Source organism: Carassius auratus, chromosome 8, assembly GCF_003368295.1.
Source record: "Carassius auratus strain Wakin chromosome 8, ASM336829v1, whole genome shotgun sequence".
Taxonomy (NCBI): domain Eukaryota; kingdom Metazoa; phylum Chordata; class Actinopteri; order Cypriniformes; family Cyprinidae; genus Carassius; species Carassius auratus.
Genome location: NC_039250.1, coordinates 22,495,542 through 22,567,630, shown reverse-complemented (window position 1 = coordinate 22,567,630; position 72,089 = coordinate 22,495,542). Strand labels below are relative to the sequence as shown.

The 72,089-nt window shown below is 37.6% G+C and overlaps 2 protein-coding genes and 1 pseudogene across 4 annotated transcripts; 1 reads left to right on the top strand and 2 right to left on the bottom strand.

The window, feature by feature from the left end:
• Nucleotides 1-19,772: 19,772 nt before the first annotated feature.
• Nucleotides 19,773-31,272, bottom strand: unm_hu7912 (un-named hu7912). Its single transcript, XM_026270349.1, has 2 exons — nucleotides 31,070-31,272; nucleotides 19,773-24,486 (listed from the first exon to the last, which is right to left on the bottom strand). The coding sequence occupies exon 2, from the start codon at nucleotides 24,442-24,444 to the stop codon at nucleotides 21,235-21,237; it is 3,210 nt and encodes a 1,069-aa protein (XP_026126134.1). The 5' UTR covers nucleotides 24,445-24,486; nucleotides 31,070-31,272; the 3' UTR covers nucleotides 19,773-21,234.
• A 12,716-nt stretch (nucleotides 31,273-43,988) lies between these two features.
• Nucleotides 43,989-45,206, top strand: LOC113106822 (uncharacterized; annotated as a pseudogene).
• A 9,862-nt stretch (nucleotides 45,207-55,068) lies between these two features.
• On the bottom strand, nucleotides 55,069-70,408 carry syn1 (synapsin I). 3 transcript variants are annotated; one of them, XM_026270347.1, is made up of 14 exons: nucleotides 70,040-70,408; nucleotides 69,422-69,959; nucleotides 67,461-67,518; nucleotides 66,623-66,714; nucleotides 66,201-66,357; nucleotides 65,328-65,417; nucleotides 64,271-64,333; nucleotides 63,961-64,103; nucleotides 63,777-63,851; nucleotides 62,738-62,840; nucleotides 62,496-62,627; nucleotides 61,124-61,196; nucleotides 59,272-59,872; nucleotides 55,069-57,829 (listed from the first exon to the last, which is right to left on the bottom strand). In XM_026270347.1, exons 2-14 carry the CDS (start codon nucleotides 69,733-69,735, stop codon nucleotides 57,688-57,690), a joined length of 2,043 nt encoding a protein of 680 aa, XP_026126132.1. In that variant the 5' UTR covers nucleotides 69,736-69,959; nucleotides 70,040-70,408; the 3' UTR covers nucleotides 55,069-57,687. The 3 variants fall into 3 exon arrangements, with proteins under 3 accessions (XP_026126132.1, XP_026126131.1, XP_026126133.1); XM_026270346.1 differs by having other exon boundaries at nucleotides 69,422-70,408; XM_026270348.1 differs by having other exon boundaries at nucleotides 55,069-57,791; nucleotides 69,422-70,406.
• Between the last annotated feature and the right edge of the window lie 1,681 nt (nucleotides 70,409-72,089).

Below are 72,089 nucleotides of genomic sequence, written 5' to 3'. Positions count from 1 at the left end.
ACCCTTAAAAGTGAACTGTACCGAACCATACCATGCAGTAGAAAAGCGCCATTACATGGTACCTAAACCCAGGATTGGTGCAAACTACACTGAAATTTACCTGGCTAGCCATCTAATCCAGCTTCATGGTACAGGCCCCTGGAGAGAGCAATCTGTTCTGTTAGCATTCCACTAGCATATTTGCTTCATGAGAAGCTGATTCAAATTATTTTTCAACAAGTTGAGCCGTAAAACCTGTTTACCAGAATACATGCTGTTAATGAACTGAGAAATGTGCCTTTGTGTCTCAACAATGATATAATGATTTAGTTAAGGCATCTATCTGAATCATTCTTTTGAGTAGGTTGAACCCGTTCACTAAACTGAATCTATCTGACCTAGACAACAACTCACCAATTCCATTCAACTGAGAAGGGGCCTTACTCTAAAAAAAAACCAAGCACCGAAGCATTAACTGATGATAAACAGATTTGAAATGAAACCAGGATTTTACCAAAAAGTATGTTTCTACAGGTAATTTGAAAATGTACTAGAAATATGTTTATATATATATATATATATATATATATATATATATATATATATATATATATATATATATATTTATCAACAGGCACAATATGCAATTTCAATTATTATAATATAATTATAAAATGTAAAATCAATGTGCTTTTTTATTTTTAGCTCATAATATGCCACTACAATATTTTTGGGACCATTTGATGACTATGGCATGACAAAGGAATGGCCTACTTAAAGTTGTCTCCACACATTTCGCTGTTTTAAACACTTACAAAATATTCTAAACAATTGTTATGCTTCCAGTTGTAATGTATGGATTGTAAAAGCAGTTGCTGTGCGCTTTGCTCATTCTGTACACTGTGCTCTCTCTTTCTCTTCTTCGGGTGCCACAGCTGTCTGACTACCTTCACTGTCTCACACCCTGCTATTTCCAGGCAAGATCTCTTCTGTATGGTGTACCTCTGTTGTCTATGGTTGTGTTTGCTGTGTAAGCAGTGCATAGAGCCCTGCAGCCATTCAGAAGCATATGAGAGTGGGAGGAGTGGGAGGAGATGTGAAAGGGCAGATGTGAGGGGTAGAGAGTTTAATGCGTTTAGCTCTAAGGACCAAACACAGACAGTGTCTATCACCTGGTCTGTTTGATGTGGTTGATGCATAGACCAAAGAGCAATATTTCTTTAAAGTTTCGACTAGCCACAGGAGAGAGTGGGGACAACGCCAAAGAAACTCGACCCACAGATGATGGAAGGGAGCCACAGAAATGACTTCCTCCTTTAATGTGATAGACAATCCCTCCTAGGTTCTTCTGCAGCCCACAGATCATTTTGATACTAGAAAATAGCGTACTCTGGTTGTTCCTCTTTGGTTCCTTGCTTGTCTTTTTTACACTAGCACAATATCTACAATATTTTTCCTGCAACATCTTTACATAGTTTCTGGGATAATTAATGAACACTAATATTTACTTATTGTCATTTAGAGTACATTTAGATCTGCAAATCCAGGAATCCTTGGTAAACAAGTCCCACCTAGACAAAGCTGGAAAAGGATTGTGCAAATGTTTTAATGGCTCCTAATTAGCTTGTAACAAGAACTCCACCTTTTGCAAATGTTGGTTCTTCAGTAATAACTCGTGTAATGTGTTTTAAACTCAAGTTGTAAGTCGACCATATTGGATTTAAATAAATAATGGGTGGGTCATATGCAGATTCATTTAACTCTAATCTAATATATTTATTCTAAATTAAGCAATTAAAGTGGAATAATCAATGCATGCCAGAACTGCAAACAGGTTAAAAATCTAATTTTCTGTGAATTGCCTTTTTTCATTTCTGTTCAGACAAGTTGTTTTGCAGGCTATTGCCATGCAAATATAAATAATAATGCAATGTATAAGAGCCCCAGGCATATAGACTCAAATGAAACACATTAATTAGAGATGTTTTATTAGCAGACAGAATGAAAAGAGAAAAAAAATCTGCGATCTAATTTTGTGCTTGCAAGGATTTTAGCACAGAGTGTCTATGCTTCTCTCTGCACACTCACAGTGACGAAGGGGAATTTGTCACGTAAGCTGAATTATCCAAAGCAGGCCAAATGTAGGTGACTGAGTATTTATACCAAGGGGATATTTTAGCCAGCTCTGCTTTATTTTTAGACAAAGCCATCTGAGCAACAATCACATGCCGTTGACACAGTCACACATATTGTTCAGAAACACAAGCATTTTGAAGCAAATCCACATGACGTCGATCTTGCCTTAAAAGGGAAGTTTCCAGATTTAGAGTTCAGTCTGCTCAACAACATTAGGTGCGAACTGAATTTTAATGCTTGATAAATGTTGAAAATGTTCTGCTGTGGAACACATTGTTCTTGCCCTGCATTATATTGAAATAAAACAATATTTTCTGAAGCACTGATTTTATGTAATCAGTTGGGTCTATTTTTTTTTTGCAAACTGAGAAAATGCACCAATAACAAAAACATTCATACACCCATGTAACAGTATTTTAGACTATTTTCCGATTATTAGCAGTGAAAATAATAAATTAAGTGGCACCTTTGCCAAAAATGGATGTTGTTCTTCATATTTTTTCTAAGTGGCTTATTTGTGGGCAATATTTCACAAATGAGTCATTTTATAAACTTTGTAAGTTTATCTTATAAATCAACATTCTACTTTGGAGGTAAAAGCTGTTTAAAGTCACAACAGTTTTCTTTAGTAGACAGTAGGATTTGTGTCTCTTACACGTGTGAGGATCAGACCATCGTCTCAGATTATCATTCTTAGTATTATGTTGTCGCCAACACTTATTGGCTTGTTTTGTTAACACACAAAGGTGATTGGACTCTCTATCGTCAGTCACTGCTGATGAAATGTTTCCGTTCCCTCCCTCAGGGAACGAGGGTTACATACATAACTGAGACATTACTTTATTTAGTGATATTATTCATAGAGTATACAATTTAATGTAAATGATTGGTCCGTCTCCCATTATAATGTCTCTACAAGTGACAGTGTGTACTCCTTAGCTAATTTTACTTGTGCTGGGCCCTTAGTGATTGTTCATTTTGGATGCAAATAATCAGAACTCAAGTAATATGTTTTACTCTGTCGCTGTGCAACTCTTGTACATTGTGTATTTTAGTACATGCATGAAGGAAATGGGTGAAAGTTTGTTGTAAGTGGATTAGGAAAGTTTACGGCTGTGTTGCAGCATATACACCAACTCTGCTTAACTGGAAACAGCTGAACATGTATTTGTACATAATGTGTTCAGAATAGCTTGTGTTGCAACCTATATGCTCTGGATAGTCATTCACATACAGACTTTTTCAGAGTCAGAAACCACAAAGGCCATATCATAGACAGTTCAGCTGTCCTTGTTTTAGTCTTGCAGCAGCAATCACAACAGATGAGTGTAGAGTGGAGTTCATATCAGGTCACTCTCCTAAGTTTCCAAAGTACTCTCACATAGTGAAGACTTCCCTTTACAAACACGTGCAGACAGCAAGCATGAAATGCCAATGTCACCAGACCAAATTAAGTAAGATCTTGCAAAGATTAAAGGGTGGGTGAAATGCTATTTCATGCATACTGAGTTTTTTACACTGTTAAAGAGTTGGATTCCCATGCTAAACATGGACAAAGCTTCAAAAATTAAGTTGTATGTTTGAAGGAGTATTTTTGTTCCAAAAAACTTCTTCCGGTTTGTCACAAGTTTCGGAAAGTTTTTTTCGAGCATGGCTCTGTGTGACGTTAGATGGAGCGGAATTTCCTTATATGGGTCCTGAGGTCACGTCTGCCAGAAGAGCGCGCGCTCCCGAAGAGGAGAGCACAGACATTCACTGATCAGAGCGAGAGACCGAAATGTCACAAAAGAAGTGTGTTTTTGGTTGCCAGGGCAAGACAACCCTGCACAGATTACCAAAAAAAAAAAAAAACAGCATAAAGGGACCAGTGGATGGAGTTTATTCTTACAGAGCATCAACGGAGTTGTGCAAGTGTTTTTGTTTGTTCCCTGCATTTCGAAGATGCTTGTTTTACAAACAAGGCCCAGTTTGACGCCGGATTTACGTATCGTTTATTTCTTAAGGATAATGCAGTGGGCTTTTATAATATTTAAAATAAATGCTGATCTTTCATTTTTATTCATGAAAGAATCTTGAAAAAAATATGATTATTTTCACAAAAATATTAAGCATATTATATTAACACTGAATAATAAGAAATTATATATGATAAATAATAAGATATGATATATTTCTCAGCAGAAAATCAGCATATTAGAATATATTTTACATTTTGAAATGTTTTAAACATAAAAAAGTAGTTTTTATTGTCATTTTAATAATATTTCAATATATTACTGTTTTAAAAACAATAAAAAAAAATCCTGCTGACCACAAACATTTTAAACTCTCACAGCGTTAATATAAAACACTGTTAGATGCAAATAAGTAATTATTATCTTATAATCCATGCAACACATGGATGCAATTCTATAATTTATTTCTGTTAACAAACATAAATTCATGCACTAAATAAATTCTTCTGTGCCAACTATTCTCAATTGCGTTCAAAACAGCACAAAAAGATCTGGAAGAAACCTTAGGCACCTGGATTTCACAATTTAGGCTAGAGATTGTGTTGTTGATACTGGGGCTGTACACAGCAAACTAGGGCTGAAAGAAAAACTGTCCGGCCCACATTGATCAGAGGATGCAACCATTTATGTTATGTCCGCTGAAATGACAAAAGAACAGATAGAAAAGATAGAATAGGTTTTGTGTAAGTAGGTCAATACACAGCCGTTGGAGTACATAACCTGGTACCAATGACCTCTTTCCACATTGCGCTGTGTAAGAAGTGGCCCACTTTTAGCGACAGTGTGCTAGTCACATGTTAAGAAGACTAGGTTATGAGGAGAGAATGAAGAATGGAAGATGTACAAAGCGAGAGAATGAAATAGGAAACGTGTTTCATTCACATCCACATCGGATTTGAATTCACATTCACAAAGATTTTAAAGGTGACGCGGTTAAATGTGCTGACAGATTGTCAGTTTTTTTTTTTGTTTTCTATTTTGTTCTCAAGTATGAAAAGCTCATGCATAGCATCTTTTGTAACTATTTTTGATGACTTGAAATTAATTGCAATTTGTCTTTACAAAGACAAGGCCTCAAAAGCACTTAAATTAAATGATTTGGTGAACTATTGCAGAGCCCCAAACATGACACACTGAAAGAAAAACAAGATATGCTGACCAAAAAAATTGTGTATGGCATAAGGATAAGCAGTTTCTTTCAAAAACATTATATATACAGTGCCCTCCATAAGTATTGGAACAGTAAAGACAAAATTGCTCTGTTTGCTTTGGAGTCAAGAAATCTGTAAATATGATAAAAACATGAATATGAGACAAAACTACAAATTGTCACATTTTATTATAAGCTGTTTCAACACGTTTTACCAAATAAAAAGCACAACCCTTTTAGAGTTCATCCCACTATTTGATGCGAGCAAGTATTGGGACAGTTGAACTTAAGGCAGATGCAAAAGATCAAAAGTTATTATTTAGTTGCAGTTCACTTGGGCTCTTGGTCTCACCCTTCGAAATGCTTTTCCCAAGCCTTTAATGCAGCCGATTTCAGGTGGGGTTTTTTTTTCTATTTTTTTTTACCTGGAGATTAGTTTGGGCAATGTAAGACTTTCCATTTCTTTGCCCTGATAAAGTCCTTGACTGAACTGAACTGAACTGAACTGGAGGGTGTTTTGGGTCATGTCCTGATCCAATATGACGTGCTTTCAGATGAGTATGGTGGCATTTTCTTGAATTTTGGTAGCCGAGATGGTTTTTTACCCTTCCAAATTCATTCTATTGTCATCATACATTAAGCCATCATTAAAATTAAGAGGTACTGTTCCAGAGAGATCCATGCATAACCATGCCATGACACTACCTCCACCAAGCTTTATAGATGAGCTTGTATGCTTAGGATCGTTTGCAGTCCCCCTTTTCTCTACACTTTTGCTTTCCCATCACTTAGATAAAAGTTATTCTTTATCTCATCGGTCTATAAACACAGTTCCAAAACTCTGCTTGCTCACCTTCGTGCTTTTTTGCAAACTCTAAACTTGCCTTTCTATTTTTGGTCAGAGGTTGGCATCTTGCTATAGCTTCTGCAACTTTTTGTAAAAGTCTCCTACAGACAGTAGATTGTCAGAGCATCACTCCAGCTTTCTGGAGGTTGTTGGTGACTTTACAGACATGCACTGTATTTTATGGGTTATTACGGAACAACTAAATTTCAGTGTTTAATTTTACTGTATCTATGATTATGTAAGCCTGTGTACAACTGTAACCAGTGTTAGTTGTCAAGGAAAATCTGAATACACTGCAACTCTGTCCAGAGTTTTGCTATCTAAACCTATATAAAAAAAACACCAAAGTCAGCTGAAAATACTATACTGAAAATGGAAGGAAATAAGGGAGATGACCTAGATAGATGTTTTTTTTTTTTTTTTCTTTTTTTTACAGTTGCATAAAATGATGACAGATTTCATTGTTTAGTACTATGGAAGTAATGAAATAACAGAAATTAGCAAGTTAAAGTGGCTGCATAAAACTAGATGTTTTTATGCATGTGCATGAAATTAATTTGCCTATTTTTCGCAAACTTAACAGAACAAAGAGCTAAAATATTGGTCCCTGAAATAAAAAGTGACTTATTTCATCATGCCAGTTTGTATAGAAATACTTCCCATTGAAGTGTTTCTCTGGATATTGCATGAAAAAACTATTCCATGACCTTGATGAGTGCTCAAAGAAGATGCCAAAACAAGAACCCTCGTTTTCAAAGCCTGTTCTTGCAGTTGCTAGGCATCTATTGAATAGAGCTGTAGATTTGTTTCAGTGGTGCTGGCTCATGTCCTCGGTAGGATCTGAGGGAACAGGTGTAGGCCTCATCTCAGCCTCACTGAAGCAACTGCCTGTGGAGCACAGAAAAACACTCCTACTGGCTGTCAGGGAGATGAAACCAAACATCTTCTATTTCAAAGGATTAAAGTGCTCGAAAGGCACACTTACTCACACAAAGGGGACTACGGGGAATTCTGGGGCATTATTTTAAAGATGACTCTTTAATGGGCACAGCTGTCTCTGTCTACTCCTGATAAACCAGTGGAAGACATTTGTGTGAGGCATTCTGTTCTCGTCACAGCTGTGCAGCTGCAGCGTGCCGCACGCAAGGCATTCCAGGAATGGTTGGAATATCTACTGGTTTTATTCTGGGGCCTTGAGTCAATCTCAGTGACTTTTTTATTGGACCAGAGATTTAGAAACAAAACATTTGTTATAATTCATCACTGGATGATCTGCAAGAACATGATGTCATGCAAGCTGGTACTGCAGCTATTTATCTCACATATGATGAACCTTTCCAGATAATAAATTCTATATTAGATGTTATGTTCGTGTTTCATTTTAAAGGCCATTGTGTTTTTTTGGAGTTTGGAGTACGCCAATGGGGTGAGATTAACATATGTTTGATGAAGCTAAGCTGCAATCGCATTATATACGTAGATCTGTTAGTTGAACTTTTTAGTTGAAGATTTTATATATATGTGTATATATATATATATATATATATATATATATATGTGTATATATATATATATATATATATATATATATGTATATGTCAATTAGGAGTTTTTAATTCATAAATATAATTATGTTTTTGGAGAGTTGCACCACATGACATTTTACAACCTGAACTAACCTTGACATAAAAAGGGCAAATGTTCTGATATATTAAGAGACTTATTGACATTTACGCAGCATCCTGAGTGTCTGCAGGAGTTCCTCTCTATGGTATCGGTTCCTGTTTTATGTCTTTGCAGGTTGGTTGGACCAAATGACCAAATAAGTTAAAAGTGGCAGACAAAGGTTTTTCAAATGAAGCAGCTATAAAACAATGAAGAAATATAAAAAAAGATCATCTCAAACAACTTCTTAATATTTTCTTTTAATTGTTTTCCCTTTTTTATTGTGATATTAGGAGAGTTTTATCAGGCTGTCATTTTTGAATTTTTGTCCCTCCAAAAATATCAAAATAACTTTTTGCACAAAAACTCTTGCTCATTACAGAATATGTAATATGTTTGCACATGCAACAAATTACAAAAGAATAACTTTTTATTCAAATAAATAAATAGCACAGAAATCAGCATCATGTCATTGAAAAATAAAATTTGCATTGACTTTTAAAGTGCATGTAAACATATTTAAAGCAGTAAAGCAAAATATAATTAAATGCATTTAATGTCAACTTTACCTATAATCACAAAGTCAGTGTCCCTGGCATGACTCAGGTCTAAAAATACACTGTATTTTGGTCCCATCATGTGGTCAGTAGAATTCTGGAATGGACTGGTGAACCCTGATGAGGATTACGGGAGTTTCCTAGTGCTCTGATCACTACTTTTTCACATGCAGGTTACAGACAGGTTTAGTGTAATGAGATAAAGGGCTATTTTTAGGACCCATATATCTGTTTAAGGGACAGACCAGGCTATTTTAAGTAAATCATTGGCTTGTGATTTCTATCTTTAGGTCGTTCAGTTTCCAAATGCGGGAACATTCCAGCCCGAAATATTTGTTCATGTCCCAAGTGTACACACCAGGGTGTTTATTTTAGCATCAAAGCGGGAAACAACCATATGGTCAGTGTTCATAAGCTGGCTTGAGAGAAACCATCTTTTGAAGTAGCTTGCACTTTTTCTGCAGACTTCCTGTGAAAAGCAAAGCATTTTTCTATCATCTTCATATTTTATTTGTTTGTCTGGTGCATTGCAAGCAATTTTTTTTAATAAACCTATGATAAAACACATCACAACGACAAAATATTTGGTATTTTACAAACATTCCCATTCTCTGTGAGTTTTGCAGCTCTAGCTGCATTTTGCTGATCTGGGAGGAAGCTCTGCATGATCTCTAGAAAACAGTTGAGCTCTGCTGGAGGTGGTGCTGTGGTTAGGATGAGTCTGAAGGGGAAGCCCGTCATACTAATTGCAGTCACAGCTGAACCTGTCATATCGCACTTTTGATGCTGACATACTTAAATGTCAGCTGAACTATTTTTTTTAACACATGAGCAAATTCCACAAACCTCACAAACCCTGATAGATATCAATAAGGAGCTCTGAATATGAATATCTACACCATACTCAGCAATAAAGTACCTAACAGTGCAAATACCAGATAAAAAGATAGTGATACCTGCCATAGCTCTGCAGGCCATGCATGATTTGAGGTCAGGTTGAGGACAGGGAAGCGAACTAGGTTGCTAATACAAAAGTTACAGGTTAAATCCCACATAGCACTTATCCTAATATTACTCCATGGAGGCTGTCCATGCAAGTGGGAAAAAAGTGTATGCTAAATGCAGTTGCAGTTTCAATTAATGGTAAACAGTTGCTAATTTTACATTTTAGTTTAATTCATCTTTCTCTCAGAAACAAATGGGGAAAAGCTGTCACCAAGGCAGCATTTTTGTACCATAATTACTCCTAAATTGCACATATTAGTACCTTTTAAAAGGGTACTGCCTCAGTAATAGTTTTGCATCTTTTTTTTTTACAATTTTCTATGACAATAAATTGTATCCCACCTACTAATTTTATTACTCTATGTAAACCTGGACCACAAAACCAGTCATAATGGTCAACAACTGAGATTTATACATCATACAGCTGAAAGAAAAAAAATAGCTTTCCATTGATGTACGGTTTCTTAGGAAAGGACAATATTGGGATACAACTATTTGAAAATCTGGAATCTGAGGGTGCAAAACAAATCTAAATATTGAGAAAATTGCCTTTAAAGTTGACCAAATGACGTTCTTAGCCATGCATAATCAAAAAAATAGTTGTGATATATCTATGGTAGAAAATGTAGAAAATATATTCATGGAACATGGTTTTTACTTAATATCCTAATAATTTTTTGCATAAAAGAACAATATCCATACAATGTATTGCTGGTCATTGCTACAAACTTACCCTTGCTACTTATGACTGGTTTTGTGGTCCAAGGTCCCATGATAAATCTTAAATAGCAGATTTGAGGTCATAGGAACCAGATTAAAGGGATAATTCACCCCAAAAGGAAAATTCTGTTATTAATTACTCACCCTCACGTTGTTCCAAAACCATTAGACTTTTGTTCATCTTCCAAATGCAAATTAAGATATTTTTACAAGAGCTTTCTGAACCTGCATAGACAGCAATCTATCTACCAGATTCAAGCCCCAGAATGGTAGTAAGGGCATGAAGGATACGGGAGAGAAGAAATTGAATAAAGGTGTTATTTGTGTTTTCTTTGCACACAGTTGTAGTCTCGTAGCTTCATAAAATTAAAGTTGAACCACCGGTGTCCCATGGACTATTTTATCCATGTCCTTACAACCCTTCTGGGCCTTGAATCTGGTAGATACATTGCTGTCTATGCAGGTTCAGAAAGCTCTCAGATTGGATCAAAAATAACCTAAATTGTGTTCTTAAGATGAATGAAGGTCATGTGGGTTTGAGGTGAGTAATTAAGGACAGAATATTCATTTTTCAGTGAACAATTCTTTTAATCATTTTCACTATTAGCAGTGACACATGCCATTAAGAGGGTTGGGTAGGGGTGAAATTAGGAGAGGACTGACTGGCCTTGTTGTCAAACTCCAAGGACCTTATGGCTCAGACAGGCTCCTACTTAGTGAAAAGGAAGGCCTTTGCTCTTATTAACAAAGATTTAATTTCATTAAGTGCAGCAGATGCCTAGATGGCAGTGTGATCAACAAGCTCCTTTGAAAAGTTCTGCTGCGGCCAACAGATGTCTGTGCCCGCAGCATTGCAAATAGGTCATTTGTCCCCATTCCACTGGGTCCAAAGGGCACTTGATTTTTTTTTTTTTTTTTTTTTTGCATGCACATACTTCTCTGTTCTATTCACAAGCAAGCTTGTTGCTTATTCGCCTGAATATTACTAGCATATTGGCTGTTTATTAGTACTTAACAAAGCACATAGTAATGCCTTATTCTGCATGACCATATTATAGATTCTTTAACACTAAACCTAACCACTATAACAGCTGCGTTACTTGCTATCAATAAGCAGCAAATTAGTTTACTGAGGGAAGATGCAGAAAAGGGGGGGGGGGGGCCTGCTAGAATGCACCTACAAAAATAAAGCACACATTTTAGGTGCTGCATCCTTCCAGATTTTAGTAAAGGTCTGCAAATGATTACTGATAACCCCATTACAGAAATGTGAGTAAAATCACACTATAAGGTGACATTTAGCTGCCTTGCATGCAAAACATCAAATGTAATAGAGCGTGGTGATCATTCATCGACATACAGAGCAGACATTTCAAGAGAGTTTGCTGAACTTTATCTCACCACTACATCACACCACTCTTGACTGATAATAACAAGAAATGTTCATTAAGCACCAAATCAGCTATATGAAAATGATTTCTGAAGGATAATTTTACATTAAAGATTGAAGTTATAGATTAGTAATTGTTTTTCAGCCCCAGTGCTAATAAAATATACAGAGTTACCGCAAAAACAGAAGTTCAAAGATAAAATTCTAGTTTTATTTGCTTTTTTTCTCTATAGCATACATAAGGTAGGTAAGATAGTTTTTTCATACACATTAAAAACTCTTACCAACCACACACTTTTGAATAATGATGTAACTTGTTTAGGGAGTCATGTTTGAGAGTTAAATGACCTTTTCATGTAAAATTATAGTGAACATTAGTGAACATTTGCAACATGGATACGCATTAAGATATTGGGTCATTGGGTGCACACTGCAGTGAGATCTAGGACATAACATCACTGCAGTATTCACTTGTAGAAAGCTATTATAGGGATCACTCCTCTCACAACAGGCATATATCTCTTACATTAAGAGTTAGGTCATCACTTCTTTGAGAGGTCAGTTCTCTTTACTTAAACTTGTTTTATTAAGAATGGCTAGAATGCACTATTATTTCCAATGTTCTTATAAAGAAAATGAACATGTAGTTTTGCATTTTTAAATGCATGTTTAATTTTTTTTTTTTTTTTTTTTTTTTTTTGATCTTGCTCCAGGTACAAAGAAATCACTAACTCCTCACATACTTATCAATATGATAACAGATAAGCAATTGCTTTGATTTTCATTGTATTTTATTTTACATTATATATGCATTATTTTAGTAGATGTGTACATATTAAGTTAATGTAATACTTTTATAAGGTCATGTAAATGTCAGCTACAAATTTGTTTTCTATACTTAAACCACAAGTCTGTGTGGTCTAACCAAAACCTTTACACATCAATGAGTCATCGGACATGACAGTGTGCAGTTTTAACGGGCGATGTTTGCCATCCGCACCGCCAGCCACGATCATGTACAGTATGACAGTCAAGTCTTCCAGCATGCAGGCACACTTTATTTGTGCTGTGGGATCGAATAAAACAATGCTGAACTGGTGGAAGTTGGAAGGATGTTTAGGTGTATAGTTGCAAAGTGCATCTATTTTTATCAAATGCACAAGCTGCTGTATTGACAATGCTGGATATCCTTCAAATATTATTGTGCATCACTAAAAGTGCATAATACCCTCTGACATTTTGCAAAAGCAAGAGCAGATCAGTTGGCGGCACCTGGGAGAGATGTACTTTCGGGACTTTATAATGACTCATCAGAGTGAAATGTGTTAGCAGTATAAGAGCAGCACAAGGCCTGATCATATTACCTTGCTCTAAGTAATTTCAGTGCATCAGTTGTAAAGGTAGAGTGCTGTATCATAGCTGGACTGATCAATTAGCGAGCAAAGAGATTCAGTTTGTCAGATCAGAAGACTTGTTATTCAGTTAAAAGAAATACTTTATTTTCAGACCTTTACTTTTGTTTGTGAATTTAATACATATGATTACAAATGGGGTCACTTCATATTCAGTTAAAAACAACTCACTTAATATTCAGTAAAATTATCGGTTTGACTGCACTGACAGTACTGGATAAGAATAAAACCTTAACTAAATTAAGCTGCATAATTACAGTTATATCATATCAACTGTCGGAAGATTTTAGCATGGCAATGAATATGACAATGTTAATGTATTTGGTCTTGATGGAATAGATCTACTACATTGCTGAATTGCTGCCGATGTTGGTTATTGCTGTTTTTGTGGATTATTGCTGCCATTTACATTTTTTAAGCCATTTAAATGTAAAGCAGCAAGCTGCGTGTGCAACATGAACCAATCAGCGTGTGCTAAGTAGTTGAACACTGTCAATATCATCAGTTTGCATTAAAGAACCAGCATCAGCCTGTGCCATCTAAAGTTTCATGACAGAACTTGTATCTTCTGTAAAACTGGTATATAGCTGAATCAAATTTGTTCATAACTGATTAACTCTTCAACGTTGAAACTGTTGCTTAGTAGTGTGGTGGACTGATATTTCGCCAAGGCCGATATATCGGATGATATTGGCAATTTTTCAGATATCAGTCGATAAGTTTTTCTGCTTAGCCGATGTGTTCGAGGCATAAAAACTGTCTAATAATCCATTAGAATGGTTAAACAAAGGAATTAGAGAAAGTATTATAACCATTGCATATATATTATTTGTAATATAAAGACAAACATTAAAATACCTTGTCGCTTGCCGTCAGCATTAAGCACATTTCTTAAATATTAATAGGCCTACTAATAAAATAAAATTAAATTAAATTGGCTATCGCTCTGCTTTCCAAGATGTCAGTAATCTATTGCTCAGCTGAACTTTATCAAACACTGAATAAAAGCACTTTCTTTATAGCTGCTTATAGCTGAATTGAGCTTTTATTGAACTAAACTGAATCAACACTGAAGTGACTTGATCTGAATAATGACATTGTCACTGCTTTATAGTTTAACTGAATTTGATTCATAATTAGTGAATTTCACAACATTAATTTTTTTATTAACTAAACTGAATTAACACTGAATTAACAATAACTTTTTAGAGCTGCTTTATTGTTGAAATGGTATTCATTTCCTAATTGAAAAACTTAACATTAAATTTAATACAGTTTATTACTTGTTTATTACTGTGGAACAACTGTATTGTCTATAGTGTATAAAGAATACAATTATTTTGTTTGACATGCATACAATGTTAAAAAGGAAAAAGTGAAATGTTAAATGAATTTTGATTTAATTTTAGTGTTTTAATCAATCTATCTATTGACTCTAATCCATTGTTTACTTTCTGTTAAATCTGCACAAATACCTTGTTTTAATGATAGATAGTATGCATTCATTACAGGATGTATCAGGATGCTTTAGTGTTTACACCAATCATTTTGTGTATTTTTGACAACCACAAATATGGTTTGAGTGACCTAACCACAAAGGGGCACTAGACATACAGTAATTGTTTCACAGAAAACCTGTGAAATAATCAGTTGTTGTTGCACATATAACTGATGTGCTTTTATCCAGTTATTGGCCTGTACTTTTGAGTGACACAATGGATGTTTTCACAGAGCAGCTAATAGGCCCTTCATGATATAGAACATGTCGGCAGGCTTGACCTGCCCTAAGAGCTGACAGATCAGTGGTCAAAGTCAGTGGAGGGTTAATGAGTAGGTTGAGGTTAAGTTTAGCGTTGCTCTAAGGATTTGGCCAATCTGCCCCTTGAACACCTCATGCCATAAAGAGCTAATGCATCTATTAGTCCTTAGCCAAAGGGGTTATTTGACCTGACCTTGCTGATGTAGATATCTTAAAAAAGACCTGAAGACATATTTAGAGAAAAAATAAATTTTTGCAATGATCAAAGAATAAGATAACATAATACTTCTTTAGAAAAAATCAGAGTTTCCTTGAAAATAACACTTTAGTACTGAAGAACATGAAAGAATGACTCAGAGACACTAAACCTGTATGTTAAGGAGGGGTGTGAGCATGTGTATGTTGAGGAAGGAAGGAGTCTTTTTGGTGACAGGGTTCCCCTTAACATTATGGTTTCCTGTGTGTAAACGAGCAGATTTCTATACCACATTTTCCAGGAAAATGCAAACCTGTTAAATTCTCGTTTCTCACTGTGATCAGAAATGGCCATGAGCTGAGAAATGAATCCACTATGGCCTGGGAAACCATGCAGCGATCAATATCTATTAGGGAATGGAGAAGTACAAGCATTATCATCCCATTTCCCTGTAACAGTAAACGGCTGTAGGCCATGCTTTGAGATCCTAATACAAGAACAAGATTCATGCAGTCATTATCACAGAATGCAAATAAATGTATTCCCATTATCCAATCTGATGATCTTAGCAGACATGAATATGGGAACAGTCATAAAAGATGCTTAAAATATATTTTTGGTTATTAGCTAAATCTTTTTTTTATCACTGTCCAAATTTATAGTCGGAGCTAAATGGGAACAAGTGACAAAAGGCAGACACTTTTCTCACAAAATCAATGAAAATGGTGGTAAGTAGACATAATTATGATCTTTAAAAAGATGATGTTCTCTCTGTTCTTTCAGAAGATTTGTCCTTCAGCGCTTCTCTCAGAAACAAAGCATGTTATTTTTATTTTTACGCTTATTGAAATTAGGTGTATCTGCACTACGGGAAGGACATGATGTGCTTTTACTTTCTGCTTTTATTCTATGTGTTTTGCAGGTTGTTTACATGTACAGAACTGTACTGTTATGGTCAAAATGTCATTGTACATACTTTAGATCATACATTGCGTCATTATCTGTGGTAAATATAAGGGATTACTAATGCTAATGTAATGATGTTTACCACTGACTCAGATCATGGGGTTCCCTTATAGACAATACAATACAGCTCCATAGTGACAAAACCCAACACTGGCACAAGGACTCATTCTCAAATGGCCATGTGCATTAAGGGATGCGAAGTCACGCTGCACTCTTTTTTTCTCTTTAATGGTGACTCAACAGACAGTCAGCAGACTATTTGGATGTTTTAAATAAGCAAAAATGTTGCAACATGCAGTTGTCATATGCATCACTATTTGTTTATATGCATTGCTATGGTTGTGGTGATAAAGTCAATGCATACGATATCTGAAGAGTCACTGCTGTTTTCTCCTAAACATAATTCAGTAAACAAAGGACAGTGTGGTTGTTGACTCTGAGTCATCCTTGCTCCTACACAGGATAGAGGGTGGGGAAAGTACCCATCTTAGGGGATTCAAAGGACTATAACCTGTTGACCAAGCAGGGATCAAGTTGACATCTTTTGATTTACTCATGCAGAACTAAATCTATATAAAGCAGGGGGCTTTTTTAGGGGGATAAAGAATGGAACAGGGCCTCCCATTAAATACTGTGTAAAATGTATTGTTGCATTTCAAGCCTCTAATGTGTAAAGAACCATTTTAATGTCATGCTTGCAGAATTTATGATGCTTGCATTGAAAACTATTTAAAGTAATTATTGATGTACAGTACTGAGTAATTTTACTTAATCCAGTAAGACCAAATAAAACTATATACTGCCTTGCGCACACAAATCATTTGTCAGATAAAAGTTACTAATGCATTCACTGGGATGGTGTCCTTTTAAAAGATACATATTTGTACCCCTAAAGGATGGATTTTAGAACCTCAAATGTACATATACCTAAAGTGTGCATATTGGTACCTTTTGAAAGTGTACAGTCCCAGTGACAGGAGTTTCAAACCTCCCACAAACTCCCACTGAAGGCCTTTTGTACTTAGAGTCAGCAGTCATAACATGGGACTCTCACAAAGGAAATGCATTTGTATATATATTTAGAAGCATATTTAAATTATTCTACTGGTGTATTTGTGCATTACTGGCCCACATCAACCCAGCCTTCCCACAAGCTGTCCCAGAGGAGCTGCTTTATCGCAGCACTGCCCAGCATTTTCAAGAATTTATGCAAGTTGTCTGTGGTACAAGGGAAGTTATCGACTTAAACATTAAGAGAAAGCATGTGAATTGCTGGAAATGATATCGGCCTTGTGAAATGACAATTTGAGATGCACAACGTGTTCCATATATTTAAAATATATATATATATATATATTGCACTTTCACAAGAAAAGTCAAAAGCATTTGTCCGATTTTGCTGTCTTGAATTGGAAATAGATTTGCAAATAGTAATGCATTACTTTACAATAAATTATAATTATTTTACTATTTTGGTTTCTTTATTTCCTCAAATTATTACCTTAATTCTATTTGAATTATGAAACAAAAGAAACAAAAACAATATATATATATATTTTTTTTTTACATGTATTATTAAATATTATTATTATTATTATTATACATTATAGGCCTACAACAATGTATAGAAAGGGTTATGCTTTAGAATTTCCAATATATTAAGAGAAATGTTTTTTGCTTCCATGATTTTGCAATGTGTCTGCATAATTTGCATGATATTTTCATGCAAAAGACTAAACAAAGACTAACAAAAGAAAAAATCTTGCATTGGAATAAAACATTTAATACAGCAGAGTACAAACCAAAAACAGCACAGTAGCACTGATATGACTCTTTTGTCACCAAAGTTGTGGGATGACTTGTGCTTTAGCCATGCTTACAGCACCTGGTGCTCATGTGGGCTGGGATGTGTTTGGGCATGTGGTGCTTACAAAGACAACAGCAGCTCATCTCCCCCTTACAGCAGATGAATCATTTATGACTCATTCTGACTCATACCGAGAGTGTCTGTCTAGCACCCTCTACTGGGGGTAGAGAGAAGCAGCATATGGATTGATAAAAGAGGCACGTATTTGAAAGTGTTTTTGTCTCTTGTCACCTCTCGTTAACATACAGGTTTAGTGTCTCTGATTTTCAGCATGTGATTCTGTTATCTCTCAGCATATCATAAACTTAAAATACTGTATTATCTTGTTAGGTGAATGCATTCTCTATTCACTGCATGAAGCATGGGAATGTGGTGCCATCTAGTGAAAAACCTGTCATATGCAACTCTGCAAAAAAACTAGGACATGATTTATATGTATGCATTTTAATTATGCAAGAAATTGGTTTGCATATGAGCAGGTTATCAAAGACATTGGGAGTTTCAACTGTGCCAAATAATTTCACTGGAAGGCAGTTACAGTACAGATGAAGACGAAGCCTTCCCGTTTATGTGGAGTTCTTCCTGAAGGCTGGCATATCATTTCGCCATCCACATGCTTTCCCAGCAGCCCCCATTTATCACTGAAGTCTGAAGTGCCTGGATGTTCTCTCAGCTTCCTGTTTCCCGGCAACAAGCATCTCAGTTCTGAGCCACCACCTTTCTGCCTCCAGGAATTTTTTGTTTGTTTGTTTTTTTCATCTCCAACTCAAGAAATGTTGCATAGTAAAATATGCTGATATTCATGTTTTTACTAATTACAAATATTTATCATTTTTACAAAACAAATTTATTACCAAAATGTAATTGCATTGCTACGTGCCTTAATAGGACTTTTATTGGATAATGTAAATAGTTTAAGACATTGATCCAGACATCAAGTAGGCTACTATGTAAAAGAGGCAATTGGTCAATCCAAAACAATGGATAGAACTGAGGGGGAAAAAATGCATAGGGGTGAATATTTGATGCCATGCATGTGAGACTTATACACGTTTAATGTATATTTGTGACAGGCCTAACAAAGTCTATAAAGGGTTCAGCTTCAGAATATCCCAATGGGTATGGGGAACGTTTTTGCTTGCTTTCATAGAAATACAATAAAAATCTAGCTAAATGAAAACAGGCTTTAGGTGCAATATGCCGCTTTTAATCGATGTAAGGAGGAGGACATATCTGTGTTTTGAGAAAAGACACATTAGATCTGTTACGTGCATTTCATGAATTCAACTGCATTTGCCAGTTTAAATGTAGGTCTAGATATCTGCCAATCAATAAATATGCACATATTTACAGTGATCAGTAATAATGTTATAAAAACGTATGCTGGTTGTGCAAACGTTGTTTTTCAGCGATCACGTGACTGGAAACCTGACAGCAATGATGACGCATGCGTCGATAAATACAAATGACGGCTGATGAAATCTTGTGTGCTTAGTTATATTAACCAGCAGATGTCGCTGAAGTATTTCTTAAGCTGTTATTTTTATACAGCTGTCGTGCTGCTTATTAGAGAAATGTATTTCACGCCAATTATAGATAATTCGTTAAGACACACTTGTTTCACTTAAAGATCTTTAAAAGGCGACATTATATGCCTTTATATAGACTATAGGAAAAGAGTTGTTTGTGATGTCATAGGTTGGAAGATTCTGTAGGCCCAGAGGTCCAGGGGACACGTATCATTTTTTTTTTTTTTTTTAAATGTAGGTTCCAAGGAGCCAGGACTCAAAGTCATGATCATTCACCTTGTCATATAGCCTATATGTACTTAAATCCTGACATTATTATATCAGTGAAAGTCAACAAAGGGGTAATTATCTTTAGCATGCTTATAGCTTACCTTGGCATACACTTTACACTCAGTAAATGCTGCAGTAAGCCATAAAAAAAGAAAAAAGACAAAAAAAAGTTAATAAATGAAAAAAAGAACAGTTCGAACTCTCTATTTTAAATAATAATGATAAAAATAAAAATAATCTCTTGTAAGATGCAGTGACATAGCTTTTATTTTTTTGTTGCTATTATTATTGTTATGTATAATTATCAGTCAAATGCATGAACTTTTGGTTGTTTCGTTTATTGACCATAGTACAGAAATAAAGCAACACTTGTTAACAGAACACAACAGGTAATGAGCAGTGTAAAGAAATAAATAATGGGATAAAAAAAAAATAGAAAAAAACACAGTATCACTGAATATCTTTAAAATTGCTGTAAGGTTTGTTGTGTGCATGCTGTTGATTACATTATCTAAAACGGTCTGTTTATAAATATGCTTTCCATCAGCAATTTATTAAAGTGCTATATCTAACACAATATCGCGTAAACCATTGCTTAAATATTTTTCTAATTTTATATTTTTCTATTGAAATATTACATTTCAAATATAGGCATCTAAGTTTTGTCAGCCATTATAAATGATTAAAGCATACTTTATATACAGGTTTATCATTTTAACACAATATTTCAATAAATGTTTCAGTTGAAATACCTTGAGACCATCAGAACTTTACAATACCATGAAATAAATAAAAACACTCAAATAATACAGAAAATTATCTTTCAAGTCAGATGAATAAATTAGTAAGTAACCTTATTTGTATGTAATGAAAATGTGCATAACTCAAAGAAAAATGTTTACTTGTCATGGAAAGTTAAAAGTTACATTTTCAGCCGATTTAACCTTGTGAATAGATATAGTACTGAATACAATAAAGAAAGCAGTTGCCATGTATAATACAGTGAAATCTTCCAAGCAGTTTATTTGACTTTGTCTATAAAAATGTACCTGACATATGCTTTTGTCTGCCATACTGATCATCATCTGTGACTATAATTTATTGTAAAGAACTGACAAACCATTGCAAAATTTTAAGTGAATTTGCATTTTCCTTGCCAGCATGCATTGTACATGCAAGTACATTTTTATCCTCTCAAGGGGCTAAAGACACATACTTTGAGACAATATTGTATTGCAAGGGAAAACAAGAAATTCTCACGAGATTCTCCAAAGTTTCCTAATTGATGCAACACACTAGCACAAGAAATATAGTTATAAGCAGGCCTACACATAATTCACAGAAAGTTCAGCAAATTCCACAGAATTAGAACATCTGTCATTCACAAAGTTTTAAACATTGTCCACTCCCTGTGTTTATTCAATACTTTGATTATTTTGAGCTATGCCTATAAGAGTGCATTACTCTCAGCTCCATTTAACACATTTTACCGTATTTAAATCCATACTGCAGAAAGATTTTCTTCCAAATATAAAAAAGCTTCTGATTCTGAGGAAACAGATTTTAAGAAAAGCATATGTGCTCATATCTTCTAACAAGTACTATACATAGCTTTTCATCCCATGAGCAACTTGTATTAATTCTAGGTTTTAGTGCCAGACGGAAAAACAATAAATATAGTCTCACTATTAAAATACATATCTAAAAACATTAGTCATTTAAGGTTTTTATTTTGTATAGGAAAAGCTTGATAATACTGGATGCATAGGGATTATATAATGTCATCTAGAAGGTGTGGTGCACCAACCCAATCAAGCATCCTTGGTTCAGATGCTGCCATGATCATACACATGAACTGCTTTCCGGTTCTTTTGTCAATGGGATAGATGGTGGTGGGGGTGAACCTTTTGTTGCTCTCAACAAACTCACAAAGCTGGTTGTATATTTCTGGAAACTCATGGCGAAGGAATACACCCCGGGTACGAAGCTCTCTTTGAATATTAATGAAGCAAATCTCTCTTGCTTTCCTGCCCTCTTGGCCTTCCTTGTCAATGTCAGAGGTCCCAGGGGGTGGGGTGAGAATCAGAGTCTCCATTTCACATTCCTTCTTAAAGATTTTCTTATCTGGGCTTGAGGAGGCTAATGAGACCTTGGCATACTTGCGAACTGTTGGCATTTGTAATTTGGGTGAAGGAATTTTAGGCACTAGATCTCCGATCGCAATGGATACATTCAGTAGGAAACATTCAGTGGGGTCATATTCCTTGCCTGCATTCTGCAACTCTTTGCAGTATTGCCCAAGGTTGTCTTTAAAACTGTCTAACTCTCGAAGGGACAGATATGTTGGAGAGATGGTGAGGCTGTCAAGACCAACTTGAATGAAGTTATCTGCACACCCAGGGTTTGGAAAACCTAAGAACAGAACTCCTCTCCCACGGGACAGATACCCTACCCTAGCAATGCGTGAAAAAGCTTTATGAACATCAGAGTTCTCTCTACAATGTTTTAGTATGTGCCTGCAAACACTACTAATGCGGCCATAAAGACAGGTCTCTTTATGCGTGTCCCAGTCTTCTCGCCTGCAGTTCCTGGAGCAGTAGTAGGTGTAACAGCTGTGGCAGGACTTGAAGTACAAGCAAGCATTGAATGTAGTGTCTTTGCGTAAGCATTGCCTATTGGAGCACACCATAGTGTCATCCTCGTCTGCAATATGGTTCAAAGAGACATCCTCAACACTCCTCCGAAACCCTTCACAACCACTGTCTGGGTCTTTAAATGTGTCTGGGCTGGTCTTTGAAGAGTCCGTTTGTGTCTTCAGGAGTCCTGAATCCTCTTGATCTATGTCCCGCTTCCCTTCTTCGGTCTCGTCATCTTGAATCAACTGTTTGAGCTGGTCTATCAGATCCTTACTTGATCTCCTGCTATTTTGAGGCTTGTAATCAATGACTAGGTCGGCTAGCAGCTCATCAAGCTGTTCGAGGCTTTGCTGCAGGGAGTAATTAGTGTTCTTTCTCTCTGTGGATTCTGGTGGGTTTGCTGGTCTCTGTATGTTGTTCAAGTTTGCAGTTTGACATCGCCCTGTATTTTGTGCATTCCAGCTGCTAATTCCCCCATCTCTCTTGATGCTGTTTGCTGCACGAATGTCATTGTCAGTGATTGTAATCTCCGGGGTTACAAACCATTGTCCCTTCGGATTGTTTTGTCTGTCATCAGCACACTTTTCTAGACAGTTTTCAGAGAGAGACAAGGCAGCGTATCGTCTTGGTGAACTAGAAAGGTTCACAATAACCGGTTGTTGATTGTTATTCGAAGGAACTCCTGGCCTTCCGTGATTGAGAAGGTTCTCGTAACTCCTGCCTCGTGAAACACCATGTTCTCTGTCCATATGAGGGATAATAATATTGTCCCAGGATTTTGAGTAGTTCCGGACATCTGCTCCTAAACGACTTGGCTCGGTAAAGTCATTGGGATACCATGGGCTTATCGATGGCACTCGCTGAGGAGTGGCCTGTGAAGATGCGTACTGACTGGAATATGTAGCAATGCTTGACCGGTTCCAGTCATCTGAAAATACCTGGGACATGCGTGGCCGCCGCCGTCCCTCCGTATGATATGCTCTCATAGGATTGTGTAAGTCTGCTGGGTACTGGCAAGGCCGTGTATAAAACATCTTTGAGGGCTCAGAGGGAAAAGCATATGCTCTTGGGTCCTCCTGAAAGTATGTTTCACTCTGAGGAGTGGATATGAAGTATGGCCCTGGCTCACTCACTGAATACGGTCTACCGTAGAACGGATCCAAGGGTACACGGGGGGAATCTGCATAGTATGAACGCACAGGCAAGGTATGAACCCAGCGAGTCCTTGGGTCGAGTACATACTGACTACTAATGGATGGATTTTGGCTGTTGCTGCTGTTAATACTGTACTGGTCATCCTGATAATATGTCCTACTGGGTGGGTGAACTGGATACCTGCAGGGATCATCCGTGTAGAAGAACTTGGTTGGGATGTTGGGATTAGACAAGGTTCTGTACTCCCTTGGGTCTCTAGGAGAAGTCCTTCCAAAAGGGATCTCTCCAGATTGAATGTGACTTCCAGACAAGCTGTTGGGATATTGATATGCTTGCCTATAGTCCATGTTGTAACACTCACTAGGAGTAGGCGTTCTAGAGGTGGATATCTGACTTGGAAATGAGACGTTCCTGATCCCTGATGTCGAGGAATGCTGCCAGGGAACATTACTTCTGTGAGTAGGCATCTTCCGTGCAGTGTGCTGGAGAACTGAGGCGTCTGGCTTTATATCAACACGGCACCTGACGTGGGGAGTGTTAGCTTGTTTCTCCTGTCTGTTCTCATTAAAACAATCGGAAACATAGAGGGGTGTGTGGGGTTGTAACTTGATTGGATGTACCTCATTAACTAAAGCCCTGGTTGACTGTAAGGTTTCTCGATTTGGCAGACTTTCAGATCTCTTTTGGGGGTCCACTGGGGATCGACGCCTCGTGGTTGCAGTTGGAGAGACTGTGATGGGTACAGGGGTCAGGGTGGCTCGAACCCTTGGAGCACTTTTTGAGCGAGGCTTGCCATGAACACTGGTCCTTGCTGCCTCGTTGCTCTTGTCTGTGCTGATTTGTTGATGGGAGAGTCTTGAGTTGAACAGATCTGGTGACGAAAAACGTAAGTGTCCCTGTTGTCCAATGCCATTCCAGACTGCATCCTTACTTACTGTTTGCTGATCAGACCTGTAAGGATACTCCATGGACAAGGAAAAGTCCTTTGGGTCATCCAGTGACTCAATGAAGTCAAAGCTACGGCAATGTCTTTTGTTAATGGTTTCAAAGTTTTGATCCAGTGGGCCAACCATTTGGGAATCACATTGCTTAGAAGATCCAGAATACCTTGAGAGCCCACAGTTAGGGCTAATTTTTATGTCTTGATACAAAGTTGATGTTAATATGTCAGGGGGATCCGTTCGTGTCATCTTAAATGGACCCCCGTTATTTCCCTCCTCAGTTGGTGTCTCCTACAGAGAATTAAAAAAGGCATTATTAGTTACACATTTTATTTAATAAAAGTATTTATATAGGTGAATATAATGGGTAAAGGATCCCATTTAAAGTCTGAAAACGGCCAAACTAATGCTTAGAAAAGATCATAATATATTAAAGAGAAGATGAAACGGACTTTACGACTTCAATCAATGTGTTTGCAAGATGCTTCACAAATGATCTTGCTTTACAAGGCATTAATTGAGCCCCTATTATGTACTATTATGTACAAATACACATGTAAAAGGTAGGCATCATTTACATATCTTCCAAAGTGAAAAGGAGTAATGCCATGGCACTAAGTTGTGTTAGAGAAAGTAGATAAAGAACATGGCAAAGTTTGAAGGATATCCAAATCTGTATTATCTAAATATTCTATCAATTCATCATTTATATACTTGGTACGTACAGCAGAAACTTAAACCTGCATGTACCTTATATGTCTAAAAGTGTATATTTATATATAGCTACAATAGTACTTATTTTGTGTGATATGATCATTTCTAAAGTTCAGTGAAAAATATTAGAATATCCTCATAATCGGAATCAATGTAAATGTTGTCCTTCTGTTAAATATCATATCACATATAAACATCAGTCTGTGCGGAGAAATTTCAGAATGCTAAAGGAAAAATCTGAATTAATTATGAAGATGGAGGCCTTGCAGCATCTCAGAAGAATAAATTAGTGTAAGAAAACTCCTTTCTCGGTGAAGGACAGAACATGCATTTAATTTTCCCCTCTTTCTCTCTGTTTGAGCTCTGAAAATAATCAAAAAAGATTCACAGATTCACTTACCAATTAGAATTTTACTAATGTTATTAGAGTTCTCAAACACATTATATAATGCCATTTTATATATTTCGGATCTCTCTGTTTTTGAACAAAATCTATTTTTAAAAACGTGATTATGAAATATAATATGAGTAAAGTAATACAAATGATTTAAGAATTTAAAAAAATATCTTTCAAATGTAATCATTTATTTCTATCAACAAAGATTTTCTTCTAGCAACAAAAAAACACATATACAGTTTTACCGCATCCTACTGCAACAGCCTTACTCCTGCCCATTAATAATAGTGCCACTCTGGTCTATGGGGAAATAAAATGAATAGACTGGAAATAAGGTTAAAAAAGGGAAGCACATAAACTAGTAAATGTCAGATTCTAGTTTTACCATAGATGGTAGATTCATTGCACATTGGTAATTTAGAATGAAGAAAATCCAGTTCTGATACCAGAATTCAGTATTCAGCTGTGCCTAAGATTGCTTTAAAACACATAAGAGCCATGCAAGTACTGCATCCGTGCACATTCTATATTTATGCTTGCTCTGATTTTCACTGTTCCTCGGTACTTTGCTCTCTTGAGCCTAGCTTCCTTTATCCTTTTAAATATTTGCATTTAAGAACAAAGAATCATTCTGATTGTTTTTGTCTAAACCCTGCTTCTATGTGTGACACTATTCAATTACAGTTTTTTTTTTTCACTGAATGTTTACCAGTGGTCAAATTATATAACTTGTTATTTATCCAGCAGACAGCAAAATGTCGGGGACTGTATTAGGCTCAAAGCTTTGCCTATACAAATTAAAATGTATTTACAATTTTACTGTAATCAGTTGCTTATTTATCCTGAGATACAGTAGAACAGCTGTGCAACATTTGCAAAGGGTTAGGAGCTAATTTTGAGGTTATATAAAATGTTTGGCTTTTCAGGGTTTTTATTAAATGACAGTAGGAGCTACAGAGCCCCACTTACTGGCTACCTCCTTTCAGCCAACCCTGAAAACCATCTGTTCATCCTGCTGAGAAAGGACTGTCGAGCAGTCTTAAACACACACACACACACACACACACACACTCACTCACACCTTCACTTTTTTTTGGATTCATTTAGAAGAGAATAAGATTCTTAGCGTTTGAACATACTGTATTATTGCATTGTGAATGTTTTTTTGCATTAAAAATATTAAACCAAATATGTTATACATCGTAGGGCAAAGTAAATACACAGTAAAAACATGAACATGCCAGTGGTAGCATGATAAATCATATTTCAGTCGTGTTTATGATTTTAGCTTCTCTTGCTTAATTAAACATAATTGTCTGTGATATTTGCCCACTGGTTATTTATCACGAAAAGGTTTCATTTTCATTTGACATTTGCATTGGTGACAAGACTCTTCCAGCTTTCATGCTTGCGGTTGCCAAATTTTGAGTCTAAATCCCCAATCAGAGTTTTATATATTTACTGCATAGAGTTCATAACCTGGCAAATTAAATCTACATGCAAACCTCAAGGATGGACTGTAATATATCTAAACATGAAGCTCAGCGATATTATTTGCGACTGTGGTTGCGTAATACTTTTCTTTTTTTTCCGTTTTATAGAAACATTTTAGCATAATTTGGAATTGCTGAATTTAATATTAGGAATTTCATTGGTTTATCTTCTGAAAGAAGCTTCTTGTGCCAGTTTTCAAAATGTAGAGAGTGTGTTAATTTATTTGAGAAATTCAAAAGGAAACTAGATGAGGTAAGGAAAAAAGTTTTTTTATGAAAGAAATTTTATGAAATTTCTAAAATGTCAAAAAAATATATTTTTGTGAAAAAGTAATTATCAGTTTAATGATTAATGTGTAATCCTATAAGTGACAGTATAACTAGTACGCTGGATTTCTGATGTTGAGTTGAACCTGGAACACAAAGCCAGTCATAAGTAGCACAGGTAGATTTGTAGCAATTGCCAACAAAACATTGTATGGCTCAAAATTATAGATTTTTCTTTTATGCCAAAAATCATTAGGATATTAAGTAGATCGTGTTCCATAAAATATATTTCCTACCTTTTCTATTTCCTACCATAAATATATAAAAAAGTGACTTTTGATTAGAAAAATGCATTGCTGGGGACTTCATTTGGACAACTTTAAAAGTGATTTTCTCAATATTTTGCTTTGCACCCTCAGATTCCAGATTTTGTCCAAATATTGTCCTAACAAACCATACATCAGTGGAAAGCTTATTCAGCTTTCAGATGATGTATAAATCTAATTTGGTTTTAAAAAGAGTCACAAATAATTTCTGCACTGTATCCAAAAATTAATGTTAACATTAAACTGGCATGAGTATTTTTGTGCATTCTAAGGGATATCTGTAGACATTGGTAACTCCTCATCTCAGAAGATGACATTACCACATGGACATAAAGGTTGATAAAACTCCAGTGGAGCTCAGATCAGATCTGATGATCGATGCAGCTGGAACTAGATGACTTCCACGACTACTGTATTACATGTCTGCTGGGAACAATTTTGGGGGCATAAACAAAAATTGCACTTTGAAGTGCACTAAGCACCTCATCTACATTAAGAAGCATTTTGTCCCTGCAGTCAGAGGTGAATCACTTCATGTGTTTGGCTGATAACCCATAACCACTTTGTGTCTCAAAATCTTAGATGCCGTTAGTACTGCTCCATTTACCAATTGTTAAAGAGAGCTGAATCGCACATTTTAAAAGCTATTTATAAAACACTGTCACTCGTGGCAAATGCTTACGAATCAGGTTCCTTTGGGCTGCCATTTTCACTGGTTCTGTTTCTAGCTGACTAAGGATATAAGTGTCCTCTTGGTGAGCTAATATCTGCCCACTATCTCTCACAATCCGTATCCTTCACTCTTAACACTGTAGGTCACAAGAAGATAAGTAACATAGAAGCTGGTGCTGATGAGTTTGGTGTTTATGCCAATTAAGTCAACAAATCACATGTAATGAAATAAAACAGAACTGTATCACCCCTATTTGACCCACCTCTCTGAACAGTATTAGATTACACTGAATCACATAGAATAAAAATATATTTTCCTTCTGGTCAGCAAATGCCTTCTAACCAGGGTTTAGCAATAATTTAAAAGGGCGCAATTATTTAAAAGGAAAGTCCCATAAATAGAAATATAATGAGGACAGAAAATAGAGCATGAGAGAGAGTTTTGAGTGCACTGTCATTTTTCTTTTAGATTAAAACATTACAAAGCAAAACACGTCCATCTTGGGCAAGGTGGATGTTAATAATTCCCTTCTTCCTTTACGCAAGGTGGCTGACCAGCAGGCGTTTTCACAGCTAGCAGCAGAGCCAGTACCTGTGACTGAGACCTGACTGCTCTAGCACAGTCAATCACCACCTGTCTTACACTTCCCTCACAGTCTGCCAAGACTAGCTTCCTCTCACTTCTTAACCAGCATTCAATCTCGAAAACAACCACTTAGGAAGTACGAAGCATGCACATTCATATGCAAGAGAAGGTATGTGAGTTCACTGGGATTTCTGAATAAACTGCTCATAAAATATGATCTGACCTTCAGCTAAAGTCAGATGTAAAATATTGGCACCATTTGCAAATCCTATAAGATTCCTTTGATCCTACGCCAAAATCTATAGCTAGTTTGACATTTTCGCCAACAATCGATTAATGACCACTGCGATCGATTTTTACCTTTGATGATTCTTGATGATGAAGATGTCATAAGTAATTTTTCTACAGTGTGGCTTCTGTTACAACGACCATCAAATCAAGACTCATAATGAGAACCGAACCGAATGATGCAAATAGTGCAACAACAACAAACCACTACTTCTTCTAAACACATCCTCTTTAATTTTTATGAATTAATTCACAAACTGGTTATATAAGACTCCGGACAACTCTTCTTGTGTTTTTCCTGCAACTGTAAAATAATGCAGAATCACATCTGAAGTGAATCATTGGTGTTCACTGGACATGACGGGTCAGTTACAGAGATTGTGAGTATAATGCAAAAATATCTTCAAGCTACATTCTGACTCCAAGACAGAAGAACGTGTTAGCAGCAGCAGTTAATCTCACATGAAACCTATCTCCTTAAATACACAACCCATTCCTCAAACAAGCTTGCAGAGTAGGGTTTTTTTCTGGCCGGATATGAGGCAAAGAGGCTATATTTGGACACAATGGATAACGAGAAAGATGCATCTGAGTATCTCAGGGAAAGCAGTCCAGATGGATGATTCTGTAGAGTTTGGAGATTTGGAGGTGAAGTTTCTGTTCTTTTCCAACAAGAAAGCTCAGAGGATTTTTAGAGGAACTGAAAGTCTGAGCAAAAATAATACCGACCTATAAATCATGTCTGTCTTAAAGCCTCTAGTTTATAAGGTCATGAGACAAACTAAGTGGAAACTAAAGGTTTTTCTTCAGTTCTCTTTTCAACTGCAAACAATGTCTACATTCAGCAAATTTATTGTCCTTTTAAATTACACTTTTATTTTCCTCTTAAACTGCACAGCAAAGCTAGATTGATGCCATTACAATCAGTTTTGCCACTGACTAATTCAGAGGCACATGAGGTGGTATAATAGCTATAACACCAAATACAGACCATTTAACTGTATGTTTTTAATATTTTAAGTATTGTGTATTGTAAATTTCAGTCATGATGTGTACCACCTGGGGGCACTACTACATTTGATTTGTTTTACTGTTTTACTTTGTTAATCTACTAAAGATACCAGATTAAAAAACACTCTGGAAACATATTGCTAACAATTACCCTTCTTATTAAGTTAAATCAATAAGAGCAACAGCACAATCCACTCAGTCCTTGAGCGGGTGATTGTCCTTAACATTTCAATATTAAGGCACTCATGCATGTTTGTTGTCAGCAATTATACTATCTGAAACATAATGGGAAAACATATTTCTAACTTCAGTTTCCAGTTTGGATTGCAGAAAAGTGATCTTAGTGGTTCAGTAATATAATACAAGCATTTTCTCTCGTTTTTCCTCTTTCTTCTCCAAGCCATTTCATTTAGAACAACAGGTGCAACCCTGCTTTTGCTGCAGTGTATAAAGTGACTCTTATGTGGGTTTCAGCATTTATGGTTAAAAAGTATTTATATGTATAGTTTTAGACGAAAGCTGAAGCATAAGATTTGTCAGCTGTAAGTCCTACTGTTAAATGTATGGCTATATTTCACCATACATGCGTAGAAAACTTAACGCTACTCCTCCCTAAACCTTCTCCAGACAAGCACACATACCACATGCTCTGTCGCCTGGATACCAAGCAAAACCACAAAGTCAACTATGCAGAACCCACGGACTTGCAAAGCCACCTGATTTACAAGGTCGCCACAATGCGTAACGCGTAGTATCAACATCCTCCTCGATCTCTGATGAGGTCATCATTGAATCTGACAAACACTGATGAGCATTTCATGGTTTTATTGCGAACGTGCAGGTCAAAAATGAAACATCTGCCCATCGAACCAGAATGTAATACAAAAGCACACTTTGTTCTCATTTATTGCTGCGGCACGAGCCCCGCACTACCGAGCATCTCTCGTGAAATGACCTAATGTCTTTCGGCGCAACGTACATCAGTTAACGTTACACTCAAAGCTACTGCGACCGTATCGGTATTCCTAAGTCAATTACAGTCTTACTAATTCTTACTAAGACAAAAGTTTAGTTGTCCTAGTGTATTTCAAGCTTTTATGAGTGTGCGCATTTTTCTTACCGTCTTCGTCCATAGTTAAGATCTTCAAGATGCTATCACTGACTGTTCATTTAGAGATGATGTGGTCTCCATATCATATCAGATGCTGTAAGGTGGGCTGCATCAAACTCCTTAAGTATTGTTGTTCGCCCACGGGTCTTTGGGGGCGTACTGAGATGAGGGGGTGTGACCGCATCCCTCGCGCGTTGCGTTTCTTACGTGAGATGCGCAGTGACTGCGCATGCGCGCGGCGTTGGGTGCGCGCTTGAACCCTGCCTGCCTGCGCGCTCGCGCGTGTGTATGTGAAGAGCACGAATCTCATGCAGGATAGGCATATGCGATGGCACAGCTTTGAGACGTGATTTTAATTATGAAGGTGTCGTGTCTTGCTGGTAGGCTCCAGTAGTTATTCATTTCAAGAAGACAATTTTTATTATAGTCATTCATTCATTCATTCATTCATTTCCCTCATGAGCAAACAAATTCTTAATATAAATATTTTGAAAAGAATGTCTGTCTCTTTTATGACATTCTATTTAAATAAATAAATAATAAAACAATTATTTTGTATTAATATTGTGGCAAAGTACCTCCAAGGTCAAAGTTGCACCTGATTTTCCCACTACACTGAAGTTATTTATTCACTTTCATTTATTTTCTCATGTGTGTTGTTGGTGTTGCACTGTTCAGTGTGTATATATATATATATTCATGATCCCTCTTTCAGTTATCGACATATTGCAAATTCTGCAAGGGGTATGTATATAATGTATATATGTGTGTGTGTGTGTGTGTGTGTGTGTGTGTGTGTGTGTTTTCAGATGCTGTTGATGTGAAATTTAAGTCTTGCTTCATTTATGATAATTCATGATAATATTTATGATAAAAAAAGAACAAGGTGCTAAAAATGCTAATGAATAATATAAAATATATATGTTGTAATAATTAAAAATATTTAGGAACAAAAGTGAACAAAAATCTGTAATTAGAATTCATTTTTAATGATTTTGTTTCGGCAAACAAACCTCTGCATTTCCTCCTTTTCTAAGAATAGAACTTTACTTTGACTGTTGATCTCCCTGTTTATCCAATTGTCTTAAAACAGAATTGCACAATAGCATAGTACATCTTAAGGGATCGAGTGAGACATAGATGGCATTGATGTCTGTATTAGTTTTATCAATGGTTGCTTTATGTGCTGTTCAATCAATTATATAAAAAAAAAAATACAAATAAATAATTTTAAAAAAGCATGATCTGTACATACACTGAACCATGGCCCACTGAATGAGGACACTTACTGGCAGCTTACTAGAAACCTGAGTAACACGCACACTTGCTGAGAGCCATGGGAGCAAGCCATACAAGACCAGGCTTGTTGGTCAATTAAATAGCATTTCTGTAGCCATAAATCCAGGTGTTCGACTCCCGCACAGTGAAACTTTAATTGCTTTATATTTTGCTTGTGTACATTCTACAACTTTAAAATGACTGACAGATTTGTAATGTGGTGAACTGTTCTACTGGAGCAATTGCATTCCTTCCTAATGCAGTGAAAATTGTATTTGATAAGTATATTTTCCCAGACCTTCATTGCCATTACATTGCAAAAGACTGCTGACAGCTGACATGTTATTGTTTTGTGTCTTTTTATCTATTTTCCTCCTGGTATTGCATTTGTGTGCTGAGGTGTGACTCACCCTCTGTTCTTTGTCTCAAGGCTTCTTTCTTCTATTTCTTTTTTGTCTTTTTTCGTACTATGAAAAGACAGCCTCATTATTATTCAGTTCTTTTGAATATACATAATAACAGGAGAAACAGAGAGCACAGTGTAGTAGCATGAAATTATATTAAATAGACTGTCATTCTGTACATTAAAAATTATATATAAAATGTTGCGTGAAAGTTTGACAATTGGTTAATTTTATGCTACCTTTATACAATATAAAAACAGTATTATATTGTTTAGGATGATGTATGTAATTTTACTGTAAATATTACATAATGTGTTTTTCAGAGGTAAACATTAAAATTTGTTTGAACATTTAAGGAAATTATATAGATTTATTTAACAAGATAATACATTTACTTTTTAATTTTGTTTTTCAGTAATTTAAGACAGGTCATTCCCAAATTTCCCTGTGACAACATTAACTGAATTCAAATGTTTTATGTAGTTTTTTAAATGTTATTAAGTCAGAGTTAATTGCATTATTTTAGTGTGTTTTTGTGTTTGTGCCACAGTGTAACTGAGACTTTTACAAAAATGCTGTTTTTTTTAAAGGAAAGTGCGATTAAAAACTATATTTGTGCTGACAACAAACCTGCAGCCTGTAAATATTGATTCGTCTGGGAGTAAGATCACACAGGTTCTTATCAATCCTGCCAGGAAACAAAGCCATGTTAACCAGTCATACAATGAGCTAATCCCATTTCCAGAATTTACAGGATTAGTAGCATCACATCTTTGAAAGATGTTGCAAGTTTAGCTTGAGGCACTTACAGTAGATAATACACAGATATCAGTGCTTGTTTTATGTGTCCTGCAGCATATAAAAACGCTTGCCCTTTTGTTTTTCAGTTTTGCATGTTCATTTCTTCTCCAGTAGGGTCACTGAGTGAGATATATAACTTATAATATCAGTGCTTCAGTCATCTGAATGATAACTCTCTTAGCTCGTATGACCCTTTAGCTGTTTGAGGCTAATCGAGGCCACTACAACACCTGAGCCTCTCTCTCTCTCTCTCTCTCTCTCTCTCTCTCTCCCTAGCTCTTTCTCTGTGCCTTCTCTTTCTGAGCGAGCTGAATTTATGTTTCTGTCCTACTGATAGCAACCTCATTACAGTGTCACCAGTAAGATCACATGACAGTGTCTCTGGAAGAGGTACCTTTTGGAAAGCACAGGAGAAATGAATTGGCAGAGACAAGACTGCTGAGCTAAGGGCTGCCATGTTCATCATATCTTATAGCCGGAAAGATGTTTGTAGAGGGCACTGAGGATATAAAGGCTTTTAGTAGTCTGAAGGTGACTATGACGAGTTTATCAGGATGTAAACTTGATTTAAACAAAAGGCCAGTTTTTTACAGGCTTATTGGTAAGTGGTGTTCTTAAGCACAATACTAAGCAGAATCCAGAGCAGAGCAATAATTTGTAACTATTGTGTGAGGTTTTCGGTGTCATTCACTTCCAGTTATTTTAGCTTTACAAAAACAGCCTGCTATAATGCTTAATTTTACAAACAGGCATTTGTTGTCATATTGTTTCAATTTTTTATCATAAATACATTGGTTTGTAATGTTAAAGGTTTAGTTCAGACAAAAATGAAAATTAAACCATAAATTACTCTAAAGTATATGTTTGGTGTATATGACTTTCTTCTTTCAGACGAATTCAGTTGGAGTTATTTAAAAATTTTTTTTTTGATCTTTCAAGCTGTTTGATGCCACTCAGCGGGTGTTGCACTCCATCGGTCCATGAGAAGCTCATCCATTAAATGAGGACATGTGTTTTTGTAAGACAAATATCCATATTCAAAAAGTAATAATCGGAACTGCCTCATTTACAACTGTGAGCGCAATAGTTCACATAGTTCACCTACCTTTTGTGTGAAAAAAATGACATTTATTTTCCATGTCAGTACTCAATATGCATTCACGATTGATGCAGGGGCTGGAGTTCTGACGTAGAACCTGGATGCGATATACCTTGTTTACAAGCAGTGGAATGCACATGCATGTGCCATGGTACTGTTGTGAAATTGCATTGAAGACTGACATGGAAGAGAATAAATTGGTCAATAAAGTTGTTATTTATTGTTTTCTGTGTGCACAAAAATTATTCTCGTAGCTTCATAACATTATGGTTGAACCACTGATGTCACATGGACAATTCTAACTTACTACATTTCTGGGCATTGGAACTGGTAGTTGCATGGCTATCTATTCAGGGTCAGTGAGCTCTTGCATTTGATCAAAAATCATAGAAACATGCTAGTAACTTGCTAATCAGGCTAGAAACATGCTAGCAACCTGCTAGTAACTTGTTAATCATGCTAGCGACATGCTAGTCTTTTGCTAATGCTGGAATCATGCTAGCGACATGCTAGTTACATGCTAATCCTGCTACTTGGTAGACATGCTAGCAACATGCTACTAACTTGATAATCATGCTAATGACATGTTATTTAATTGCTAATCATGCCAACAACATGCTAGGAAAATGCTAGTCACTTGCTAATCATGCTGGAAACATGCTAGCATCATGCTAGTCATTTTAGTCAAATTGTATTGTCTTCAAAACTGTAAGCTTTAAAACTACTTTAAACTTAAAACTAGTTAAAACTGAAAACCTTCAAACTTAAAGCTTTTAAAACTACTTGTTTTGTAAATCATTATACTAGTAAATCATTATACTAGTGGAAACCTTGCAACGGGCTGAACTGGAAAGTCTTAAGCCCTTGATCATTTGGAATCCACAATGGAGTTCAGCTGAGTTTTTCCGCTTATGAATTGATGCAATTCTATATGTATATAGGTTAAAAAAAAAGATTTTATAGTTGTTTGAGGTGAACATAAGCACAATTAAACACAATCTGTGGTGGCATATATGGACTAACCCAACGTAAAGTAGACGAAGTAGTCTCCCTTGGTCAAAATCAAGGAGTCGAGAGTCTCTCCATATAAACTTCCCTCGTTGACTTAAGTGGAACGCACTTCAAAATGACAGCTGGGATTCCCCCGAGGGGAAGTGCCTAGAGAACTTTGCAAGTGTGTGTCTAAAAGAGTGAAGTGAAATGCAGCCCTTTAGACTATTTAATCCATTCAACTGATTCAAAAACACTGATTCATTCAGGAATGAAATGCATGTAATGAAAAGTATTATTGTTTTATGCCTATAAATATTAATAAACATCACTAGTTTTATATTGTAGAATTGTTTTTATATTAAATGATTATGGCTTGATAGTCCTTTTTCAAATACTTTGTTTTGCTTTAAATACACGTTTGTATGATTCATTTTGGAGCTGCTGGTTTGGTTCAAGACTATTGCTGACTGCTGTTGTTGCTGAATATTTTTTAAATCCCTATGGAAAAAATGAATAGAAGAAAAATATTTCCGGAAGCAAGTTTGCTGAAGAAGTAGGCGGTGACTGTTGAACTCTAAAGCAATAAATTTCACAAGCAGTGATAAAACACTGTTCATACTGTAGGCTGCTATGCCTCTGTCCTTCTCTGTTATAGCGAGAACTCATCACTGTTATTGGCATGGCAACCTAGCTTCCTGTTGGTTTAGCCTGCCCACCATCTGTCTGCTCCCATATAGATTTGAAATGATGCAGCACGACAGGAGTCATGCCCATAATGCACAAGGTGTGAGGACCCAGGGCCCTGCCACGGAGCCATGAAGAGAAGCTCAGCTACAGATTTTGATTTTTCAAGGCATGAATGATGCAACTACTTCACGGAGCACGCAGGCATTAGAGGCCGTCCATCAGCCACATGCTAGCAGGTGTCTCAGCTGCTCCAGAGACTCTTATGAGGAAGAGGAAGATCAATGTCCTGGCTGCAAATCCTGCTCTTGTTGATAAGAGTCTTGTCTACTACAGAGGATCAATCAGGTTTACACCATTGGAGTGTTCAAAACAAAGTCAACGGCTGCTTGAACAGGTTCTAACTGACTCATACATAATCCTTACGTATCAACAAGATATCTTATGGTAGAATGACGCATTTAACCACAGCAAATGAGGCAAACCAATATAATATTTTGGAAATATAATAAATAAATACATTTAACAGCTATTAATTTTTGATACACTTATGTCTGCCAAATCAGAATTGTGCAGTGTGACCAAAAAGCAGAAATAATCATGGAAAAAAACATAATGCAAGAAAATTTGAACAAAAGTCAATACATTTCTTTAACATGACAACACAGGGCAAGTTTATATCATAAAATGCAACCTAATGATATTTATGAATTAACATTTAATTATATTTTTAAATATACTAATGTAGAAAAAAAAATCATAAATTGTTATAATTTGCCTTTACATTTTTGAAAATAATCCTAAAGCTGTAAACTGTAAATCTTAACACTGTTGTTGATTTTATTTTATTTTGTACCTGTCAATGATTCAAACTGACTGATAAAAAAATGTAGTTGATGACTATGCTGTTTTATCTAACAATAAATATTACATTTATTACATTAACATTTATTCATTTAGCAGACGCTTTTATCCAAAGTGACTTGCAAATGAGGACAGTGGAAGCAATCAAAAACAACAAAAAGAGCAATCTCAGTTAGCTTAACACAGTACATGTAGCAAGGGCTTTTAATGAATGTAATGAATAAAAAGAAATCAGATAGAATAGAGAAATATATATACATACACACACACACACACACACACACACACATAATTGCATAATAAATGAAAAATGAAAAGAAAATAGAATACAAAAAGAATATAAAAGGTAGTTAGATTTTATTTTATTTTATTTTTTATAGAATAGAATTAGAATAGTGAGTACTAAAGTTAGAGAGTCAAATATAGATGGAAGAGATGAGTTTTAAGCCGATTCTTGAAGATGGCTAAGGACTCGGATTGAGTTGTGGAGGTCATTCCACTTTTAACATTTAATTGAAAAGTCTATAAAAGTGATTTTGTGCTTCTTTGGGATGGCACAATCAAGCGACGTTCACTTGCAGAATGCAAGCTTCTAGAGGGCACATAAGTCTGTATTAATAAATTTAGGTAAATGTTTGCAGAGCCAGTGTAGTTTTGTAGGCAAACATCATTGCCTTGAATTTTATGCGAGCAGCTATTGGTAGCCAGTGCAAATTTATAAACAAAGGTGTGACGTTATTCTTTTTGGCTCATTAAAAATTAATCTTGCTACTGTGTTCTGGATTAAATGTAAAGGTTTGATAGAACTGTCTGGAAGACCTGCCAAGAGAGCGTTGCAATAGCCCAGCTTGGACAGAACAAGAGCTTGAACAAAGAGTTGTGCAGCATGTTCCGAAAGAAAGGGTTTGATCTTCTTGATGTTGAATGAAGCAAATCTGCAGGATTCAAGAAGTCAAGTAGTGTTCATTCATATTTACTCCCACGTTTGAGCAACTTAACATGATTTATTAACTAAGAACACAGGGTCCACATACAGTTCGATCTAATAATGCAGCTCCGTCCTCCTGACAAGAACAGTAATTACTGCCATTTAATTAGCTGTACAACAAAATCACAGCTAGAAAGATCCAGATGATCTGGAATCATAATGTACTGCAAATGAAGAGCAGCCAGTGATGCCATCTGATGGGTTTTGCATATATTGATTTTTCATCCTCTTCATGCTGAGTCATTATGTTCAAGCCTGTAGATCTCTTTATCTCTGATTATGATGAATGCTTTTTACCCACATTCCCACCTGCTGAGGTCACTAACCTGTTCCAGTAACATTTTCAAGTGACATAAAATTTCACATGCATTATTTTAATGGGCTCATTATGCACTTAAAGGGGTCATATGATGCTTTTTTAAAAATCATAATTTTTTTTGTTTATTTGTTGTAACAGAATATGTTGACATGATTAAATGTTCAAAAAACACATTATTTTTTAAAATACTGTACATTATTGTAGGTTATTTATGCCCCACCTCTCTCAAACATGTAGTGTTCATTGGCCAACTGACCCAGTGGATTGTGATTGGCCGAACACCGCAAGGACTCATCGGAAATGCAACGCCCCTTTCCATAATCGTAAGCTTCAACTTCCAAAATAAATGTGAAGACAGTTAAAAATATCCTTAGTTTTACCATCAGTTCAAGCCCAAAAGGGGAACAGAGTCACATGACAAACACAGGAATGAAGCCCGTATGTGTTTGCAGTACACAAGCCACCAAAGGTTTAGAGAGCTGTCTCCACTGTGTGAACCTGTCTCTCTCTCACATATACACACACACACACACACACACACGCACACACACACGCGATTCACAAAAATCCCCATTTGAACATTCAATGGTAAATACTTCAACTAATAACAAAACATATTGACAGTAGCTGATTGAGAAACACCAGATTGTCGAAGCAAAGTCAGAATTACCTCCTCTCCTAGGTTCACGAAACGGTCGTCCATAAAATGCATTGCTGTTCTGTAAGTAATCATGAAGATTCCAAATGAATCTACTTTCGGAAGGCCAAATAAAGTGCTTTTGCTTTCTCCTAGATACACACAGCAGCTCCCTGACATGACTGCTTTAACACGAACTGTTACTGAAACCATGCCTTCTTTATTTGTGTGAACATTTGGGCAGTATTATGCAAATATTTCCACGTAGTGACATAGACATGTGGAGAAGTGTATGAATGAGTCATTTTAGGTTGGTGAGGCAGTCTTAACTTTGATAAAGAATATATCTTTGGGTTTAAGACTTTAGTCTTTGCAACTTCACAGATCTTCTTAATGCACCAAGAGCTTGTGACACTCCAAAGAGAACGCAAAAAATTTAATTGCATCATATGACCCCTTTAAAAATGTATGTACTTTGGATTCTTTGCTTTTTGTGCTCTATAAAATTTTATTGCAATACATTCCTAGCTGCAACTTTGGTTAAAGACAAGCTGTTCCTTTAAGGGGAGCTCTGGCTGGGTGCAGACATCACAAGGGCATTTGCTAATGACTACCTTGTGTAAAAGCGAGGTGCATGACGGTAGTAAAAAAAGAATAGAGCTGACAAGTTTCCTCCTTTTCTCAGCTGATGATTTTCTGCATGACATCTAAAATGAGATTATATTATACACCATATGATGTTATAAATCTGTACTTAATAACCTAATTGACTATCCGTGCTGAATGAGAACAGCATGCTGTATATGACATGTTTTATTTAAATTTGATGGGTTTTTTTCTACATCTGCAACACCATTATGGTAGAGGAACAGGGAAAGTGCATTAAAGTGGGACAACAGAAAGCAGAATGTGTTTGAGTAAAGGTTAAGTACTGCACTAAAATGAAGGGACTCACTGGGGACTTTGTTGTGCAGCATTTCATTAGCATGTTTTTTACACTCCTTTCTTCTGTGCAACTTTTGCACAGCAAGTAAAATACCGTATATTTTAATTTAAAATGATCAAGGCATGTTTTTTCATTCTCTGAACACAAAGAAACATTCTCATTTAGTTTACCATTAAATGGACACAATGAAAAATCATATTTAACCACTTCCATTTACACATTACAGTGCATAGTAATAAACAAAAATATTATTGAAATTAAAAACATCTTGTAAGTTTCAGAACTCAAAAGTTTCTCATTAGTCTAAAAACAGCTCATAGTGAAGCCAATTTGCTAAAAATTGAATGCTATTTTATGATTATGATTTCATAACCAGAAGAAGTTCATCACCTGCTTCTACATCGCTGCCTGTTTAGCCCCACCCACCAAATCACACATGTAGTGCAAATAACGAGAGCGACAAACGCAAGTCAATGCAGATAGCAATCGAAACTATATTTGATTAACTTTATTCTTAACGAAGCTCCAGACCATGCAAGAAAGGTCCTTTGTTCACTTCATTTTACTATGGATTCGTTTATAAACAAGACACAATTTGACAGAATTTTCAGAAGGTTGAAATTAAAAGACTATGCTGTGCAGACTAAATTAAATACAACAGTAATGTCACAACACACAAGTGTGAGTAACTGTTTTTAATACTATTGTTTTGTCTGTTATTACATTGTTATCGTTTATGTACTGAATATTTTTTTTTGGTGTAAAAATCTTGATAACAATATAAATGGACCTCAGGGAACTGTAAAAAAAACAAAAAAAAAAACAACAAAAATAATAGTAAAATGCCTGTGGGATTTTGGAGTGGTATATAATGCACAAAAATCAAACTAGAGTTTTAAATGGTTTCATTGCAATAACAATTTGAACTGATTCACAGAAATGAATCATATGTTAACTCTATTATGTCTATCTATATAACTATATAACTAGATCCAATACCTCTCATATTTGTGGTTTTCAGGGAATTTGGTTCAACAGTGAGTCTTTGCTGAAAGCCTAAAGGCTTACTGAAGCCTGAAAGTTGGAATCTGCAGCCCTTAATGAACACAACCTCTGTCTATGGTGATGTTTGGTGAAATATCTTGCCAGGGTGACTTGGCACTTGGACAGAGGGTGGGATTGTGTTTCCTATCCCTTATCCTTTTGCCTGAAGTCAGTGATGGTGATGTTTTTGGCATCTTGCTCTTACTCAAGTAATATCAACTGAACTGCAGATGGTGACGAGAAGTCCTGGTGCTAAAAATATATGAAGTAAATTAATGGTCAAAACATTCAAATGAATGTAATCCAGACAATGTACAATCAAACACCAATCTGCTTCCTCTTGATGAAGAATGTCTGCAGTATCCATGGTTACCTCAACTACGCAAAAGCCAAAAATTGCAATGTAGATAGTGTTTTTTCCAAGGCTGAGAAATGGCATGCTGAGGGCAGCTCTCCATGGAGACCAAGCAAACCAACGTTATGGACATAAGATGAATGGAGGGTGGTGATAGCTTGACAGTACAGAGAGTTCTGTGTTCATTTAAATCCAGAAATGCTGTCAGACCCCTCTGCCTGTCAGAGAGAGAAAAATCTCCATTTATTTCCACCACTCACACTCTCACCCACACTTCATGAAAGGCCAATGAGGCTGGCTGGCATTAACTGGATTTATGAACTAAAGTAATGATACTGCAAGTAATAGAGAGTTGCATAAATCATTCTGTACTGTAAACCATCCACTCACCCAGACTGGGCGATTTAGTTAAACAACATTATACTGCAATATTTCTCAGTCTTTTCACAGTATATGTGATATATGGTCGAAAAGTCTATATTATAGGTAAAATACAAAAAAATAAGCAACATTTCAATGCATATATTATCATTTTCATATATGCACCATTACAACAATACACAATAATCCTGCTAACAAAAATATGTTCTAAGAATGTAAATGTTATTTCCAAATGTTGTCAGAACATTCAAAATGTTTTGCCTTGGTTATGTGAACATTAGAGAGAACATTAAGGTAGTTCTTAAGGTAGTTGTAAAGTTTAGGGTATTGGGTAGGATTAGGGATGTAGAATATGCAATATGTTATATGTTAATAACAGGCAGTCTAGTAAGAAACTAGTGAGAATTGGAGAAATGGTCCCTATACTAAAATGTTACTTAATTTTCTCTGAGCTATCTGCAACAAGAAGTAAATAGTAACATTTATAAAACATTGTGCTTAAAGTTTCTGAGGAACATTCCATAAATTATACACGTGCATTTCAATAAAATTAGAATGTCGTGGAAACGTTCATTTATTTCAGTAATTAAACCCAAATTGAGAAACTTGTGTGTTAAATACAAGTAGTTTTAAGTCTTTGGTTCTTTTATTTGTGATGATTTTGGCTCACATTTAACAAAAACCCACCAATTCACTATCTCAACAAATGAGAATACTTCATAAGACCAATAAAAAATAGATAACAAATAAATAATTAAATGAATAAATAAAAACCTTTTTATTGAATTGTTGGCCTTCTAAAAGTATGTTCATTTACTGTACATGTACCCTACTTGGTAGGGGCTCCTTTTGCGAGTGGTAATAAAGAGGTCAAATGATTAATGATTAACACCTGTTTGTAATTCCAGTGATTGGGAAGAGAGGAGTTATAAGCGCCCAGCAGACCGGGCTGAGCAGAGCATATACGTGTGATGGCAGAGAGCGGAGCCGCAGTTTACTTCTGTTTATCCTGTTTTATTTTGAGTTAATAAAGAGCCTTTTTCGCCACTCCTGCCTTCCTTGTCCATTGTCTATCGAACTGTTTTACAATGGGAATGGACAGGAAATACATATATTGTAACTAAAACATTAAAACATAAAAAATGCCAATGCCTTGGCTTATGTGATCACTGAATTGGAATTTCCGAATCGTTTAAATTTTGTACTTGAATTTAATACAATTTACCTATTTACAAAAGGGTCAATGACATCAGCATTTTTCATCAAGTAATTTTTCTTCTATAATATTAATATTTCTGAGTAAAACACAATATCATTGTCCCTTGCTAAGTCCTTGCTCAGTGAAACAAAAGTTATCTTTGAGGTCAAAGTCTCTAAATGGGAGGGTGCCAACTATACACCAACAACCGCTAAACTTGCAAGGCAAAGACAATTATGATTGCCATCTTCACGAATAGGTGATGTATAGAGTTTCAGGTGTTGGTTTCCTCCATAGAATTATACCTGTTTTGTGAGGCAACTTTGCTATATTGTGACAAAAGGTACTGTGTCTATTTCTCATCTTATTTTGCTATTTTCAGGAATGGTCAAAGCAACTATGATATTTTATCTCTTAGTTGAATTTGCTGTTTTCTAACAAGTGCAGGATTTCTTTAACATGATAAATCATCAGGAGCTTAAATGTAATGTTTACGTCTAAATGTATAAAATATATAAAGACCAAGATTAAATCAGAGAGCGGGTTAAAGGAATATTGTCATTTCAATTCGTCTTTCGCAGAATCTGAACTGAGGAAGCAGAAGATATGCAGAATTAAAAATTAATAAACATGATGTCTAATTAAAATGAACTGAAATTCAAATAACGGTAATCTTAACTAGAAAAGGAAAAACTATCAAGGCAACCTTACAATATTTTTAAAAGTTCTTAAAGTTTAAAAAGCATAAATGATTGCCTTACGGACAGAATTCATAGATGTAACAGTTTATACATTTCTGACTTTAATCTTTGCTTTACTCTACAGGTGAAAAAAGGGCAGATGGGTAACAGCACATTTAAAATATTTATTGCTCTTACATGTATCTCTATTACTTCAACACTGATTATGGTATATAAGAGTTATCCTCTTTTCAAATATGCAAATGCCTGTCAAAGAATCAGAGCATGCCTTCTATAATACATGTAAAATTACACACCCTATAAATTCAATAACACCCATCAAAGACTCTGAGCATTTCATGGTGTCTGCGTTTATCGATCACAGACTGAATGGGGTCATTCGAGTCATCAGCATAATCAACAGAAACCGTCTTCAGCCGCTTTACTGTGTTTACTGCAATGCTGAAAAAGTCTGCAAAACTGTTCACACTGAGGTCCGGATACAGAGCGACCATTTTGGCTTCCCGTTTCACGTCTCAGATGTGATTTGTAAAGGCAGACACATGCAAAATGCAACGCATGTCCTTATATCAACTAAAGATTCAAATAACAGTGCTATGGAATATCTGCCAATAAAAAATCATGTCAGAATGAACACTTTTAAGTATAACTTTAACGTTTGCATCTCTAACCTTTTTGGCGACTACAACAATGTACTGCAGTTTGCTCAAACGATGGAGATGTACAAGCTTCTGGGAGTACAGCATGTGGTCATCTATAACACTAGTAGGTGGACCAGACTTGTAAAAGCTCTTAAAACATTATGAAACGGAGGGGATATTGGAGATCGTTCCATGGCCTATCGACCAGTTTCTGAACCCTTCTTCAGGCTGGAACTTTCAGGAGCACAAGGGTGACATCCATTATTATGGTCAGTTAGTAACACTCAACGAGTGCATTTACATGGCACATGTACCAGTCAAAGTACGTTCTGAATGACATTGATGAAATAATCATGCCTTACAAACATGCCAGTTTACAATCTCTAATGGAGGACCTCCAGTCTGCTCATCCCAGAGTAAGTGTTTTCCTTTTTGAGAGCCACGTTTTTCCCACAGCTCAGTTTGAGGAGAGTGGGAAGTTCAAACGAGTGGAATAATGTTCCTGGGGTTAATATCTTGGAGCACATCTACAGAGAACCTAATCGAAAGAACATTTACAATCCCACAAAGATGATTGTCAACCCAAGGAATGTGCAGCAAACCTCAGTACATATCTCATTGCAAATATATGGATATATTCACCGGGTTGCATTTCGTGTGTCTAGGATGGTGCATGTGAGAGATCCAATGCAGGGGAATCTAACTAAAAACCAACTGTTTGAGGACAAAAGAACGTGGGACTTCGGGCAAAAACTGATACCGAATGTTGACCGGACTTTGAAGCTTTCAGGTTTGTTAAGACCTCACTTATGACATGATTTTATTATAAATATGCAGATGTGAGAAAACTGACATCTAAAAAATAAAGGATGCCTTTTGAGAAATATTATTTTAGCCATGATTGATAAACGCCTCAAGGTTACGTATGTAACCCTAGTTCCTTGAGGGAACGAGACGCTGCGTCGACAACGCTTTGGGGAACGTCCCTGACGAGACCGACTCTGAATATCGTGTGCAATCTTGTCCAATGGACGGGCGTGACGTCACAGGCAGGGTGACGTAGCGACCAGGAAGCTATAAAAGCACGTACCGTTCAGCTGGCTTCAGCTTTCGGGTAGGGAAGCAAGTGCCGGCAGGGGTGCCGGGAGTATGGCTCTGCGACGCAGCGTCTCGTTCCCTCAAGGAACTAGGGTTACATACGTAACCTTGAGGCGTTCCTTTTCGGGAACTCGAGCTGCGTCGACAACGCTTTGGGGAACGATATGCCAAAGCTGCCAGACTACCAAATCCCTGCCTAGTGTGTATCCGAAGAGCACAGCTGAGGCGAGAGAACAGAAGAGCCAGGAGCGGCTTGCATATCAAGATTGTAAAATCTGGTGAATGTAGAGGGCGTGGACCACCCCGCAGCGTTGCAGATGTCCAAGAGGGACACACCTGCTAGAAATGCCTTAGAGGCAGCCATACTCCAGTGTAGAGTGAGCCTTGGCTCCCAAAGAAAGGGGAAGACCAGAGGACTCATAGGACTCGTTGATAGCCTCGACTATCCAACGACTAAGGGTCTGCTTAGAGGCAGGGGAACCCTTTTTAGGAGGACCGTAGCAAGCAAGCAATTGGTCAGGTTTTCTCCACAGCAGCTCTGTGGACGTATGCGTCCAGTCCTCGAACTGGACACATACAATTTAGCTTCACCTGGTCTGGCTCCCGAAAGGGAGGAGGACAGAGGGCCTGCAGTACTATGGGTTGTGGCGTAACAGAGGGAACTTTAGGAATGTAACCTGCTCGAGGGTATAAAAATGCTTTGGCCATACCAGGGGCAAAGTCTAAGTAGGTAGGGGCCACCGAGGGAGCCTGACAGTAATATTCATGAATCGGCTCAAATGGAGCTTTACAAAGAGCCTCTAACACCACAACCAAGTCCCAGGGGGGAACAAGGGACTGTACTGGAGGTCTCAGCCTCAGCGCACCGTGGAGGAAACGTGTAACTAGGAGGTGTCTACCCACTGACTGACCGTTGAAAGGGACATGGTAAGCAGCTATGGCGGCCACGTACACCTTTAAGGTGGAGTGAGTTAACCCACAGAGAGCCTAGCTTGTAGAACTCCAGAACTGTACCAACTGGGCAGTTAGCAGGGTCAAGCTGGCGGTCTCTGCACCATGAGGAGAAGGGTTTCAACCTCAGGGCGTACAGTTTCCTCGTAGAGGGAGCTCTGGATTGGAGTGTGGGGGTCTCCACAACCTCGGTTGGGAGACCGGAAGCTATGAGCTGTGCCCCCTCAGGGGCTACACAGACTACTTCCACAACTCCGGGCGAGGGTGAATATTTTGCCCTACGCCTGAGAGAGCAGATCTGTCCTGATCAGAATCACCCATGGAGAGCCGTTGAGGAGAGAGATCAGATCTGCGAGCCATACTGGGCTCGGCCAGAACGGGGCTACTAACAACAGACGGACCCCGTCCCGGCGTACTCTCGCCAGAACTCCCGGGAGCAGAGCGATAGGGGGAAAAGCGTACGGACGAAGCCTCGGCCAGGTCTGTACCATAGCGTCCAGTCCCAAAGGAGCTAGATGAACTAGAGAGAAACAGAGGGGACATTGCGATATCTCTTGAGTCGCAAAGAGGTCCAAAAACTCTCCATATCTACTTCACCTTAGGGTGAAGCCCCCGGGTCTCGACCCCTGTCTCAACAGTATGTCTGCTTCCACAGTCAATCTCCCAGGAATATACACTGCTCCGAACGAGAGGAGTTTGTCCTGGGACCACAGAAGGATCTGGTGTGCCAGCTTGTACAAAGGGCACGGATGCCGATCTCTCTGGTGACTGATATAAGAGATCGCCAATGTGTTGTCAGTGCGCTCCAACACATGGTGACCTCTCAGGTCTGGGAGGAAATATTTCAATGCTCGATGCACGGCTAGCATCTTTAGACAACTGGTATGCCATGTCAGATGGCGACCGCTCCACAGGCCGCGGGCAGGGTGGCCAATCATGACCGCACCCTAACCGGTGAGGGACGCGTCTGTCGCTAGCGTTACACAGCGACCAAGAGCTCCCAACACCGGGCCCTGATTCAAGACCCAAGGTTACTTCCATATGTCTAAGGCACGAAGGCATTGCCGCGTGACCTGAATAGTTCGGAAAGGATTTCCCCTCGGGGAAAACCCCTTGGTCTTGAGCCACCACTGTAGGGGCCTCATGTGCAGCAGGCCAAAAAGGTATCCCATTGGACGCAGCTGCCATGAGCCCTAACAGTCTCTGAAACTGCTTGACAGTGAGTGACAGGCCTTCTTTGACTCTCTTGACTGATGTGAGGATCGACTCGATCCGAGCAGGAGACATACGTGCCTGCATCGTGGTCGAATCCCATACTACGCCTAGATAGGTGGTTCTCTGAACTGGAGCAAGTACACTCTTCTTGGCATTCAGTCTCAAACCCAGCTCCCCCATATGGGAGAGAACGACACCTCGATGTCGAGCCGCCATCTGCTCTGATTGAGCTAGAATCGACCAATCGTCGATATAATTTAGAATGCGGATGCCCTGCATACGGAGGGATACCAGAGCCACATCTACACATTTCGTGAACGTGCGGGGTGAGAGTGCAAGGCCGAAGGGAAGTACTCGATATTGATAAGCTTTGCCCCCGAAAGCGAACCTCAGAAACTTCCTGTGTTGTGGAAGGATGGATATGTGGAAGTATGCGTCTTGAGATCATTTGCGACAAACCAGTCCTCGGATCTGATTTGGGCTACATCCTGTTTGACAGTGAGCATTTTAAACTTCAGTGACATAACTGAGAGGTTTAGATGACGTAAGTTTAAGATCGGACGCAACCCCCCCATCCTTCTTTGGAACTATGAAATACCGGCAGTAAAACCCGGATTCCCTGTCTAGAGGAGGGACCACCTCGATGGCCGCCTTCCTTAATAGGGTATTCACTTCTTGTTCCATCACCAGAGCACGCTGGGGGCCGACTACTGTCGGTGTAACCCCATTGAATGTCGGCGGGACCCATTGAGATACATTTGGCAGTAGTTTACACACTGCTAACTGATGTACTAAGGGAATCAGTCTCTCGAGACTGACCTCTGGTGTAAGAGGCCCCCGAAGGGGCGGCGAGCGTCTCAGCTCCACTACGCTCACGGGCGGAAATAACTGAGAGCAGTGCTCGCTGGAAGCCGCTGCACCCTGAAACTCTGGCAGGGTTGGCAGACACACCTCCCGAGGGCACTGAGGTGAGACGGGCACCGTGTAATGAGGTGGACACCGCTCTACCCCAGTAGGGGCCGCCCTCTGTAGTCGTGACCGAAATGCGTCATGACTTTTTGGCCGTTGACCTCCCAGCCTGCTCTTTAGGATTAGTCTGGGAAGTCACTGGCCCAGAGCGTTGCTTCAGCCTCTGGTCCCGTTTCCTTAAGCGGGGAACACGGGCGACAACACTCTGTTTGTACGCAGAGGGGGCTGCTCCTGCCCAGCAGTCCCTCCAATACATCTAACTTCATGAGTCAAATAAAATGTCATTATGTTCCTCAGAATTTAATGCAATCAAACAATCAGACAAGTAAACACGGTCTAGATTGTGATAAAGTACACATTGTAGTGCTATATTGAGTTCTCAATGTCATTAAATTCCTCAGAATTTAAAATAATCAAACAATTAGACAGGTAGACATGGTCTAGATTGCGATAAGTACACATTGAAGTGGTAGAACTAACTCCTGCTTATTAAATGGAGTTTAAATAACCAGACACGCGGTAGGGTATAGAAAAATTCGCATCAAAATTGAAAATGATGTAATCCACGCGTTGCCTCGACAGCGTGCTAACAGCTTAGTCACACAAACAATATTAATCCCCTCAGAGATTAAATAGCTGCTCATTAACACTACCCGTATAAGGCATAACACTGTTTGTTCTATTGAGAATGAGAAGTCACGTGCCGATTTGGGTTGATTTGGGAGGGGTCTGAGCCGTTCGGCCCTGATGGAAGGATACGCTATCTGTTGCCAGGGGCACTGCCTTCAGAACTTCACAGAGGCGCGACTAAACATTTCAGAGCGCTTTCATTTTTGCGCATTTATTTTGTCGGTGGAACAGATCGAGACGGATCTACGAATACGAGAAAGAAAAGGAAGAAAGTAAAGCAATGCAAAAACATAAGGCGAAAGAAAGTGGACCTTACAGGAACAAGCTCACATCAAGGGCAAAACAGCGGTGTTTGGAGAAGCTCTCAGGCAGCTCTCTGCAGCGGCACAGAGACCTGAACCATATACCTCAGTGCACACATATGGACATATGGAATTATATTGTTTACAATGTAAGTCACTTTGCATTCACGCTGTTAATGGCTTAATCTAACCCGGACATTTACATCTCGCAATCACACATTTAACTACCCTAGCTAACCCAGAACTGGTTTGTCCACTTTGCAGCCCCCAACAAAAAAAACCTGGTACAGTATGTGTCATTGGGTTAAAATCAAATTATAACTAAACATACACAGCAATGTAATTACAATACGCTAAAACGCATGTGAATAAACTTACTTTGGCCAGTACAACACTGTTTTCATCACCTGCTGTAAATGGACCCAGCCACAGCAGAAAGCCTCGTAACTTTCCAAAGACTTGTGGCTTTTAAACTCCTGCATTGTGTAGTAACTTAAACCAAAAACAATATAATTCCCAATTTCCATATGTGTGCATGGAGGTAAATGGCCCAGGTCTCTGTGCCACTTGAGAGCTTCTCCAAATACCACTGTTTTGCGCTTGGTGTAACCTAAAAAAAAACTGTATTTCATTGTTCCTATGTTTTCCATATGTATCGTGTGAGGTACTGCAGCAGTTTTTAACGCAGCAGTAACTTCCAGGCATGGTAAAACAGTGCAGAATTGCGAGAACCTCCTCTTAACAACGCATTTAAACAATCCTGTTTCGCCGCCGGTATCATTCGTTGTCGCTTTCATTCTGTTGCACTGCGGAGCTTCTGTCACGAAAACAAATTCCTCGTATGTGTAAACATATCTGTCAATAAAGCTCATTCTGATTCCAACATGGCGGAGACCGTGATATCGAGGGAGGGGCTTTGTGCTATGACGACAACTTCTCATTCTCAATACTGTGCTTATGCAACTTTATGTTTGTGCAACTACAAGCTCGCCAAAGCCCTCCGTGTCAATCTCCTCGGAGAAAGAAAGGCAGAGCGTCAAGCCCGATGCTCGGGGGTGAAGAACCGAAGCTCAGGCTTCCGAACCCCGGAATCAGGCAGATCTGGGGGATAAGATAGGAGATAAGGACGTGCCCGTCTCCATTCCTTCCAGCAGATCGATCCGCGAACCCAACGAATGCCGGCGCGGCTCCGCCTCGGCGAAAGCGGAACCGGCATCGCGAGGAACGCTGGCGAAGGCTCACTTCTCGGAGAGAGCCCTCCGGGATCGAAGCGTCCGCATTGGTACTATCGCTTCGATCCCAGGCAAGCCACGCACAAACGGTGTGTATCCCCACTCGTAATGTAGCGAGGGCAGGGAGGAACACACAATCTATAATGTGGCTTGGAATCGCCCTTAATATATTGGTCTATGCTTTTACTTTTGGCATATTGAGCTGTTTTAGCGATCTTTTAATGGCTAGGTACAGACAACAATAAATAGGACCAACGGGACAGACTTTTGACATGCACACACAGAGCGCTTGCTGACAGAGCGAAAGCTGAAGCCAGCTGCACGGTACGTGGTTTTATAGCTTCCTGGTCGCTACGTCACCCTGCCCGTGACGTCACGCCCGTCCATTGGACAAGATTGCACACGATATTCAGAGTCGGTCTCGTCAGGGACGTTCCCCAAAGCGTTGTCGACGCAGCTCGAGTTCCCGAAAAGGAACTGATTTTTTCCAATGTAAAGTCAAAAAGGTTGAGTATTTTGCACAAAATATACTACACTGCACAGCTGATGTCTTGAGTCTCTGGCCCGATTTCATTTACACTCAGCAAATTAACTTCCGTTTTTAACTCAACCTTTCCTTGTGGAGTTGTTCCCAAGAAAGTTACGTTTATTTTATATTTTATCTACTTGATATAATTTTTGTTAATTATAAAATTGTTTTAATACTATAAAAATGTTTTTATTTGATTCATGTTGAGTTTAAAAATCACAATGCAGAGTTCAAATTGTTCTACATCAGAATTTTTTTTACAATATAATCTGTGCACATACAGTGTAACAGGCATAACGTTTACATAATGATGTTCACAATAAATATGTGCCTCTGTAGGTTTTAAGAATTCAGTATTGTTAACATGTCGATTTGAAAGAGCATGTGCTAAATATACAGATCCCACTCTCTTTTCCTCGTCATCAGTCTCTTCTTGGCAGGTTTAAATCTGCACCATTAATCTAGCCTGAACAAATGACAGTCACATATTGCATGTTACATAAAAGCAGTCACAAGTAGCTATTGCACAGTGCTTAGATGATCTATGAACACACCAACTGTCTCTCAATATGGAATAATTCACTACAGTGCAGATGTAATCCGGTTCTGATCTACCAAAGCTGCACAACTATAAGCCAGCCCCTTATAATAATCCAAATCTCAAGTAATCACATTACATGTGTTAAGCCTTGGCATTAACACATCTTATGCCCTGTCTTACAAAAGCCATGATGACTGTCCTTTTTCAGGCATTTTAATAACTTAGCATCTTGACAGGGTAAAATGCAGTTTCCCTTCAACTGTATTTTTGCTTTGGTCTTAGTTTAGCACTTTTGGATCTGATAACTTGCCATAACGGCTGGAAGATATTGCTCCACCATAAAAAAAAGTTAATATTTGACTATTAGGAAGTGCTTGTGTTTCCTTTTATCACCACATTTTAAAAGGTTTAATTCATAAGTCCAGATAAATGGAAAGGATAAACAGAAAAAAAATTGATCTGCCTTCTAATTAAAATCGACCTCATCACCTCCCACTTCCTGCAGCACACTATTCGTTTTCTTGTCATTTATGAGGCTCAGAATTGAGCAAGACTATTGGCTGTTTGGGATTTACAATAATTGCTGGGCTGCTTTCAGACTTGCTGTTATGAGTTTAAAACAACGATTCTTTTAATTGGAAATTGAGAGATGGTCATTTGTTTAAGAGAAATACATGAGAATAGACACCACTGATGAGAAACCACAGAACTCAAATGGTTTTGTGATGTTCACATGCAGTCAACAAAGTTGTGACCTTTGAGCAATGTAATTATGAGCTCACAGCTCACTGCAGTGAGTGTCAGTCCTCTTATGGTGCTCAGTTTCCTAATTTCAAAGGAGACAGCGCCTGTGAGACACCAGCACAGATGGGGCCTATGTGCTACCAGCATTCTTTTCACATCAGGGTATAAAGCCTTGCATGCTGATGTAAAACACAGTGTCATACAGCTTCTTTTTACCACTCAAAGTTATGCAAAACATCATAGTATCTCCCTTGCCACAGGCTTATTCTGATCGAATGAACAGTATGACAGTTGTGTACATAATGGCACTCGGTAACAGAGTAGTCCAGACACTGAATGGAAGGGATGTCTCTGCTTGATTGCATTACATGATTTGGGCTTAGACATATAGAGAGCCTTTCAGCAAAAAAAGAGACAGCTTTAGTTTAATATCAATGAACAAATGTCACAGACCACTAAAAGTAATTATGCGCCACAGCCAATCAATGCTTTGATTATGAGTAGATTGTATAAAAGTAAACAAATGATTTGCAGTTGCGGAGTAGAAGCTTTGTTTAAAAAAAAATGTGGGGAAAAAAGATAAAAATGGCTTTGGAAAGCAAGAATGCGTTTTAATAAATGTCGCTATATCATGCCTTTGACAGCAGTGATGTACTAATGGCTGCTCTGTTGTAATGTATTCACCAACAAAACCAGAGCTCCCCCTTCTTTGTGGAGTCTGACGTTTATGACACAATAAATTATAGAAATAGCCAAGAACTACCAAACTGAACTGAACCTCCTTCAAGCACATGAATCGCATTCTTAACTTAAAACAGCCTGTGAATTAATTCTGTTGGCTAACATTTATGTTAAAATATGAAGTTAAGAATGCAAATTAATCATTTGTTGTTTATTAATACAGCATGAGCCGAGTCATGCAGTCATGTAGGCTAGCCTATTACACAGGAGATCTCATTGCCCTAAAATAGATCATAAATGGTGTTCAAAAATATTGCCGACTTGCGCCACACTGTGGTCATACTTAATTTGAGATTCTCTTAATTTACGCTTGTGTTTTGTACATAACTGTGAAATTATGACTTAAATCTACATGTATCAACATGGAGCTGGAGTTTTTGAACCTATAAAAAGTTTTGAATCAATGAATTCGACAGCTTTAACTTAAACTCTTTGGATTTGAATGTTGTTGTAATTTCATTAGCGCATTTTCCTGACTAGTAGTCAGGAGTCACGTTCGAAGCAGTCACAAAATTCCGATAAAAACTTGTGATAGACAGCCTGCTTTATATAAAACACTGCTTCTGAATCAGCTGTGAACGCTTGCTGCGTGACCTGTGGCCAAATTAATATCGGCTGCAAAGCGGCCATTATGCAAACAATATGACATAGCATATGTCACCTTATAGTCACGTAAGTAGGGCTAGGATAATTTTGGGTATTCTTTTTGGTCATTATGGTCCTTCATTACATGGAAAAGAGCGACCAGGAAATTATCTCAAAATTGTATTTAGAAATCATAAAAGAAACAATGAGGGTGAGCAAATGTTGACCATTTTATTTTGTAAGTCAACTATTAGTTGTGACTTATGTTTTTACGTATCTTGACAACCATATGGTAGATTAGCCCAGTGGTTCCCAATCCTGGCCCTGGAGGATCCTGCACGTTTTCAAGTATAGGTCTCTGCAGGAAAGTAATGGGAGTAACCAGATCAGGGTGTTTTTACCCATACCTGATTGGTTGACGTCATAGAGACGTTAGGTTTAGGGGTGGGGTTGGGTAAGGGGGATCATATATGATTTATGATGATTTAACACCCTCAACTCTGAATTAATTCCATGTCAATGAAGTTCTGGATGGGCACGCAAACTATTGAAACATCTTGAGCTAACTTCAATAGAGGTCCAGTGGTTCCCAATCCTGGCCCTGGAGAATCCTGCACGTTTTCAAGTATAGGCAATAGTCAGGAAAGTAATGGGAGTAACCAGATCAGGGTGTTTTTACCCATACCTGATTGGTTGACGTCATAGAGACGTTAGGTTTAGGGGTGGGGTTGGGTAAGGGGGATCATATAGATTTATGATGATTTAACACCCTCAACTCTGAATTAATTCCATGTCAATGAAGTTCTGGATGGGCACGCAAACTATTGAAACATCTTGAGCTAACTTCAATAGACATTAGGATATTTGACAATATACACTGAAAATGACAAATGTTAACAAAATCATTCTGGCCTATGTATTTCTCAATTTATTGTGCATCTAATTATTTATTGTGATTTTTTTTAAGTTGATATTGTCATTAAAATTATCAAATAGAGCTGCTCACTGGAGTATTTTATTATATTGCTGTAATGGGACTCTCACGATAAGTCTCAGTTCATTGTAATGGAAAAAAGAACTGCTTTATGACTAATATTCCAAACAGAGGCCATTGACATAAGAGAAAAGAGATGCATATTTATTTGATAGACTTTATTGATTATGTGCACACTTTAGCATAGTAATTTGACACCATTATTAAGCTACATTGAAGATCACATCAAAGTTGCATCTGTTTGTGTAATACTACACAATGTTTAACAATATTTTTTTAATTTTAATAGAATTTAAGACTATAATTCTATATATCTGTGATTCAATTTTATATCTTCCTTTCTTTATACAATTGGCAGGCATGAACAGACAATAAAATTCACTGAGAATCAAACAGTCAAACCTATTTAGAAATTATGACCCATTTGAATACATTTTCTTTAAAAGGCGATAATTCTTCTGAATAGGCTATGTAAATAAGAAAGTACACAAAAGTACACAAACTTAAACCAAATCATGAAGTACAAACCTCAGGCATGGTTTCCATAAGTACTGCAATATTCAAATAAAGTACTGAAATTTCATTTGCCTCCAAAACTTGATTGCATCAGTGATAGTTATTCCTTAGACATTTATTAAAGCCATCATTTAACATACATATCTATCCTAACCATTAAAAACATGAATCACATAGAAGAGCACAGAAAGTTTGCCTGAGCCACAACAATATCATAGAGTACCATCTAGATAATCACATATGTGAACCAGTCAAGCCACTTACAATCATATCAATGGATACACTGAAGATGAGTTTTAACAACTGCATTTGTCACAAAACGGGTCAAATAAAGAACACAGAACTGTTAGGTTTAGTTTACAGTGGAGATATTGCACAACCTATTATCACATCTGATTGAAGTAAAATCCTGTCTTACACAAGACCCACAACGATCACCTTTTGAGGATCAAATCAAATACAGGACGTTTGCATCATTTGTTGAGTTAAGATCTGTACAACACTTCTATTTGGTTGAAACAGTTTACGGTACAACATTACATTATACATATATATACACATTAACACACCATTTGTCACAAATGGATCACTATGAAAAAAACACAACAGGCTGGTGAGCGGGAAAGCAGGGGAGTTTTCAGGATTGGGTCGGACTCCTTGACTAAATCTATTGCCTAAAACACACCAGTATTGGGATGTTTTATCGTCACTTGTGGAAGACACTGCCGGTTCAGCTCTAAACTCCTTGGATATGGCGAGAAGTTTCAGGAGTAGTTGGTTTAAGGATCCACATTCTGTAACTGGGATCACACTAGGTCATACTAAATGCGGTTTAGTCTAAAACCCAACATGTGACGAGCATCTCCTCTAAAGATGATCTTTCAGTGTAGACGTTTGCTGCTGATGGCATCCTTGGCTTTGTATTTTGGCTTTGCGTTTTCATAGGGCCCAAGTATAATGAACAAGCAGCTCCAAACACCCACATACTCATCCAGTCATGCAAAACATACCTTCTCTTGATGCAACAAACCTTCCTGAGCTTTCAACCATCTCGTATGTTCTCAAGTGTTACAGTATTAGTGTGCAAACATGTTTATGTAGCAATCGAATACATTCGACGGATTCCTCCCTTTACTGGCCTTCGCAATCAGTAACTCTCTACAGTAATGGGTTGGAAGACCTGATCAATGACACTAGGTCATTTTGACTTTCTCTTCAGGACATCCCTGAGACATATGTGATTGCACAAAACCAATCTCTTTTTGTATGCCTATCTGGCTAAGGCATATTCAACACGTCGGAGGGTGTACCATTGTGTGTGTCTTGTCAGGAAAAGGGACGTCAGGGAAGCAGCGACAGCTTGCTCACAAAAATGAAACAAAGTTTTCACTACAACTACCTTATCTAGGTGCAACGACACGACACAAAGCAAGGCCACCCACATTGTGCGACTACGTTCTCCTTAAGTGACATGCAAGTATCGCAGGTGGCTAGCACTAACAGCCGCAGGGGTTAGTTTCGATGATGGAAGCTTGTGCAGAATTTTGACAATGTCACAATGGGTCATCATTGCAAAATCCCAAATCCTGCTCAAGCATGTCAAATACGGAACGATAAACCATTCAAAATCATTAGATGGTGCCCCTTTTTTTAACAGAACATGCTTCGGACAATTAGCAGACATATTTCAGATATCATATATCTGAGAGAGCGTGACGGTGGATGGTTTTACAACAAAATGTCCACCAAAACTTTTCATTTTCAAAAAGGTTCTAGGATTATAAGTTAATAATAGGAGACTGGAATGAATAGAGATAGCACGTGTGCTAAGTGTATGTGGGTCCAGTCACTGTGTAGGTAGTGTAAAAGGGTGCGTGTGAGTGTTTCTGTGTGTGGTTTATTTTTTTTCACACCTTCCTTCATCAGTTGGACTCGAAAAACTGGGAATGTGTCTAAAGAATTCAGCTGTGTTAAAAGATTTAACTGCAGTAATGCTGTGATTTCTCACTTCACATTGCAGTCTTTAACAATGCAGGCAGTGTTTTATTAATGTCGCATACTGCAAATTGACGTGCACGGATCTGGTGTGCACTGCAATGTGTGATATAATTGGTCCTTACTGTGTATAATTGACAAATGTCCGAGAATACATGTTTTCTTTTCTTTTTTTAAGACTCCATAACCTCTCTGTGTGTGTGTGTGTGTGTGTGTGTTTGTGTGTGTGTGCGTGCGTGTGTGTGTGTGTGTTTATTCCACGGAGAAGAGGCTTGCAAAGGATTTCCGAAGGTTGCGGATGGTCTCAGCCTTGGCTTCGTCCTGACTAGGACTTTGGTGCTGGGCGGCCGGCGTTTCTGGAATGTTGAATGTATTGGTAAGAGACTGGGATTTGCTACAAAGAGAAGAAGTGGCAATAAAGGAGAGGAAGAGGCTATTAAAGTCATGCAGCAAACCCATGGAGATGGCTTTATAAAGGTATGGCAGAAAAAATAAATAAGCTGTGAGCAAGAGACAGAGAGAGAGAGAATGAAATTCAAATGCTTTCTTTTGTGTCATTCATTTAAGCAATCATGACTCAAGTGCAATGTTTACATCAGCCTTTGGACTTATGAGAAATGGCATCTGTTGATGTAGAGACATGCACTTTACTCTGCATTTGTTCTGGGCCACTATTCCTAAATAAAGAACCAAGTGCAAAGGCACATATCTGGAACATAAATAAACAGTATGTTTTCTCGTTGTTTTTTGTTATTTTGGAAGAATCAGTTTTATATTGTATTAGTCACCTTAGAACTTAATTGAGGAATAGTGGTAATAAGATGATCACATTCATACGTGTTGACAATCGCTTGACAGTGAAAATAGATCAAATGCACGTTTTCCATTCAGAAAAATGCAATTTCCACAATCAAGTGCATGAATAGTTTGGGTGTAAGACTGAAGGAAGCTTTGGCATGCAAAATACCAGATCATCTAGTGTGCATTCTGTATCTCCATTGTTTTTATTAGGCCTCTGCCTATATGTATAAGCCACATTTATCATTATCACCATTATTGTCAAATGTCATTATTATTATCAAAATCTGTTTAAACTATTTAAAGTCATGCTTTTCAGAATCTGTTCAGGAGCTTTTGGATGTGTTTATCCATTCATTTCATACTCATCTGTTGCATAGTTGGTAGTAGCCAATACACCCGTGGCCAAAATGTTGTGATTGCTGTGTGAATTAGTAAGGACAGCACAGGGTATAATGGCATTGTAATTGGCTGGCAAGTCAAGAAATTACCAATCAGACCAGTAATTAGCCATCCAGTATCTTATATGAAAAATTGTATTACCATGACGTCATGACTAATCACACTACATTTGAACTGTCCCAATACCATGTAGTTCAAATACAGTGCTTCCCATCCTGCAGCTATCACTGATCACTGACAAAAAAAAAAGAAAAACAAATAATCCCAAACTTTTGAACAGCTGTGTGAAAATACAGGCCCCCACAAATTATACCCACATTATTTGAGCATTGAATAGAATCAAATTCAAAGCTTTTGAATCTAAATAACCTATACAGCATTTACCCCAAAAGATTTACACTAATGCACACGGTCACTGTTAATCGGCACCCTCAACTTGTCGTGTGATTTTAGAATTTTACAATGTAGCAGAGGAGAATGGTCACCATCTATCTGATGTAGTCATTTGAGTGGGTGCTGATTCATGAAACATCATAAATAAATGGAAAAACATGTCCAGATGCTTACGAATCATAAAAACCTTCACATCCATTCAACTAAACATACAAATAAGACAGAGGACAAAAAACATCTTACTTAAGCTGCGGCGATCCACTCAGAGCCGGGTGATCAGGACTTGGTTTCTGTGGAGGTGTGGGTTTCTGCTGCAGGGGAGGTCGTGCACCTCCTGGACCTCCCTGGCCCTGTGCAGTAGGCCGTGGTTGCTGAGTGGTAGGAGGACGTGGACTGCCCTGCTGTTGCGGGGCTGGTTGAGGGGCGTCCTGGGTCGGCTGTGACCCACCCTGGGTGGGCTGCCTGGTTGGCTGGCCTTGTCTTGGCTGTTGAGGCCTCTGCTGAGGCTGGCCAGCTGGTTTGGGACCCTGGCCACCAGTTTGAGGCCTCTGTGGCTGCTGTTGCGGACCACCTTGCTGGGGCCTTGGTGACTGAGGAGAGCTACCTGGGCCACGCTGGGCGGGACCCTGTGCTGTGGGGGGCCTCGGCTGACCTGCGGCCCCTTGACTGGCTTGTCGCTGTGGGGGTTGATTGGGCCGGGTTTGTTGGGCAGGGGGGTTCTGGGCATTAGGACTGGTCACAGACTGGGTTTGGGCAGGGGGCTGGCCCTGGGGAGAGGGACGCTGTTGTGGTGGGGTTCCTTGACGAGCAGCAGTAGTGCTAGCAGCTGTTTGTTGTGGACCTCCTAAAAACAGAGCTGATTTTTACTGTGTAAACAAGCTGTAATATAAGCACAAACTATTAAACACAAACTATTTATGCAGTTCTCCAGAGATCCATTGGTTTTTAGAAACATCTGTCTTAATTTACTTGCGCTCATGTCATTCCAAACCTGTATGACTTCCTTTCTCTGTTTGCTGAAAGTCTCTATTTCGCATTCGGTAAAAGTAATTTGTGATTTTTTTTTTTACCATGAATCTACATTCACATTAAGAATGAAGCTTGTCACAAAAAATTGGTGAGAGAAAACATCTGAATTTGAATCAACAGCTGTTAAGACAACAGTTCAGAGCAACACAAACACTTGTGTACCTTCATGAGAATTTCTTTATTATTTTATTCAACTCTCTTTTCCATCACACCACAAAGAAAATTGTCCAACCAGTAAGATTTGCGCTATTGCTCACGCCTAGAGATGTTGATGTAAATTGACTGTGTGGTGCTCACAAAAAGAGTATCTTGCTAAGCAACCATGAATAACAGAGGAAGAATCTGGAATCGGCAGTGAAGATGGATATTGAGCAGCTGAAGTCTTTTGGTGTTGGCATGTAATACAAAAATAGGATTAAGTCTGAATAAACAAAGAAAATATTTTGTTTGTTAGAGCACATTAACTAGTCATGTGATGAGCAATTAACCTGTGAAAGTTTGTTTTGTAATCTTTTGTCAAAATCTAAAAAAATGCCATTCCTTCTTTGTTGATGTCAGTGGAACAGGCCCTAAATCATTTAAAAAAGTACTTTAAACCACCCACAAGCTATATTTCAAGATATTGTTCAAGGCTTGTGTGATTAAAATTAACATGTTATTCACTAAAATGTTTCCCACTCAGATTAGAAACAATAATATGGCATCAATTATGTCAAACCTGATGCAGTGTATCTTCATATGGCATATTTGAAAGCTATGGGGTGGAGAAAGATTTTGAGTAATGATGTTTCATTATGTATCTTATTCCCTCCATAAAACTATTGTATGGTTTTATAAGATTTCTAATAAGTTGTATGTACTATCTTCACCATGCTCTTTTGTGGTAAAAATGACCATTTAGATGTTTGGCATGTTATCTTTCATAGTATGTAAAATCACAGCTTAAGCATTCTTCAGAATATCTCCTCATGTGTTCAACACAAGAATGTTGAGTTAATGATGAATTAATTTGCATTATTGAATTATGCCTAAAAGGTTGGCTTATTATCGCAGTGTAATTCCTTACCCTGTGGAGGAGGGCGCTGTTGTGCCTGGGGGACTTTGGGTTGGGAGATGGGTTGAGGTGAAACAGCTGGGCCCTAATACACACAACAAACATAGGAGGGAAGAGTATATCAGAAACCAAACCACACAGAAACAGAATGCTGGCAAATACAAATTATAATATTTTTAGAAACACTAGTCACTTTATTTGGGTCACTTTTTTGTCACTTTCATTATAAATACCTCCAAACGCCAGTAACCTCAAAAAGTGCTGAGCATCACTTTAGAAACATAAATAAATAGCTGATGCCAACAAAAGTACAGTCATTAATCTTCAGGCAATCAGTTTAGCATAAATGTGGAGGGAATTAAACCGAGCGATTTGATGCAGAGGTGATGAGAGATGATGTCTGAGTCTTTAGCTTATGCATTAAAGGCATTTCTCACTCTCATTCTCTCCCATCTGTGTGGTTATGAATCATTACAATCACAGCTCTGGGAATAATGGAGGATAGCAGTCTCGGCACTGCGATCAAAAAGGAACTCAGACTCATGCTGTGACTACGAGTTTTGCATATTTCTGCTGAACAAGTTGACAGTAAATACTGCCTGGTCGGAGGAAACTACACCATTTTATTGTATTATTCAGCAGCATGTCACTGCTTAATGTTGCATAAGCAGAAATTACAGTTTTTATATACATGCTTTTAGGTCAGATATGCTATCAAGCAGCAGCAATATTTTGAGTGGCTGTTCATTAAAATTTGATCTTTGATTTTGCATGGAGCAAAGCTTTTTTAACATCTCACGTGAGAATATACAACTTTTATTCCTGTTCACACAAATGATGATTACAGGGGCAGATTATTGATTCATAAATACTTATTTTTGCACTGTTCCTTGCAGAAAAACACTTTTGCTGTAGTGCATGATTTGTAAATGAATACATCTTGGCATTTGCCTCACATAACCAGCTCCATGTGCATGGGTTTCTGATGTAGTAAACTTGCTCAGCAGCTCACCGGATATAGCATTGAACCTGCTCCCATGACACACGAGTTACAATAAAAGAGCTCAGCGACTTGTAGAAGCAAGCTTAACTTGAATGGTTGTTTTTGCAAATGCATTATTTATCTCACGTTTGTTTAGTTATTTTGATATCTAACATTTAATTTCTAAAATGCAACAACATTGTAACAAAACGTTGTCTGATTCACGTTCATCTGTTGCAGATAATGCTGGACATGCTTTTAGAGCCACTCACATTTCACTCTGAAACAAAGCATATAGGAAGCAAAGCAATATCATTTTTCAGAAATATCACCACGGATACGTTCTTGTTTTCAAGCCTCGGTTGAGAATATATGAGGATGTTTTGAAGCAAGTGTGTTGACCTGAGAACAGACTGGAGTGGGAGCTGAAGTGCGTGCCACAGTCTGGTTCATTTTAGCCACAACAATATCAGCTATTAGAGCACGGTCCTCATCCTGCTGATCTCCTATGAGAGGCATTGAGCATCCCACGACCTAATAGACACACACACACACACACACACAGAGAGAGTGTTTGTCCAGGGCATTAAGGATATTTCATAGAGCTATTTTGAAAACTGAATGTTTTTGCAGATGTTTTTTACCTCAGTGATGTAATCTCGACCGTCTTTACCATGCAATGCCTCTACAGCACATATATCAAGACCTCCGAAAACCTCAGAGCATACGTCCACCCACATACGATACCTGCAGGGAAAATGATGACCTTGTGCATTCCACTCAAAGCATCCACCCACACTGTTGCGCAGAGTAAACATGCGAATCAAGATTACTGTAGAGCAAGGCTCAATATTTGTCTTGTTTCAGCAATTGCTTTGATTGAAAATCTTCTAGCAAACTAAACTCAAAATAAATCAGTTTCAAGAAAAATATGTGGTACTTATTCAGTTGGATTTTCCTGAAAAACAATTCCATCATCAATAATATAGTTAATCAATAATATATTATCATCAATAATATAGTTTATTTGTATTTGTATTTTTTCATTATTATTATCTGTAAATGAGTTTTTCATTACAATGATAATTAGGCCTGCACAATATATTGAAATAAAACCAAAATTGTGATATGCCTTAATTAATTAAATGTGTATAAGTCATATTTAATAATAAAATAATCAGATTTAAAATCACAAATGTTTTAGCCAAATCAAGTAGCAAGAAGCAAACAAGGAGCTTTTTTAATTTTTATTCTGCATGTTAACAAAATTAAACGTCAAAAATGGCTAATTTGACATACATACTACACAAATCATGTGAAACGCACTGAATGAATTTCTAATTAATTAGCAAGTGTATTATTATTATTATTATATTCAACATTTCTCTCTCTTCTTCCAACATCTTGAATAAAAAAGTGATGCGGTCTAAGAATTTGAATCAAATTAGGTATTTTATAGGAAGAGTGGCATGTCTTATAGTCCTATCTACTAAGGCAGCTCATGAGGTTCTGGAAAAGAGCTATTAGCATATGATATGCATAATACATAACATGTTAAATTATGCAAAATATGTCATTTTCAGATGAGCAAACATCTAATAAGGTTATCTGATCCCATGTTATAGGAACCATATAATATGCCTTGTGTCATGAATGAAGGAATATGCTGTAAGATGTGTGTACCTGTCAGACATGGCCACCTGCTCTAACATGGCTGATCCGGTGTTGGTCTTCCAGTTGCCTGATATAGATGTCCTCCTGCCCAATAATACAACAGCAGGTTTTACACAGTGTTTTACACTCAGTTCCAGTAGATTCCATCATGTCATATTGACATGAAAACACTGCTATGGTCTGAGTCTCTTACATGTAGGCCTTGTAATTGTCACCGATTTTCTGGATTCGGATGTCATACTTGGCGTCAATAAAAGGCTCAGATGTGGCATATGTCTTTGTCAAAGCTACAACACTAGCAATGTCTTGGAAATCATATTGATTGTCCACTTTGACCTGTACAGAGAATTTAAATTCCATGATTTAGATGTAATCACAAAAAGACCAAACAATTCCAAACATTCCAAACATGGACTTTTTACTTCGTTTAATGAATGATTTTGTATCATGTATTTTAAAAATAGTAATTGACAGGAATGTCTAAGAAAGGGTTTCAATCGTACCTTTCCCATGCCAGAGTGAGCATGACCCATCTTCACTACCACAGGAAAGCCAGGTGTTGTGATCTAATGAAAAAAGAGATATATTAAGATTTTTTAAAGAAAATAATGTAACACTTGTAACGTTACATTTCTATTTCAAATAAATGTTGATGTTTTGAATGTTGTATTCATCAAAGAATCCTGAAAGTTCTCATAATATTACAATGATTTCTCAAGGATCAAGTGACACTAAAGACTAGAGCAATGGCTGCTGAAAATTTAGCTTTGCGTCCAAGAATAAATTACATTTTAAAATATATAAAAATAGAAAGAGTTATGTGTGTGTATACATATAAATATAGATTTCTATACATGCCATTACTCAACCATGTTTTATTGCAAGTGTTAATACGCAATATTGGTGTGATATTTTTCTTATCTGAATGAATGATTCAACAGAAAATGACACCAACAACAAGTTGCTTTTCTTTAAATTGGTTATTAATAGGGGAACATGTTGTATTTGCAGTCTCAGTGGTGCTTGATAGGCATCTTCTTTATATTGCTGCAGTAATTGAAATGCGAGACATAATAAGCCCACAGAATTACGCATGAGTCTGCTGTGCTTTATCTTAGAAAAAGGCAAGTGAGAGAGGAAACGTTCTGGCAAAGAGTGCACTCTGGGATCATTTATGTGTGAAGATGTCTGCAGTGGAGGAATAGGAGGAGGTGGTGGCACTGCAGCAAGCCTCCCCTCTCCTATTAAAACCTGAACTTTGTCTAAAAGAACTGTGATGTACCATACAGTTATACTAGTCTGGAGTTTATGAAATTTCCAGTCTAGACAGGACTATAACTATGCTAAGTTGAGTGGAGCAGTGCTGAAATGGGGCACTGAATATGCATGAGTCTTTTATGTTTTTTTTTTTTACTGTTTATCTGCATCCAGGCACCGCTGTCCCTGCCACAGATGGGAGCTTTGTGCAGGGTCTAGTGGGACCATCTAGATCCCTATAGCTCAGGGTTTACTGGTGAGGAGAGCCAGGAGAGGGACTGGGACAGATGGTTAAACACTCACCATCTCCTTGTGGTTGGGGTAATAAATCTGGTCAATCAGTGGGAACTCCTCTGGACCCAACTGCTTGTACAATCTGGACAACTGAGCGAACTGATAGATGTGCGGCGACACACAAACAGACATACATATATACACAAACAGAGACATCTTTTATGCAGCATTAGTTACAGACATTTTCTGGTAAAGTTTTATGAAAGCCCTTTTGATAATGCTCTTCTCTTTTCTAACTGGAAACATGGAAACTACACTTTCGACCAGTCCTTTTTTTTCATGGCCTTGTCAGTTGTTAAAAACATTTTGATTGATTGTTAAAAAAAACATTTTGATTAATTTGGACCTTTTTTAGACTAAAGCTTATAAATTGAATATAGAAATACAGACATTTTATGGTAACGCTTAAATCCTTTATATATAATGCATTATAAAAAATAGCTTTAATGCTTTAATTATGCCTTATAATGTACCTTATCATGTATTTATAATTGCATTATATCACTGATACTTGTAACCGCAGTTATAATACATCATAATACTTATCTATCCATTGTCACCCTTTCAGAAAGTATAATGCATAAAAAAAGACAAACAAACCTTAAAATATTATAATGGATTTTAACTTTGGTTACAATTATTTATGAAATATGTAATTACAACATATATAATGCATACCTTTATAATGTTTTAAGTAAAGTGTTACCAATTTCCTTGATTTGAAAAACACTACTTTCCTTAACTGTGGGAATACGAAAATCTTTCTATCTTTCTTTAATCAATGGAAACAAATTTAAAATACATTATTCAATCCATTTGTATATAAAAATAAGAACATCGCTAATTAGCTGATCGGTATGGATTGATGTATGCAGTGCTCACCACCCATGGTTTGTCACAGAAGTTGTAGACTGAGTGAAGGGAATTGACACTGGGCAGACCAGCATACTGAAGTCCAATCACAATGTTTCTGTGGTCGCCATTCTTGGCCATACTAAAAGCATGCTGTCGCACCAGCACAAAATCTGGCTTGAAACACCTAAATGACCACAGGAACGTTAGTAATCCTTATAAGTAATTATACTGTGATTAATCAAAGCGAATGTATGTATTTATACAGTATATATACAGATATGTTTATGCAATACATATGTTCTTCAAATAAATCATCTTACTCTAAATATTTCTAACATAAATTAATTGTTTGCTAAATTAATCAACAAAGTAAGCCCACTGAATTACATGTTTTCTCTGTGCAATAGAAAAACATTCTTGAAGATTTCTAAAACAGATGTGAAACCTACTTTGTGATTTTGTTGCCATTGCGGATGGCCTCAATGTCCACGCTGTAGCTTCCCGTTGCATGAGCCACGAGATTAACCTCAGAGAAGTCAGCCTTGAAAATCAATGAAAATCACCAGATAGAGGGAAAGGATCAATACATGTGATCAGTAAAGTGGCTTTGTTAATGCATTTATACTAAAACAGCACCTGAGGCCTGTGATGGGTTGCCATTGTGGTTATGTTAAAACTATAAAAACTGTTTTTTAAAGCATACCATTCATATTTCCTTTTAAGACATGGCTATTGACTGACATGTCATTTAAAAGTTCAAATCACAAAAGTGCGTATTGAATCCTTGTGACTGGTATTCCAGAATGTTGCCAAAGTCTTACACAAATCCCTAGATAATTGTGTACTAATTACTAGTATTACATATAAAACTCTTCACTAAACAAAAAAATCAAGAAGTTGTTAAAAAAAATGTTTCTTCTGGTCGAAATTACTTTTGGCTTATTGTAAAGCTGCTACCAAATCTGTCTCATCCATGACTAATTATTTTAAAGGATATTATTCATTGACACATCAGATTAATTTTCTTTTCTCCCGGTCTAGATTAGATCTTACATTTCATTACTAGAGACTGCTTTGATATATTGCCCCATCCCTTTTCACAAAGAAAAACAAATGCCACTGAAATAAATGACAGGCTCAATATTGCAAGTGAAACTCGGAGTGATAACAAAATTCTCTAGCCATATGATGTGTTTCGGTAAATCTAACATCTAATTCATTACACTGGCACATTGTTGAGTTGTACTGCTCTGTTAGTTTAGAAGAATTAAAATAACAATGTCTCACCTGCTCTACTTTGATGTCAAATTCACCATGAACCTTCTTGCCTTTGAATACCTTTGCCCTGAAGAAATAAAGATGAAAAAGAAAGAAAATTTTTGCACTTGTGAGTCATAGTTAACAAAAACACTTAAACTGTGTCCAAACTAGATTATGCAACCGTGAAATGGTGTGAAAATCATGTATTTCAAGTATTCATCAAGCATGAACTGTTTGTGTAAGGGATTTTTATGCAGCAAACATAATAAAAATATTAATATTTATATTCTAGTGTTGTAAATCCATTGTTTTTACACCAATACTTTTCATTTCAGAAAGTAATTTCATGATTTCAGACACTAAATAAAATAATTGGATGGATGGAATGTTGTCTCCGCTCAAAGGTTTATAAAGTGCATATGAACTTAACTTTGTTGGGGTTGTTTTGGTTTTAATATTCCAGTAAATGTGTCACAAAACCCTCATGGGAAACAGTGAGAGCAACATCACACACTTTAAAATTGTAAAGAGACTTGAGGCACCATGTGGGGTTCCTCAGATCACCATACCAGAGGAAACTACTGGAGAACCTCCAGACATCCTTGCAACAAGAACAGTCCTCCTCTGAGGAACCCATAAGTAGGCTACACTGTAAAAAATAAGTGTAATTTTAACTGTAAAATTTTGTAAAAACGCTACGGAAAAAAAATGATAATAGGTTAACAGTAAGTTCCCGTACTATATACAGGGAAAAACTGTAAAAGATCTAACAAAGCATTTAATGTAAATTTACAGTAAAATTCTGTTAATTATACAGCTTTTAGAAGTAAAAAAAGAACAAATCAATGTATAATTTACAGTCTAAAACTGTAAACTGATATTCCCAGAATTCCCTGCGTGACACTACACGTTTGAAAGTATTTTGTTTAAATAATCATGTTTTTAAATAGTTCTTGTTATCAGTTATGTACATTTGAGCTTTATGTTACATCTTCTGTTGCTTAATGAAAGTTTTTTGCATTATTTAAGTATCACGTGTGTTACCATGATGGTGTTTTGTGTTTCCATAAATGTGCACCTTCTATATGTTAATATATACTTCTGCTTGTGGTGAAGCTACTTGTGATGAGCTTTGATAATTCATGTGGCTTTCTCTTATACAGTACCATCTTTATTATTATGGTGGTTGTCAGTATTTTCAAGGTACAAAACAGATTTAATTTTGTGTGTTGTTGAATTTACTGGTTTATATTCACATTTTCTTGTTTGTAAATTACAGCTTTATATTGTAAAATTAACAGTTTTTGACGTAAATGTGTTTACAGTTTTCTGTATTTTTACAAAATTATTCTGGCAACCACAGCTGCCAAAAAGTTTTTGTAAAAACAACAAGAAATTTTTTACAGTGTACTCTAAACTGTCAATCTCATTATAAAGGAAAGGCTTGCTCTTGAAATATATTTCTCAAAAAACATATAATTTCTTCAATATAGATTATACAACAGGGCATCTAAGTCATCCTGAAAGCGGTTCCTATAAGTCCTCCAGAGAGATTCACCTGTGAAAATTCCCAACGTGTATCAAATACCTTGTCTTTTACAAAGACTTTGTGTTAACACAATTTTTTTTTCCACACCGACTGTGCGCCGGTCTACTCTTAAATCCATCAACACAGACCCTTTTAATCTGAACTGAAAAGCTAATGTAATATACTTTGCCCGTGGGTCTTCTCCATTAACTGGCCCAGACTGAATTGTGAAATGCGCACAAACATACGCGCGGGCACACCCACAACTACACGGGCGCGCGTGCCAGAAAGGCCCATAGACTAATGAGTCACGACATTTAGATAGTGACTCCTTTTGGCATATATTAGGACTCGCTGCGCCTCAGGTGCGAGCCTGAAACGTGAAACAAACACTCGAATAATCTGTTCATAAAGTGCAAGTCATAGGCTACATTCAAAATCCATATCATATGCGTCTTACCAGTCTGTCTGCTGGTCATCAATGACCAGGAGGATCTTGGCGTTGCTCGAGCCGATTCCTCTCTCGGTGGCCTCGTTAAAGGTTGCGGCGGCTGCGGCGGTGGTCTGTTTGACGGCGTTGGAAATGGAGGAAAAGAAGCCGGCGGTAGAGCCGGTAGACTGGCTGGGGGGTTGACGCCTCTCTTGAGAGCCCGGCGAGAGCACCGGGGCTGGGCTCTGCTGCGGCGGATCAGGCCGCTGTAAATCGGTCATGTAGCCATTGGGGAGGTTGGACATGAAATTACTGTCCGATAGTCGACGTCGCAGGTAATTCATAGTGAAGATGAAAGGGGATGCGACGGTAAATTTTTTCCCTGTAGGTTATGCGCGGAGAAAAAAAAAAGAAAAATCCAAGACGAATGGAAAACCGATCAAGTATCTGAAATCTAAAATGCAACCGAGCGTTTCAGTTTAATACGAGGAGCGACAAAGAGTCGATACGCAATTCTCCAGGGTGCAGCTCGAAGCAAAGGACGTGCTTCACAACATCTAAAGCTGCACTGCAACAAATGAAAGAAACCAAATCACGATTAAATATGCACAAATAAATGCTCGTAATTAGCGTGATTGATTGACTCACATCAGTCGTTCAACAATTGGCATTAAGATTTCATGCTCCTTCCACCGATGTTGAAGATGTTCTGGTCCTATTCCACGGGCGTGGAGAAAAACACTCGTAACGAAGAAGCACTTGTTAAAAGTGTGCTCGCTCGGTAAAGGTAGTAATTGTCATTAATGAAACTCGGTGAGGCAAAATATCCGGCCAGATTCTCCGGGATCCAGTTGGGGCTTCGGAGGATGCAGGGATTGCATCACTCGTACCATCCAATCCTAGTAATCCGCCCAGTGTTTTCCCTCGTCATTTTTTCTCACCCATCATCAGTTTTTCCCTTTGCGCACAGGACAGGTCGGGATTTGTTGTTTAGATGTGTAAAATGATGAATGGAGAGGAGAGACGAATTTGACATGTGCTTGTGTTCATTTTAAGAAAGCGAGAGACATCGATTGAACATCACTGACAGTGGGTGGTGCTGCCTAGTGATTGAAGAGCTTGCAACTAAAAGGTTGTAGGTTCAGACTCTGCAGGTGGCGATCCCTGAACTGTCACCATGGTGCCCTTGAGCAGCACACCTAAATCCAGGTTGTACCTTCGGGACTATCCTTGTACATTATAGGGATGCTGTAAGGGTCTTTGAAGACAAGTCTCAGATACGTGACAATTAATTACAGGAGTGTATTATATTAGAAATAATAGCGCATGCAAAATTATTTAGTTAATAGTGACGTTGAAGCAGTGTTTGAAATTAATGGTTATTTAATAATTAAAGGGTACTTTTTGCACCTTGGAATTTATTTTAAGGGATTCTTGGAAATAGAATATAATGTATTGAAATACATCATCAATGAAAAGCGAGGGTGGGTTTTCAGTACCTTGGACAGTGACTGTGGAAATACTGTACTCCATCCTGTCTGTGTTTTCAGCACCCTGGACAGGGAATCTATATCGTCTGATGTTGCTGTCAATAGGAGGACCCTCACTGGCTGTCACTTTTTGCTCCATTGAAAATGTCTCTTTGAAAGTCAGTAGGGGTTATGCCCACCAAACATTATTCTGTTAAACAGGTCACTTCCAGTTCAGGACCCGTATTCATGAAAATTCTTAGTTCTAACAGTTGTTCCTGTATCAAAATTCTAAGAAAATTCTTAGAAATGTGGTCGTTTCCTCTTATAATGAAAGAAAAGATCCTAGTAAAGAAAAAAATGAATTCAGAAAGCATCTTAACCCTTAAAAGAGGTCTTAAGGTCCAAGATTGTTAGGAGTAAGGAGGAGGACTTTTAAGAGGCTTAAGAGTTTCTTTATCAGTGCAGAAACTGGACGAAACATGAAGAGGGAGAAGAAATGTGTTGCACACAATGCATGACAGGGAATAAGATGCAACACGTTAAATGGTGCAGAGAGACAAGCTATCATCTCCGACACCGCACAGAAATGCCAGAGTGCCAGAAATGGAAGTAATCACTACATTAACTACATTAACATATTCGACAACTGGAAAATGCAACTGTGCAGCAGTGATGATTTGGGTCTGTCACAACCTTCTATAAGCAAAGTGATCACACAACCAATCACAGTACTTTCAGAACCATTGTGTCGCTGTTCATTTCCTATAAAATATGTTAAGTACGATGACATGGTAAATAAAAAATAAAGAATATATATATATACATATATACTGTGCGTGTGTGGGGGTGTATGTGTGAGAGAGAGAGAGAGAGAGAGAATGAAAAATTAAGCTTTTTTGTTTTTGTATTTTCCTCACTCAGAGTTGCTCTCAGATTAGTCCTGCATCACTTTTAAGCTAAGACTTCTAGTTAGAATTTTTTTAAGCTAAGTTAGGAGCTCTCTGAGAGGAATCTTTGAATCTTTAAGAATATGAGCCCAGGTCTTTTGCATTTGCTTTGTTAAATATTAAAGAGATACTCCACCCTGAAATGAAAATTTGTCATTCATCACTTACCCCTATGTTGTTCCAAACCCTAAAAGCTCTGTTCATCTTAGGAACACAATTTAAGATATTTTGGATGAAAACCTGAACGTTGATGGAGTGACACAGAGGAGACAGTTGACA

Bases quoted from the DNA above. Each gene is read 5' to 3' on its own strand.
- unm_hu7912 (XM_026270349.1), bottom strand. From the start codon at position 24,444: ATGACACGAACGGATCCCCCTGACATATTAACATCAACTTTGTATCAA.
- syn1 (XM_026270346.1), bottom strand. From the start codon at position 69,735: ATGAATTACCTGCGACGTCGACTATCGGACAGTAATTTCATGTCCAAC. The intron at 64,104-64,270 runs GTACGATTGAAA...TTCTCTGTACAG, and splicing joins CTCACTCTGGCATGGGAAAG to GTCAAAGTGGACAATCAATA. The intron at 62,628-62,737 runs GTAAAAAACATC...TGTGTCTATTAG, and splicing joins GTCGAGATTACATCACTGAG to GTCGTGGGATGCTCAATGCC.